General features: G+C 37.1%; 4 protein-coding genes across 10 annotated transcripts in view; 1 reads left to right on the top strand and 3 right to left on the bottom strand.

Annotated features, from left to right (window-relative positions):
- The window catches only part of LOC127453877 (G patch domain-containing protein 1-like), a 13,591-nt gene extending 11,832 nt beyond the window's left edge, over positions 1 to 1,759 (bottom strand). For 2 of the 3 annotated variants that reach the window (XM_051720627.1, XM_051720635.1), the window contains exons 1-7: positions 1,607 to 1,759; positions 1,380 to 1,514; positions 1,205 to 1,290; positions 939 to 1,102; positions 744 to 841; positions 531 to 580; positions 124 to 369 (exon numbers count right to left, since the gene is read on the bottom strand). In XM_051720627.1, coding sequence (XP_051576587.1) covers positions 124 to 369; positions 531 to 580; positions 744 to 841; positions 939 to 1,102; positions 1,205 to 1,290; positions 1,380 to 1,514; positions 1,607 to 1,676 — 849 coding nt within the window. In that variant the 5' untranslated portion in view covers positions 1,677 to 1,759. The remainder of the gene's footprint in view (positions 1 to 123; positions 370 to 530; positions 581 to 743; positions 842 to 938; positions 1,103 to 1,204; positions 1,291 to 1,379; positions 1,515 to 1,606) is intronic. The other variant, XM_051720646.1, reaches the window with a different exon arrangement.
- Positions 1,760 to 4,747: 2,988 nt separating this feature from the next.
- On the bottom strand, positions 4,748 to 7,731 carry cnep1r1 (CTD nuclear envelope phosphatase 1 regulatory subunit 1). Its single transcript, XM_051720709.1, has 6 exons — positions 7,538 to 7,731; positions 6,314 to 6,385; positions 6,013 to 6,086; positions 5,791 to 5,900; positions 5,571 to 5,625; positions 4,748 to 5,434 (listed from the first exon to the last, which is right to left on the bottom strand). The coding sequence occupies exons 1-6, from the start codon at positions 7,560 to 7,562 to the stop codon at positions 5,393 to 5,395; spliced, it is 378 nt and encodes a 125-aa protein (XP_051576669.1). The 5' UTR covers positions 7,563 to 7,731; the 3' UTR covers positions 4,748 to 5,392.
- Positions 7,732 to 15,938: 8,207 nt separating this feature from the next.
- Positions 15,939 to 22,330, bottom strand: LOC127453914 (arylamine N-acetyltransferase, pineal gland isozyme NAT-10-like). 2 transcript variants are annotated; one of them, XM_051720688.1, is made up of 2 exons: positions 22,035 to 22,330; positions 15,939 to 16,908 (listed from the first exon to the last, which is right to left on the bottom strand). In XM_051720688.1, the coding sequence occupies exon 2, from the start codon at positions 16,899 to 16,901 to the stop codon at positions 16,032 to 16,034; it is 870 nt and encodes a 289-aa protein (XP_051576648.1). In that variant the 5' UTR covers positions 16,902 to 16,908; positions 22,035 to 22,330; the 3' UTR covers positions 15,939 to 16,031. The 2 variants fall into 2 exon arrangements, with proteins under 2 accessions (XP_051576648.1, XP_051576657.1); XM_051720697.1 differs by lacking the exon at positions 22,035 to 22,330 and adding an exon at positions 21,748 to 21,768.
- Positions 22,331 to 28,175: 5,845 nt separating this feature from the next.
- On the top strand, positions 28,176 to 61,035 carry LOC127453612 (ATP-binding cassette sub-family C member 12-like). Of its 4 annotated transcripts, none has more exons than XM_051720127.1 (31): positions 28,176 to 28,234; positions 29,950 to 30,017; positions 30,376 to 30,542; positions 30,709 to 30,855; positions 32,969 to 33,116; positions 34,359 to 34,595; positions 34,857 to 35,030; positions 35,176 to 35,323; positions 35,501 to 35,649; positions 35,963 to 36,070; positions 36,527 to 36,700; positions 36,852 to 36,923; positions 37,062 to 37,186; positions 50,549 to 50,621; positions 50,775 to 50,978; positions 51,883 to 52,017; positions 52,131 to 52,227; positions 53,043 to 53,108; positions 53,207 to 53,296; positions 53,387 to 53,490; positions 53,654 to 53,836; positions 53,995 to 54,221; positions 54,431 to 54,568; positions 57,393 to 57,582; positions 57,668 to 57,757; positions 57,938 to 58,127; positions 58,453 to 58,612; positions 59,413 to 59,491; positions 59,763 to 59,876; positions 59,955 to 60,119; positions 60,469 to 61,035. In XM_051720127.1, exons 2-31 carry the CDS (start codon positions 29,964 to 29,966, stop codon positions 60,559 to 60,561), a joined length of 4,101 nt encoding a protein of 1,366 aa, XP_051576087.1. In that variant the 5' UTR covers positions 28,176 to 28,234; positions 29,950 to 29,963; the 3' UTR covers positions 60,562 to 61,035. The 4 variants fall into 4 exon arrangements, with proteins under 4 accessions (XP_051576087.1, XP_051576077.1, XP_051576098.1 ...); XM_051720117.1 differs by lacking the exon at positions 28,176 to 28,234 and adding an exon at positions 29,659 to 29,721; XM_051720138.1 differs by lacking the exon at positions 28,176 to 28,234 and having other exon boundaries at positions 29,956 to 30,021.
- Positions 61,036 to 72,089: the final 11,054 nt, after the last annotated feature.

Here is a 72,089-nt window from a genome sequence, read left to right as displayed (position 1 = left end):
AGAACTGTTTCATTAGAGTAATCCAATGCTGCAAGCACACTATTTTAATATTGTGATGTTTAAAAAAAAAAAAAAAAAGTCAAGCCATCACTGATTTTCCTTTGTATGGCACTATGGCTTTACCTGTCCTGCAATCCCACCCCTGCGTTGCTGTTTTGACTTCTTGTCCCCAAATAAGCTGGTTGTTCTGTCAGAGTGAAGCGTAAAGAGGTTTATATGCCCTGTCTCAGATCCCCCACTCAGGGCCTGGAAGGGGTCAAGCCCCCTGTAACCCAGCCCATGGGAGTCAACTTTAGGCGTAAAGTCCACTGGTATCACATCTTTGGGAGCAAATGTCACATTCTCTGGAGCAAATTCATCATCATCGTCCTGAACAAAAAAAAATATATATATTTATCAGATGTATACATTTGTCAGTTTGACTATGGTTAAACTCAAATACAGGAGATCAGCAGTAAATAGGTCAATTCTTATGATCATATAATGAGATTCAAATTAATCAAATGCAAACCCTAGTACATAACATTCACCTCTGATTCCTCTGATCCTTTGGGAGGCAGCACACATTCATAAACTCTTTCTAAAAGTTGAGAAAGAAACAAAGCATTTGAAATTCTAACGTGAATGTCAAAACCATGTGCTCATATGTTGGGCTTTCCAGACCCAAGTTCAGAAACTCAATGAAATAGATGTCCTGTAGTATGCTGCAGCTGAAACAGAATATCTGTGCTGTCTTCACTCACCAGTGTTTTGTTTAGATGGCTTTCTCTTTAGTCTGGGCCCAACTCCCTGGCCATCTTTCCAACCCATTTTTCTCAGTAAATGCACACCAATGGATGACCTGGCAATCACACAATGCCAAACAAGAACTTTAGAATGCAACTGAAATATGCATAAAAAAATATGACTTTAATTGTGATAGTTAAATTGGTGAGTACCGTGCAGGTGCAATGAGCTCCTCCAGCAGTGCAGTGTCTCCAGGTATCGGAGCTGCAAGAGAGCTGACGGCTCGTGCTTTGTCCTTTAACTTATCTCTTCGCTCAGATGCAAAATTATCTGTGGTGACAATCTCTTGTGGGGCAATACCATGCTCACCCAAGTCCTGAAAGTAATCATATTCTTTATTAGAAAATAATTACACGATAAGTTTTACTGACAATAATGATGTGGAAGAAATGAGATGGATGTAAATCCACACACTAACCTCCTCATCCATAAAGTCCTCTGGTCTAGCATTCTGTCTGTCTGCCTTTTGCTGTCGTGATGATACAAATGTTGATGGTGTCCAGCCTAAAAGACAGAGCACACTAGTTAAACTACGAAAAGACAGTCAAACTAAGAGCTAAAAGTATAGAGCACAGATAAAGGCTGCTAATGACCTTCTTTGGAGCCCACTGTGTTGAAGTATCCAGCGGAGAAGCCACCAGTGAAGGCTCCGTGAAACCTCTGGTATCGGCCCTTCTCATCTTTAACCGTCTGCTCGTGCAAAGGTATCGGCTTTCTGGTGGACTCATCTGAAATAAAGATCACAGAGGAACAATCCACAACCTAGAGCAGTGTCTAATCTCTACGGCCCCTGTTTTCATTATAACATTGTATATAATACCTTCGTCCAGTGGCTCTAACGGAGTTCCATATGTCACGAAATCCTCATCGCTGTCTTCGTCAGACGCCATGTTTACTAAATGTACGGTGGCCGGGTGACCTCCTTTCTTACGCTGCCTCTGCTGACATCCTGTACTAGTAATCTTCTTATTCAGTAAACATCAACATGATACAGTTTGAATAGTTATAACTAAGTTATAAGTTAACGCTAAGTTATAATTATAACATTAAAATAATACAAAAACAAAACAACTTAAAAGAAAAAAATGGTTGGTGGAATTAATAATCCTAAATACAAAATATATGTATAATTAAAAAAAAACTTTATACAGCTCACAATTACTTAATATATTTATAGCTTTTTATTTAAAGAGTCTCTGATAGCCTACTATTAATGTACATACTGGCTTCACTCAGTAAGTTTTTTTTTTTTTAGTTTTTTTTTTTATTGCTAGTAAATTTGCTTTTATGAATATAAAATTTGGCCAGAATTATAACAATATTAATTAAATAAAACCATCCTTTGGATAATCAGTGAAGCCAAACAGCAAAAAAGGATTTATTCATTATTGGAATAATCCAGGCTCAATACCCCGAGTTCAGCTCAATTGACAGCACTTGTAGCATAATGTTGAATACCACAAAAATATATTTCCTCTCGTCTCTCCTTATCTTAAAAAAAAAAAATAATAAAAAGGCATAAATCGAGGCTACAGTGAGGCACTTACAATGGAAGTGAATGGGGCCAATTTTTGGAGGGTTTAAATGCAGAAATGTGAAGCTTATAATTTTATTTAAAAAAACTTTAATAAATTCTTCTGTTAAAACTCATGCATTATTTAAGCTGTAAAGTTGTTAAAATCGTAATTTTTAATCATTTTAGGGTTTGTTGACATTACATCATCGTTGAGCCCAGAATATTCCTGTAATAAATTTCTCTGCACACCACAATGTAACTGAATGAGTGCGATACCAAAAAAAAAAAAGTAAAGTAGTTTTATGGTAATTATTACACCATAAAACTACTTAAATGACTGGCATCCTGTTGCTCTGACCCCCATCATCAGCAAATGCTTTGAGAGGCTAATCAGAGATTACATCTGCTCTGTGCTGCCTCCCTCACTAGACCCATTGCAGTTTGCTTACCGCAACAACCGCTCCACTGATGATGCCATTGCATCTACACTACACACTGCTCTCTCCCACCTGGAAAAAAGAACACTTATGTGAGAATGTTGTTTGTAGACTACAGCTCAGCATTCAACACCATAGTGCCCTCCAAGCTTGATAAGAAACTCCGGGCTCTGGGCTTAAACAGCTCGCTGTGCAGCTGGATTAGAATGGGCAGCAACATCTCCTCATCACTAACCCTCAACACTGGAGCCCCACAGGGCTGTGTTCTCAGCCCACTCCTGTATTCCCTGTACACACATGACTGTGTGGCAACACACAGCTCCAATGCCATCATGAAGTTTGCTGATGATACGACGGTAGTAGGTCTGATCACTGACAATGAAGAAACAGCCTACAGAGAGGAGGTGCACAATCTGACACACTGGTGTCAGGAGCACAACCTCTCCCTCAACGTCAGTAAGACAAAGGAGCTTGTGGTGGACTTCAGAAGAAAAGACAGAGAACACAGCCCCATCACCATCAATGGAGCACCAGTGGAGAGAGTCAGCAGCTTCAAGTTCCTGGGTGTCCACATCACTGAGGAACTCACATGGTCCATCCACACTGAAGCCATTGTGAAGAAGGCTCATCAGCGCCTTTTCTTCCTGAGACAGCTGAGGAAGTTTGGAATGAACCGCCACATCCTCACACGGTTCTACACCAGCACTGTAGAGAGCATCCTGACTGGCTGCATTTCTGCCTGGTACGGCAATAGCACCGCCCACAACCGCAAAGCTGGGGTCAAGGCATCAAGAGCCACCACACACAGACGTGTCAAGGAATTTGGCTACAGTTGTCGTATTCCTCTTGTTAAGCCACTCCTGAACCACAGACAACGTCAGAGGCGTCTTACCTGGGCTAAGGAGAAGAACTGGACTGTTGCCCAGTGGTCCAAAGTCCTTGTCAAGTTTTGTATTTCATTTAGAAACCAAGGTCCTAGAGTCTGGAGGAAGGGTGGAGAAGCTCATAGCCCAAGTTGCTTGAAGTCCAGTGTTAAGTTTCCACAGTCTGTGATGATTTGGGGTGCAATGTCATCTGCTGGTGTTGGTCCATTGTGTTTTTTGAAAACCAAAGTCACTGCACCTGTTTACCAAGAAATTTTGGAGCACTTCATGCTTCCTTCTGCTGACCAGCTTTTTAAAGATGCTGATTTCATTTTTCAGCAGGATTTGGCACGTGCCCACACTGCCAAAAGCACCAAAAGTTGGTTAAATGACCATGGTGTTGGTGTGCTTGACTGGCCAGCAAACTCACCAGACCTGAACCCCATAGAGAATCTATGGGGTATTGTCAAGAGGAAAATGAGAAACAAGAGACCAAAAAATGCAGATGAGCTGAAGGCCACTGTCAAAGAAACCTGGGCTTCCATACCACCTCAGCAGTGCCACAAACTGATCACCTCCATGCCACGCCGAATTGAGGCAGTAATTAAAGCAAAAAGGAGCCCCTACCAAGTATTGAGTACATATACAGTAAATGAACATACTTTCCAGAAGGCCAACAATTCACTAAAAATGTTTTTTTTTATTGGTCTTGTGATGTATTCTAATTTTTTGAGATAGTGAATTGGTGGGTTTTTGTTAAATGTGAGCCAAAATCATCACAATTAAAAGAACCAAAGACTTAAACTACTTCAGTCTGTGTGCACTGAATTTATTTAATACACGAGTTTCACAATTTGAGTTGAATTACTGAAATGAACTTTTCCACGACATTCTAATTTGAGATGCACCTGTATATATTTATATATATATATTATTTTTTTTCTGGATTAAATCTGTGTGACAACTTTTTAGCTTTATTTCTAAAATACCTCAAGAGCAGTAACCACTCTTTTTTCCAACATGCCACATTACCACTTAAAAAAAATAACAAAGGTATATTGACAACCTCCATTTGAATTTGGGTGTGAATGGTTCTATACATCCCAGGTTCAATTATGGTAATAATAATAATAAAAAACTCCATTCAACAAACAACATTTTATTTTTGCCAACATCATCCACTTAAATGTTTTCTTGTAAACTTTTACTCTGGAGAGAAAGTAAATAAAATTTCTGTCGACCACGACACTGACTTGAGATATATTTGCCTGTTTCCCTTATAAGTTACACAACTAGTGCAGCCTTTGGTTGCATAAAAGCACTTTAAAAACAACAAAAACAGCGCATCATGTCATAGGCATAACTCTGAAAAATATTGCGCACATATGTAAAAATCAGCTTATGGTGAACAAATATCTAAACTTAAATATTTATTTTATGTTCAGCAATTTGCTTAAAAATACAAACACCATATTCATCTAAAATAAGATCATGGCATTAGAAATGAGGATGTCAAAATCCGCAATAAAATAAAAACCAATTTTCCAACAGAAAAATAAATTGATTCTAAGGATGTTACCTAAAACTGCAGAAACAATGATTTTCTTCAAGAGAGGCATTTCCTATTGAGCTCCCATTGCTTCTACATAAATTGCAGAGGGAAGTTATAGTTCTGTTTGGGAGGTTGACTCCCTCACACTTTGGATAATCTCCTGGCATCGAGGCCCATGTGCAATCTTGGTGATTAATATGATTATATAAAATACTCTCCACCCTCTTTCTTCAAGGTGCTATTGGATATGAGGCCGTGGCTTCAGGATAAGTTTCCCTGTCTAGGACATGAGGAAGGAAAAAAACACATCAAAGTTTGACCAAAAAAGTGGTTTTAGACTCTTAAATCAAGTCGATATGTAATATATAAAGTCTGAGGTAACAAACAGAAATTAGTCAAAGTACACAAGTACTCACATCGTCACAGGACATGTTATATTCTGCTAGTACTGTCCGGCAGCGTGCTGCAATACTGCAACAACAGGTTAAGAAGTGATCAGCTAGTACTGCACAATGCCAGTCTATAGGGCACTGTTAATCTGCAGTTGTGGAAATGTTGATACTGCACAGACTGATTGATCACAGATTATGCAATATGATGAAAAACATAAGAAATTCCCTGTATTGAGAAGGATACATTGATGGCGCGACAACTCGTTTGTGTATTCCAGCAAAGAACAGGCCAATGAGAGTCACACAGCTGATAGTGAAAAACGGATGATTCCATAATGATGAGAAGAAAGAAACCTGTGGAAAGAGAAAGGCATGAGAGACAACAAACATCCGTTATGGCATACAAGCAGAGTGAGACTTCTGAGGCTAATTTGACATCTTTCGTAAATCTCATAATTCCTTTTACTTTCTGAGTGTCTGGATCTATCAGCCAATTCCAGGCTCCTGTTGCTGTGCACACAGACACCACAATCAGAATCACTGCAAAAAGAAAAAAGCGTTTTCTAATTAAACTTCAGGAAATATAAAGCTCAATAAGTATTATTTCAATCCTCGCTGATAGCCAACAATGGTGTTGTGGACACTCAAGCTTGGAACACAGACACATGTATAAAGATTTTAGTCCAGGTATTAAACTGAGACTGAAACTGACTAAACTGTTTTTGTGTGGATTCATTGAGTATAACACCAAAGTTAGATTTACTTACTACGCCAGCGGCCAGTAGCCGGCTGCAAACAAGACACATACTCTGTCAGTCTTCTCTCAAAAGCCTTCAAGTCTGCAGAGAAGGAAAAGAACTGCATTGAAGCAATGACCTTAAAGGGATAGTTCACGCAAAAATTTTATTCTCTCATCATTTTCTCACCGGCATGTCATTGCAGATGTATATGACTTTCTTCTGCTGAACACAAATGGAGATTTTTAGAAGAATATTTCAGCTCTGTATGGCAGACCTTTGAAGCTCCAAAAATCACATAAATGCAGCATAAAAGTCATCCCTACAAATCCAGAGGTTAAATCAATCTCTTCTTAAGCGATATGAAAGGTGTGGGTGAGAAACAGATAAATACTTAAGTCCTTTTTTTTTTTTTTTACTATAAATCTCCACTTTCACTTTCTTTCACATTTAGAAAGTGAACGTGGAGATTTATGGTTTAAAAAAAAGAACTTAAATATTGATCTGTTTCTCAGCCCTATCATATCGCTTCTGAAGATATAGATTTAACAAATGGAGTCCTACTTTACTTTTCGCTGCCTTTATGTGCTTTTTGGAGCTTCAATGTTCTGGTCACCATTCACTTGCATTGTATGGACTTACAGAGCTGAAATATTCTTAAAATCTTTGTGTTCAACAGAAGAAAGAAAATCAAACACATCTGGGATGGCATGAGGGTAAGTAAATGATGAGAGAACTTTCATTTTTTGGGTGAACTATTGGGTGAAGTTAAAAAACAAACATTATTGAATATTTTTCATTTTCAAAGAATTCATCCACCACTATGCTGCTATTTCACATCGCCCACGAAATGTATCATCAAGATAACACTGAAATGAGACTTAATTACGTTGAACCAGCGTTGCACACTATTCTTCATTTAATATACACTGTCAGATCTGCTGGCACTATGATTGTGCAACTCGATATTGAAAGCCAAGACATCGTTAGACTCTCAAATCAGGCTTTAATCTTTTAAGATTTCGGTGGCATGCTCCTTCACATACATGTGTTGCAGTGAGTGTGTAAACATAATCAACGTTTGCCTTTAACAACTTAACTGAGTCTAGAGTCTTAGCTTTGATGCTAGCAGCCCAGTGCCAACACAGCAAAACTGACTTGCCATAACCAACATGCGACTCTCCCCCCTTTCCGCTTGACGATGACACATGAAGATGTGTGCACTAAACTGATAATCGAACAACTGTATTGTACCTTCAGCTTGCTCTAATGAATTCATTGCTTTTCTCCTGCGTTATAGTCACTCAGTCCAGGCCCGCAGAAACACGCAGCTGCGGCTCAGCGTGCACCAGCCAATCGCGGAAGCTCTGTTCTCATTGGGTAATGTGGAGTGTGTCACATCTAAATGTGTCATGAAACCTTTTTTATTAGGGGTTCAAGCGCTTAGCGCTGAAACCCTACTGTAATTAAGATTTTTATTATTATTATTCCGCCATAAAACTGATCGGGCAGAGCAAACCGTAAGGCCTAGAGACTTGAAACTTGGTCAGATGGTAGTGGTATTGCTCGCTAATCAGAAACACGGATCAATAAATCGGTCAATAGGGGGCGCTACAGCGATCATAAACGCGAAACTGCTCATTACTACTAGACCGTTTGGCGTAGACTCAACTGCTTTATACCATTGGAATCCTTGGCTCAAACCTGTATATCTGAATTTCCGCCATCTTGGATTTTTAATAAAAGCTACTTTTGCGAACTAGTCCTAGGTTTTTCTTCCGATCGGGACCAAACCAGTGCCAAACGATTCTACGGAGTCTCAATATCAAAAGATATCAAAAAAGTTTGAACTTTCGACTCGAGCTAGCTACGGCATGCGAAAACATCGGTAGGAGTGGCCAATTTTACGTAAATGGTTATAACTCTTGAAGGCAATGAGATAACTTCACCAAACTTGGCATGCTTATGTAAGAGGTAAATCTTTGGTCGCCCAGAAATGTTGGCGCGATTTTGCCACATGATGGTGCTATAATATAAAAAAAAAACATGAAATTGGCTGTAACTATGAAACCGTTAATCCTATTGACTTTAAAATGTGCAAACACTGGCTTAGTCTCAGCTGCCATCATTGTCTATATGGACATTCACATATGTTGAAAAACATGGCCGCCATAGGCCAATCAAATTTCAGTAGCTATTACACAAGGTTAACAATGACCAATCGGAATGAAACTTGGTGGACCTATTTGACTCTTGGTCTGAGAGGGTTGTGCAAAGTTTAAAAAAAAAAAATCGGCCACTAGGTGGTGCTTTTGTAGGTGTTAATGGTTGTATATAATGCAGTGTTGTGAAAAAACACAAGTAATATATATAATCTGATAGCTCTTCTCATTCTAAACAACTTTGCCTCAAGAAGCATTGGTGTCTGTCAAACTGTTCGATAAATATTTCAGATAATGTTAAAAACCTACTTTTGCGAACTAGTCCTAGGTTTTTCGCCCGATCAGAACCAAACCAGTGCAGAAATATACTCTAGAGTCTGATTATCAATAATTATCAAAACAAAGTTGAAATTTCGACTCACGGTCGCTAAGGGGTGCCAAAACGTTCGAAAAGGGTGGGCCATATTTTTACTAAAATGGCTATAACACCCGAACGAATTGAGATATTTTCACCAAACTCGGTACACATGTGTATAAGGTCACAGTAAAAAAAAAAAAAAAACAGCAGAATTTGGCCACTTGGTGGCGCTATAACAGGAAATAAAAAAAACATAAAAACAGCTCCAACTACGCAAACGTTAGTCTGACTGAGTTGAAGATCGGCATGCAGTGTCTTTGTCCAAGGTGCCATGACAGTCTATGAGGACATTGGCGTATCTCAAAAAACATGGCCGCCATCGGCCAATGAAGTTTGAGCACCTATTAGACAAGGTTAACGGAGGCCGATCGGCACAAAACTCGGTGGGCCTGTTCGACTCCTGGCCCTAGAGGTATGTGAGAAATTTGAAAGAAATCGGCCAATGGATGGCACTAACGAGATTCACGCTTCTGTAATGTGGTCTTTCACACATACACACAATGGCTGTGTCCCAATTCAAAGGCTGCATCCTTCCAAGGACTCGGACTTCAAAGGCCACGCCTTCGAAGGCCGCGAAGGTCAGACTGAGCATTGTTAATTGGGACAGTCTAGCCTACGGAGGACTGTTCTTGTCGCCTAACAACTGTGACAGCTGCCGAGTGACTGTAACGTTTGTACTGGACTTTTTTGAAAGTTATATTAAACTGTCAGAAAACAAAACAGGGTTCACAAACTGTCTAAATATTTTTACCATGGTCCATTTCTGTATATAATAAAGAGTATAAACTATATATAATCGCATCTTAGTAAGATATAAGTCAACATTTCAACCACTTTAAAGTTTATTTTTATTTTATTATTATTATTATTTTACATTTGTATCATTAGATATTTGAGTAAGTTGAAACCCAATACTTCTGTTTAAAAATGTAATTCGGCAATTTCTCTCAAAAAAATCCTGTCATCACTGGCGCGCAATTAATTCTGGAGTAGGCAAGGCCGTGAAGGATCCATCTGTTGTATCCTTCATTTCACGGGAAACGAAGGATGCATTTGGAGGGCTCATTTGAAGGAGCCTTCGAATTGGGACAGCTTTTGTCACGCAGCAGTTACGCAATCGGCCTTCGAATGCGACCTTTGAAAGATCCAGCCTCTGGACAAATTCAATCTTACAGGTATTTGGAGAGCTAAATTTCCACATAATAAGTCATTTACCTGGAGTAATAAAACAGGGTCTAGTCAATCCAGAATTGACTTCTGGTTATTGTCTGAAAGATTTAACAAAGATGGTGTGGAAGTTTACATTATTTCTACTCCACTAACAGATCATAAAGCTATCAGCATTAATATTAAATTCTCTAATACAAGTTGTTTTATTAATGGATTGTATTGGAAACTTAACAATTCACTGCTACTATATGATGAAGTTAAAAAAGTAATCACTGGGTTGATATGTAGCTTTTGGGATAAAGCCATTAAGGAGAATGCGTTTTGTTCAAATTGGGAACTTCTGAAATTTGAGGTCACTAAATATTTAAGGAAATTTGGCAGTGGAATAGCCAAACATAAAAGAGCTGAAGAAACTGACATTATTGTTGAAATAACAAAATTAGCAAATAAATGCCCAGACAGTTTATTGGATGAAGAAAAATTACTATTATCAGATCTGCAAATCAAACTAGATGAACTATATAGAAAGAAAGTTGAAGGTGCATTTGTCCGATCAAGGAGACGTTGGCTCGAAGAAGGTGAACAAAATTCACAATACTTCTTTAATTTAGAGAGACACCTTAATAACTTAATATCTTATTAAGTATCTTAATAACAACATTAGTAAATTAAATGTGAATGGGGTTGTAATAAAGGACCATAAACTAATTTCCAATTACTGTTGTGAATTTTATAAGAAAATATATACATCCAATTATTCTCAAACGGTATCTGATGCTTTTCTGAGTTCTATAGAGGTGAAAACTATTGACAAAAATAAAAATGAATTTTGTGATATGCCAGTTTCTGTTGAGGAAGTGATAAAGGCAATTAATCATTTGAAAAATAATAAATCGCCAGGTACGGACAGTTTGACCACAGAAGTTTATAAGCAATTTACAAAAGATTTGGCCCCTTTTTTGCTCAAGATGTTTAATGAAAGTATCAGTAATCAATGCCTTCCACCCACCTTGACTCAAGCGTTAATCACATTAATACCCAAACCAAAAAAGGACTTACTCTTTCTTGATAATTGGCATCCAATTAGTTTACTGAACAATGATTATAAAGTATTTGCCCTGATATTCGCTAAAAGACACAAAGCTGTATTAGATTCAATTATCGAAGAAACACAATCTGGCTTCATGAGGAATAGGCATATTCCAAACAACATAAGATTAGTTTGAGATATTTTGGATTATCCTGAATTTAATGTAGATAATGGATTTATTCTTTTTCTTGATTTCTTTAAGGCCTTTGACTCTGTAGAGCATCAGTTTATTTTTGAGTCACTTATAAAATTTGGTATTGGAAATTTCTTCACTAGGGCAATTAAAACTCTTTATAAAAACACCAACAGTTCAATTAAATTGTTGTTTGGCACATCTAGTAGGTTTAATTTGTCTAGAGGGATTAGGCAGGGTTGCCCTGTCTCTCCATATCTATTTTTGATAATAAGTCAACTCCTTGCGAATCATATTAAAGCGAGTACGATTAAAGGTATGACTATTATTGATAGAGAACTAGTTATAACACAATTAGCAGATGACACCACCCTCTTTCTTCAAAATGATAACCAAATACCCATTGCAATTAAAGTAATAGAAGTGTTTTCTAAAGCATCTGGTGTTTATTTGAATGTAAAGAAGTGTGAACTTATGGCGGTCAAAGAATGTTCAGTGGCAACTTATTGTAACATTACAGTCAAAACAGAAGTCAAATACCTAGGAATTACAATAAATAATAATCAACAGAATAGAAGTTCATTACATTTTAATCCTATTATCCAAAAAACTCAGAGGAAGTTTAATCAATGGCTTTTAAGAGACTTGTCATTAAGAGGGAGAGTTTTGATTTCCAAAGCAGAAGGTATATCTCGATTAACTTATACAGCTATGGCTCTTCAGGTTGATTATAAAATATCAAAGGAGATTGATAAGATGCTCTTTGATTTTGTTTGGAAAAATAGGATACATTATATAAGAAAAATGATCTTAATGAACTCATATGAAAATGGTGGTCTCAATTTCCTGAACTTCGCTACATTAAACAATACATTTAAAATCAACTGGATTAGACAGCTTAAGTATCCAGTGTCTGTTTGGAATATTAGTCCCCTCCATATTTTATCAAGTCTTGGTGGCATAAATTTCTTTCTTGTTTGCAATCTTGACATTAACAAAATACCTGTGAAACTTTCTGCATTTCATCGACAAACCTTTCTAGCATGGAGTTTAATTTACAAACACAACTTTTCACCTCACCAATACTTTCTCTGGAATAATAAGGACATTCTATTTAAACAAAAGGCTATTTTCTTTGAAAATTGGTTTAGAAATAATATTGTTTTGGTGGACCAATTATTTAATTCAGATGGCCTTCTTTTTACTTATAAGGAATTCATGGCAAAATATATATTCCCATACCACCAAGGGAATTCGCAACTGTCTTTAGCGCAATTTCTTCTAAAATATGTATGTTGTTTAAACAACAAAAAAGATTAGATTACCAGCAACTCCCACCCCTCTCACCAAATCACTCCCGTAAAATATGTTTCTCCTGTCGTAATAATTATAATAGATCAATAAGAGCCCTTCTCCAGAAGGATGTTGTTTTGAGACCAAATGTAATTGCATATTGGAGTCAGTTTGTGAGTGATGTTGACTGGAAAAAAGTCTGGCTTCTGCGCAATCGCTATCTCTTAACAAACAAGGTTAAAGAAATATCTTTTAAACTCCTTCACAGAATATACCCCGCTAAACATTATTTAACCAAGTTTAAAAAAAGATATAGATGAAAGTTGTAGCTTTTGCAAGCAGAAGCCAGAGACAGCTGTTCATTTATTTTGGCACTGCCCTTATGTGTCTTTTTTTTTTGGGCAAAATGTACTATATTTTATTGTTGGAAATGTTGATGAAAATTTTACATTACAGTGGAAAGATGTTCTTTTAGGTATTATTGTAAACTCCAAAGATAAACAAACCTGCACTTATTTTATTAATTTTTTTATTTTAATGGCTAAATTTCACATTCATAAATGTAAATTTTCAGGGGAAAAAAACATGTTTTATAGTATTTAAAAATGAAGTGAAGCATTATATTGAGTCAATATTGCCCTCCAAGAAACAAAAAGCTCTTCGAATTTTACAAGCATGTACACTCTTTAAAGTATTCTTATAATATTGTTTATACCTCCCCCTAGCATTTGAAATGTTGTATTGATTTTTTGATTTTTTATTGAAAAAAATAAGGATACAGCCTCTGAATTGGGACACAGCTATAATTCATATCATTTGTTAGATTTCCTCATACTGAACAACTTTGCCTCAAGAACCACTGCTGTCAATCAAATCGTTCATTAAATATTCATGATTATGTAAAAAATCTACTTTTGTGAACTAGTCCTAGGTTTTTTGCTCAACCTCAATAAAACCAATGCAGTACAATTCTCTGGACTCTCTAGGTCAATAATTATCAAAACAAATGTTAAACTTTAACATTTGGGTAGCTATAACAGTGTCATTTAGAAAATGGGCGTGGTCAAGTGTACAAATAAGCCCATAATTCCTAAACAAAAACTCAGAACTTCACAAAATTGGTTGAGCACATGCGACATATGATTCTAAACAAGCATGCAGACTTTTATGGAGATCGGACCATAGGTGGCGCTATGAGCTTTAAAAACCATGTATTTCCTTAGTAAATTGCCTGTATTGGCTGTAAATGGTCTATTCCATCTATGATCTAGGTGGTTACATGCTTGCTAAATAACATCTGAGACAAAAGCATTCCAATAAACTCTAACATCTGGGACTGACACAATATCACTCTTAAATAATGAACATACAGACCCTTTAGAAGCCCACCATAGACACAGCAGGATCTAGAGGAGGTAAAACAGAGGGATAGGGGGTACCTGTTGGTATGGAGTCAGTACGGTAGCAAATTCTTTGGGAGTTATAGGAATATTAAAATGATTTAGAAATTCTTCAAAAGAAAATAACTGGCCCGCTACATTAATATACTACGTCACAAGCAAGATGCCCGCATCAAACCAGTGTTAGAGGAAGAAAGATTTGTTCTTATACAGAATATTTCTGTTGTTCTGGATAAAATATTTGACAGTAGAAAAGTTGTTTATAAATCAATGACCAGGCGAGAAGGACCTGCTTATGAAAATGAGACAATTTAGCTGGTATTTTTCAACATTATAATTACAAAAATAAATAAATAAAATAAAATAAAAATAAAAACAAAAAAAATAAAAAAGTCCACCAAACTAAGAGAAAATATGGTGTGGGTTAAAATTCCAAACAGAAGTGTTAAGAAGTGTCTAGCCAACTTAATTTTAAGAGTGTTATTAAAAAAAGTGCAGACGTCTAACATATTGAGACCACCATTCTCATTATTACAACAAACTTCTTAATATAATGTATGCCATTTTTCCAAATGAAATGAAATAACACATCTCAATGTGTCATGAATCCCCCCTTGTTCAGCAGCCAGTCATTACCTCTCTAGAGAAGGTTTTTAAAGGGATAGTTCACCCCAAACTGAAAATTCTCTCATTATTTAATCACCATCATGCCATCCCAGATCTGTATGACTTTCTCTCATTTGCAGAACACAAATGGAGATTTTTAGAATATTTCAGCTCTGTTGGTCCATACAATGCAAGTGAATGGTGACCAAAACTTTGACACTTCAAAAAGCACATAAAGGCAGCATAAAAGTAATCCATAAAACTCCAGTAGTTAAATTTTGTAATGAAACTGAAATGCGTAAATCTTAACAATAGACTAATATAGCCTACATTTTTTGAGTGTAGATAATAACGGTTTTGCTTTAAGGGCCTTACATTTATGAATATAAAATTTCCCCAAAATAAATATATAATAACTAGTTTATGATTATATGAAATATAATGTACTAATGTATTTAAGTCACTATACCGTGTGTGAACAGCAGACTCACAAAGTATCAGATTTTCAGTTTCACGAGCACACATTTATTAAGCTTGCACACAATACTCACATGATGTTTTCTTTCTCAAGGAACTGAAATTACAATCAAATATTTAATACTATTACTATTTTTTGACAACTATTTATATATATTTTTTTATTTATATAGCGCTTTTCACAGTATACATAATTTCAAAACAAAGTCTGCTGCGTGCTGACATGTCACATCATGCAAAAAACACCAGTCAAAACTCTTATGGTGAGTAGTGTGGGCTTGAAAAAGTCATAATTTATCGGCTTTAATATGTCAGCCTAATTTTCTTATTGGACCGATAACCAATAACTTTAAAAATGCACATTTATTGGCCGATACCGATATGGCCACCGATATATCACGCATCCCTACTTAAGGCCCCTAGTGAGCAAGCCAAAGGCAACAGTGGCAAGGAACCCAAAACTCGATGTTAGTTTATGAAGAAAAAATGCCTTGGGAGAAACTAGGCTCAGCTGTTGGGAGCAAGTTCCCCTCTTGCTAGACACCTGGAATACAATGCCAATTTCAGTTATCTATGTGTGATACAAGTAATGTATTAATTGAGTAAACTGAGTAGATTTTTTTGGTGGGAAATGTTTAAAACTTAAGGATAGTGATTCAAATGTAAGATTAATTTAATTATTTAATAAAGCAAAATATTTCCAAGTGCCCCTTGCAACCTGCTTAACATACTCCCCTGGTTGGGAAAAATATCTTAAATATCTAAAAATATCTAAAATATAAGTCTTGTACTATAAAACTTCCACATATTTTTGCTTTGTGAGATCAGCATGTGGGGGAGTGCATTTCATAATTTCATAAGGATGTCATAATTTTACCCATAAACATATTGTAGCAGCAATTCATAAGATGGTGAAATGGTCTTTATTGATGCATATGTTTGTTTAAAAAATTAACTTTTCATTTAATGCACATGGTACAGATGAGTATTTTCTGAGTGCTAGATGTTATACTTAGCTTTGTTGTTTTTAGGTGTGAATCTATTAACTAACACCAGATTAAACTTTTCACGCAGTAAATCTTCAATTTCACAGTCTGGGATTTCTTTCATGTCCACCAAGTCTGAGTCCTCCTGTGGATTGAATGTAACCTCACTGAAAGTCCAACCAATCAGAGCTCTGAATCCTGTGGGCGTCTGAAGGGAGCAAATGGATTTGAGCATGAACAGAGAGTCTTGACTAGTCTGCAGGTATTCGCATGCCTCCAGGAAATGATCTGAACTACGGGGTGTTAATGTGAAGCAATAAATTGTTTTCATCAGGCGCTTGTCTATGAGGTTGGAATGAGCAAAGGCCTCATCTTGGACCAACTGCTTCCTTCCAGTCTTCTCCAGAATCCACCTCATCCCATCATTTAGGAGCCGGAACACACCTGGAGGCTGTGGCTGGTCTTTACCTGAGATCATCTCTAAGGGATGCCAGATTTGGCATGAAACCCCAAAGCTCACATCAGCTAAATAAGGCTTCCCATCAATCTCCACCAGATTGATGAGATGAGTCTCCATTGGGTTAAAATCATTCACTCTGTTGAACACCTTGGAGGCTAGTGTGGTGTATTTGTAACCCATCTCTTTTAGGACCCATGAGAACAAGAGGTTGTTTTCACAACACCAGCCTCCACGATTGCTCTTGACAATTTTATCATAGATGATTTGCAGGTCCATGGTGTTCCTCTCCCCACAGTGCATGCTGAGGTTCTCAAATGGAATATTCATAACATGCAGCTTGTGGATGGTGCACAAAGTTTCAAAGTCAGCTTTGGCATCTTGGCCTGTAAACCCAATTCTTTTAAAGTACCCTTTCAGATCCATTATATTCCTACAAGAAAGAATGCAAAAACAGTTTTAAAAGAGTTTGTATTGCCACTGGGCAGTGTATTACATTCACTGACCATCTCGCCAAATGCGAGTAAATAAAACAAAATAATCACCAGTGACCGGTTACTTTATAAAAGACTACAAATAAACATAAGTCAAACTGTAAGAACGATAGTCAGACCCATGTTGATGTTAGTGTCATGAGCTATTCAAACCAAAGACACACATATAGTCTACTGAATGTTACGGTATGCTGGTAACTACTAACAGCTTACCTCAGTGTAATTTATAGATGTTTATCTAGTTTATCCTTTTTCCCTACAGAACTTCACGTGGCGATGGAATATTCCTCGCATTAAGCCACCAAAATGAAAATACGAGGAACAGAATCGAGAAGTATATAGCTGCAGGCTGAGCTCCAAAATGAGGCTGGAGCTCCAAACTGCCAGCAAAGATAGGGGCTGTTTCTCAATGTGTGTTCTTATGTGTTCTTACGTTCCTGTGGACTCGTTCGACATTATCATCCACTGCCGAAGTTCAGTTCCAATTCTCAAGAACGTAAGTACAGAGAATGCACAAAATTACCTGGATGTGTTCTTGATAAGGCCGAACATCGAGGATGAATCGAATAGTGACGAAGGACAATTATCATTTTTTTTTTTCCTCAAGAGTTTCCCCTCTGTAAGCTTGCAAACGTCTGATGGCTCTTGAGAGTCGCCATTCTCCATCAACATTTGGTGTTTTGTTCGGCATAATTTTAATAATGTAATGGTAGATGGAAGAAAAGAGTGTTAACAGACCTTATTCTTTCAATGCGTCACTAGTCCTGCAAAATCTTTCTGGTGTAATGATAATAATCCTGTTACTGGTGGGTGATAATGCCAGTAGTTCTCTCACTGGTTACAAATATGCTGGGATGGGCAATTGCACAACAGGAAGATCGCGGCACATCTCAAAGCTTGCAACAGATGCGTTCTACGTCCTCCTGTCCATCAGAGTTCATTCTTTTAAGGTAGCTTGGCAAGACTGGTCTTCATAAAAATGCAAATCTATTCCCTACATTCTAAGCATTGAGAAACACCCATAGACAGAGCCCCTAACCTAACCCAAAAGTATAATTCGATTTTGATGCAAAACCTTAGCGTCTGTGTAGTTGAACGTTCAGCATGTCAAAATATACTTCATTTGACTGCGCACGCATACACAGGCGACTGGCAAATACAGACTGCTATGAGATATTGGACTATTTAACTTCAGGAGTTTAGACCCATAAAGATGACTTTGTATTTCTTCAGACTCGAGTTATACAAATGTAGGTATCTCCAGACCCCTTCACACACATGCTCTTGACGTGCACATCCAATGTTGTTGTTTCCACATTAGTCTCATGTTGTTACCGGCAATTACATCTATCACTTCTTCGTAAAAAGAACAGCTCAAATGTGAGTGTTGCCAACTTGTAATAATATAATAAATCCAGGTGCATGCGCATACTGGTGTTCATAGCACGTGCGGTTAGAAAAATCATCCCACGTGTTCAGTGCTCGAGCACCCTGCTGATGATGAAATTTACATTATGTGTCCTGTACACAGGGTTGGGAATGTTACTTTTGAAATGTATTCCACTACAGATTACAGAATACGTGCTGTAAAATGTAATTTGTAATATATTCCGTTAGATTACTCAAGGTCAGTAACATATTCTAAATACTTTGGATTACTTCTTCAGCACTGGTAGATTTTTTCACTTGTTTTGACTATAAAAACTCTGCCAGTACAGTAAGACAAAATACACATGTTAAAAATGCATTCTCTGAAAAACCTAAATATCTTATGCAGTGTTGTTTCTAAAACAAGATTAATCAAATTGATCTTGTTTTAAGGATTTTTAGATATTTTTACAGGAAAACAATACAAAAATTATTATCAGGAATATGATTTTTGCCCTAATATCAAAGATCTTACTAGAAAAAAAGAAATTATGATCCAACATGAATTTTCTTGATTAAAAAAATATGACGTGCCTGGTAACGTGCATGTAAAATGACTAGAATTAGCATTTTAGCTTAGCGTAAAGCTGACAATTTACACAAGGTTTATTTCTATTTCTTCTGCTCTAAACTTACTTCAAACTTACTTCTCTGTCTGCTCGTATGAATGTAACACATCATAAGAAAGTGTTTCACCGCTGTTCAAATGCACTTTGAATCGCATCATTTATATGTATAAATATTTTCCATCTGAAAGGACTAAATATTAAATGAAACAAATGACGATAAAATGCAAAGTAATCTCTTCAGTAATCAAAATACTTTTTGAATGTAACTGTATTCTAATTATCAATTATTTAAATTGTAACTGTAGTGGAATACATTTAGTTATATTTTGTATTTTAAATACGTAATCCCGTTAAATGTATTTTGTTACTACCCAACCCTGCCTGTACATAGACCAGAGTTTCCACTAAGAAATTTTGAGATGAAACAACGTGTCCGGGAATTATAAAGATTACCAGACAAATTGGAAAGAATCTGGTTATCTCATTTCAGTGTTAGTTTTGTGCTGTAACGCGACAGACTATTTATTATATGTGATATAATAATAGCACAATCAAGTCAAATGAACAATAAAAGTTTTTTCATTATAGCTGCTTTTCCATTAAACAAATGGCAGTAATAGAATTAGTGTCTAATTAAAAAAAACATTCAAAACAAAAACAGAGGGAAAAGCAAAGGCTAAGCTGCAATTTGCCACAAATCTTTTCATTCACAAATAAATATTAAAATAACAAAAATTGTTATGTCATATAATTTCTCACCTTGGCTAATTTCTTTCTCTTTATTTGTATGACTATTTTTCTCATTGCACAGAAGCATTTTGCTGTCGATGTGAAGTCAAATGTGTGCAGTGTTTCTCTGTAGCTTGAGATGCACATAAGCCTGGTGTCCTTCTCCAGAAGACGGCAACAACATGGCTGTTTTAATGCAATTCTGAAGTGAGAAGCTTTTCACTGCGGGCATGCAAGATTGGAATAATACAGGCTGCTTTTGCCAGTGTATGGGATACAACCCGCTGTAGTCGCGGATTAGGACTTCGCAAGCTGTCGGTAAAGTTTAAACCTTTGTGGCAGCGAAGTGCTGTCATCATTAGGATGGCATCACGCTGTACACTTGTGGCATCAACTAAAGGGGTTGCTGATGCTTTGTGTTAATATTTTCACCAGACATTTGTTGGACATTGATATGTTTTAATGGTCAAAAACTTTACTTCCCGGCTAACAGAAACCTGGAAGCAGACCCCTGGCGTTCACGTCTGACCAAAGTATAATGTGGGCTTTACACTAACCATTAACCTGTGTGGGAGTGTCACTCCCTTTTGGAGTTGGCCCAACCCCCTTCCGGAGTTACCCCGACCTCTTTTGAAGTTTCAGCCCCGTTTAGAGAGGTGCTTCCGCCTTTCTATTGGTGTAATCTATTTTCATATTTCATACACTTAAAGAACTTAAAGTTCAACAACACTGCGGCCGTATACTTTAGGGAGCAAGGAACAGTTAAGCCCAAAGTATGCTTTGCTCAGACGTGAACGCTGAGTGTCTGCATACAGTACGAGTGATGCAAATCTCGTCATCAGCAGAGTGCTCGAGCATCGAACACGCGTAGCCCGATTTTTCTAATCGCGCATCTTTGAATGCACAGAATGTGCATGGAGTTATTTGTACTAATTTGTGGGTCCACGAGGTGGCAACACTTACATTTTTTTTGAGCCATTGCTGTCACAAAGATGTAATCACCGCTAAACATCAGGAGATGAAGGTAAAAACAACAAGAGCAGATGTGCAAGATAAGAGAGCATGTGTGAGGAGGTCTGGAGATACCTGCATTTGTATAACTCGGGTCTGAAGGAATTAAAGACATCTTTATAGGTCTAAACTCCTGAAGAGAAAGTCTGGTGTTTCATAGCAGTCGTAGCGCGCATGTGCCAACCGCCTGTGTATGCGCGCACAGTTATACGGAGTATATTTTGACAGGCTTGCGTTCTACTGTATGCAGACGCTGAGCATTTGCGTTAAATTGCAAGTATACCCAGAGCTTTAGGAAACTCAAAGAAAGAGTTAAAGTTGCACTCAGTAACTTTTGTCTTTGTTTCATCTTGGACTTACACCGACACCTGTCGGCTTGGATGCAGCATAATTTAAAATCAATAGTTTTCAGTTTCAGATGTCATTGTTGAAATGTAGTATTCACAGTCAGCCATTAATGAGTGAAAGTGTCTAATAACAGGACGATTACTGAGATTAAGCGAGTAGTATTCGGCTGGTCATGTGATTCTAATATGGCAGCCCCCATGAGGAGACCCTCTCCATGTATAATAATTAGCTTTTATAAGATTACTGATATGACTGGAGTCTTCATCTTAATGTGAGTGCTCATGATTTCCTACATATATTGCAAAATTACAATTCCTGTCTTTAGGAGTTAAACTTTTTTAATGAGGAAAAAATTACTGAGTGCACCTTTAAGAGCATGTCTAAGAATTGGAAACAAAAACAGTGGAAGAAAGGGGAAAGAAAAATTACGTTTCAGTTTCCGAATTTACAAATACAAAGAAAATCCGAGTTTTTAAAACGCACGTGAACGGAGTGTTTTTCGCATCCGATATGCACTTTCATTGTGACTTTAATTTTCAATATCTGAACATTTGACTTGTATCCGATCCGATTCTCCTCGTATTTTAGACATTACGATAGACAGAAAAAAAGACCTAAGCGTGAATGCTTTACATTTAAAATAATCGGTAAAGAGCTGTAAAACACTTTCTGATCATATTTAAAATCCCCTACCCTTCAGATGAAGCCAGTGGAAGTAGTGTCAGCAAAAGGGTTGGATAACAAAGTAGTTAACCCTTGGACTACATAAATGAGCTAAAGCCTAAATGACAGGGCAAAATCCACAGTTAATCTAAATATGTCTGTACGGCACAACACAATACATGGTATTATTACTGTTTCTTAAACTATACAATTATTTAGCCTACACGATAATGTGTGTTAATGTAAGACGAACAAAAAAGTAGTGTATCACAGAACAGAACAAATGGTCATGGATTGAGAAACTAAACAGTAGTTACCTAGCGGTTTCACTTGCAGACAATAACAGCACGTCTCCCTTCCTGTCCGCGACTGCGGCTGAAGTGCCCGCGCGAGTCCAATATTTTGAGGATGTTTACTGTTGGATATTTGCATTTCTCACGTGCTCCCTCTAGGCTACTTCCGTCCCAGATGTTGTGCAAAATTCATCACATCCCGGATATATGCTTATATTCGTCTTAATGTCGTCTTAATATAATCCTTTCTTAATTTTGTGAGACATACAATACCATACAAACCCAATGATACCAGAATCAACCATAGGCTGTACAAGACTCCGGTCAAGTCAGGCGCGATTAAGATCTGGGTGTGCGCCTATTGCGATAATTACGGCAATTTGCGGGAGGAACAGAAAGACGTGCTTTCTGACTCTTGTTCACTGGATAGGATAACGAACTTTACTATAACAATAATAAAAAATAAAAATATTTTTTTTTTAGGTGTTTGTGTTCATTAATATATTTTATTAAGCCTACGTTAAAGGTGTATGGTTTTGAAGACTTTTGAATAGGGCGGGTATATGATTTATAACCGCAGTTTACTGCATTAATTAGATAATATTATAAATTAAACATTTCTACCAAGGATCTCACATTGTAAATGTTACTAATATGTACCTTGTAATAAACTTTGAATTGTAGAGTCCAGTAGAAAATTCAAATGTTCTTTATATAATAGATAGATAAATAGATCAATAGATCAAAGTCAATACAAGGCTTAAAGACATAAGTATTTTTCTAAAATTTAGAGGCCTGTACAAAGGCGAATTGTAATAAGGAGAAAAAATGAAGGCCTATTTCTTTCAAGGGACCTCCCACACTGTCTGAACCACCTATATGAAGCATATTTATTGTCATTTTGGAGTAAAATACATCAAAATTCAGCAAAACGGGAAGACACTGTGATTTTTCCAGAGCTCAGAGACCTATAGAAAGGTGAATTCAAATAAGTAGACAAAATGAAGGCCCATTTCTGGCAAGGGACTTCCCACACTATCTAAACTCTCAATATAAAGCACATTTACTGTGGCAATTTGGAGGAAAATGCATCCAAAGTCACCAAAACGTGCAAAAACAATGCTATTTTGAATTTGAAGACCTGAAGAATTGGGATTTTACATACACTGGTGGCCAAAAGTTTGGAATAATGTACAGATTTTGATGTTTCGGAAGGAAATTGGTACTTTAATTAACCACATAAGTGGCATTCAACTGATCACAAGGTATAGTCAGGACATTACTGATGTAAAAACAGCACCATCACTATTTGAAAAAAAGTCATTTTTGATCAAATCTAGACAGGCCCCATTTCCAGCAGCCATCACTCCAACACCTTATCCTTGAGTAATCATGCTAAATTGCTAATTTGGTTTAAGAAAATCACTTGCCATTATATCAAACACTGCTGAAAGCTATTTGGTTCATTAAATGAAGTTTAACATTGTCTTTGTGTTTGTTTTAGAGTTGCCACAGTATGCAATAAACTGGCATGTCTTAAGGTCAATATTAGGTCAAAAATGGCAAAAAAGAAACAGCTTTCTCTAGAAACTTGTCAGTCAATCATTCTTTTGAGGAATGAAGGCTATACAATGCTTGAAATTGCCAAAAAAACTGAAGATATCATACAAAGGTGTACACTACAGTCTTCAAAGACAAAGGACAACTGGCTCTAACAAGGACAGAAAGAGATGTGGAAGGCCAGATGTACAACTAAACAAGAGGATAAGTACATCAGAGTCTCTAGTTTGAGAAATAGACACCTCACATGTCCTCAGCTGACAGGTTCATTGAATTCTACCCGCTCAACACCAGTTTCATGTACAACAGTAAAGAGAAGACTCAGGGGTGCAGGCCTTATGGGAAGAATTGCAAAGAAAAAGCCACTTTTGAAAAAGAAAATGTTAGAGTGGGCAAAGAAACACAGACATTGGACAACAGATAACTGGAAAAGAGTGTTATGGATCTTAACCCCATTGAGCTTTTGTGGGATCAGCTAGACTGTAAGGTGTGTGAGAAGTGCCTGACAAGACAGCCACATCTATGGCAAGTGCTACAGGAAGCGTGGGGTGAAATGTCACCTGAGTATCTGGACAAACTGACAGCTAGAATGCCAAGGATCTGCAAAGCTGTCATTGCTGCACATGGAGGATTTTTTTGATGAGAAGTTCTGAACATTGTTTTCAAATTGTAATAGTAATTTTTCATGTTATTAATGTCTTGACTATACATTATGATGAATGCCACTTTGGTGAATAACAGTACCAATTTCTTTCCATAAGAGCAAAATCTGTACATTATTCCAAACTTTTGGCTGCCAGTGTAAGTACACAAAGTGACAGTAATGTAGATAGTGTCATGTGTTCTCAACTCCGCCAACGTCATGTGGGACACACAGGGTCACAGCCCAATGCAACATAAATTAAAATCCTTTTTGCTATTGGCTAGTGATTTTACTGGATTCTTCATATGAGAGTGTACATGAATTTGAACAATTTACTGTGCACAAATTCTTTTTTTAACTGAGTTGACAACCATTTCCTGCAGGTTACATCCTTACATGTTTTTGTTTTTTCCCCTTAAAGCTTAACTATGCACATTTTTCATTATTCAATTAATTTCTCCTATTCTAGCTTAATATGCAGAGACAGCTAAAAGTAAGCCATTAGTAGTTTAATTTTCTCAAACACTAAAAACTTTGTCTCTGTAGCGCTATGGAATTTCCCATTTGTTTTGGGCGACCCTCTAGACCATACCCACCAACACTGACTCAAACAATGCCATGAGTTGGGGGCAGGACTATCTATTTGTTCAACCAAAAACAGATAGGGTCGTATTCAGAATGCTGTTTTGATTTTTATTTATTTATTTATTTACTTTTTGCAGTTCCGTCGGGTGGTACTATGTGGTGCAGAAAATGCATACTTCAGTTTTAAAGATGAAAACAGATTTTTTATTTTCAGTGAAATTATCAAGTAAATGCAAGGCAATGCTCTGGAGTTGATTAACATCTCTGAAGGTTCAAGGAACCTAATAAATCTAAATTATACATGTTTATCAAAGATGCAGTTTTACATTTGTATTGTGTAAATACACCCTAGCAAGACCATTTGAAGTGCTTTTTTTTTATTTATGTAATACATTTTCTTTTAACACATTTTCTATTGAAATTATTAACAATTGAAAATTAAAGTTTGACTTCCATGTTCAAATAATGATTTAAATAAGTAATATAATATCAAAGTCTAAAGTACAATAAGGGGAAAAAAATATATTCAGTATTGTGACGAGGAGGAGGGCGTGGCAGGGCCGTGATGATGCACAGCCGGCGCTGAATCAGCTGATCAGCGGGAGAGCGAGATAACGGGGAGCCAGAGGCACCAGTTCGAGAGAGAGAGAGATGCACGTGGCATGTTTATCTGTGTTTGTTTATGTTTGTTTTATGTTGAGTTTCTTATTAAACTTTGTTTACCGTTCAGCCGGTTCCCACATCCTCCTTGCACATCCTTAATCTGTTACAGTGGTGCTGATATCCAGGAGGGAGGAGGGATACGCTGTCACAGAGTCCTCACCGCTGCCATCCGTCTGCCTGGGGATGGAGGGGTCGCTGCCGGCCGCTGAAAGCCGGAGAAACTGCTGCTGTCTGCCGAAGAAGGATTATTATCTCATAAAAATGTAAATATTTTACATCAGTCTAACTTAATTTTTTCTTCAAATCAACTTAAATTTACTTTTTGTAAATTCATTATTTACTTGCATAAACCTGAAAATGTCAACCTTATTAATATGGCTAGATTGAATGCATTATTTTCCACTAAATGTACTTTTGAGTAAAATATAATTAAATTACTTTATTAATGCAAAACTTAGGTTAAAACAAGATTCAGATATGACATTTTAAAAACAATTATTTGTATTAACAATTTGGTTTGTTTCTTGCAGAGTTTAGGTCCACACATAACAACTGGTCTATATGTATCATTCACTTTGTACACAATATTTGCCTTTTCATCATAAAAAATTCTAACTTTGAATAACAATTGTTCATGTTCTGTAGCAACTTGAACAATGCTGTAAATACAAATCATTTTTTAATAAACTGTTAAGTTCTCTATTGCGTTACAAACACATTTCCTCTTTGCAATTTAAATAATAGAACAATAACAAACAGAGCATAGTGTGTCCTTGCTTTAGAACAGCTTGGTGGTGTTTAGTGTGGTTACCCTTGCACAATCAAGGTGAATATTAAGATAATTCTCACAACCATACAATAAGACACCTTCTTGCATACAACCAGACACAGTCATACAAACAGTCATACAAATGCACACATTCTGACATATAACCACACAACTAAACACATTCTTAAACAGTCATACAAAAAGAAACACATTCTGACATATAATCCCACAACAAGCACATTCTTAAAAACAGCCATACAAGTAGAAAAATTCTTACAGAAAACAATACAACTATGCTCTTACATCCAACTCGACCCATACTTGCATACATACAAACAAATGCACACATTTTCATATACAATCATTACAGCAAACTCAGACATCTTATGCATATCAAGCCGCAAGAGTAGTTTGTAGAACAATTAATTGGCAATCGATGAGGTTTTTGATAAGCCAGGTTGAGTACATATATCAAACCAACAGTCTTAAAAATAAAGGTGCCAGGAATAACCATAGGGTGTTTTGCTGAAGAACTTTTTCTGGTTCCTCTAAGAACCTTTCAGTGATGTTTTTTTTTTGGTTCTTCCTGGCACCTTTATTTTTAAGAGAAAAGAATTAGGGCACAAGAGAAGAAACAGAAATCCGTTTCTATAGGTCTCTGAGTTAAGGGAAATGACACTGTATTTGTGTGTTTTGGTGAACTGTATGCATTTTACTCCAGAATGACTCTGTAAATATGCTTCACATTGAGAGTTCAGACAGTGTGGGAGGTCCCATGCAAGAAATGGGCCTTCATTTTTTTCTATTTATTTAAATTCACTTTTCTACAGGTTTTGGAATTTGAGAAAAATCACAGTGTCTGCGCATTTTGGTGACACTGGACACCTTTTACCCCAAAATGACACTATGCTTCATATTGAGGTTTCAGACAGTGTGGGAGGTCCCTTGCAAGAAATGGGCCTTTACACAGATCTCTGACCTCTTTGACGTTTATGTTGACTACATCCATCTTAGTCCAAAGTGATTAAGTAAATAGGCTTTTTATTAAGGCTTTTGATAGTGTGGGAGGTCCTTTGCGAGAAGTGTTCATCTTATATATGAGTCTTAAGAGAACACAGACCGAGACCAGAATCAGCACCTTCACCTTGAGTGCACATTCACTGACTCCAATAGGAATGGAGCACAGCTATACGTAGTTAGCGGTTCCTACACATTTACATACTGTACATACAGAACTGATGATTACAGGAAACATCTGCTTTTAACACAACATACCCTATGGCACTCTTATATTTATAGGGGGTAAATGCAGATAATGAAACATGAAAGAACATTAGGTGACCCTAAATGCATTCCTTCAAGTTTCCAAAACCAGGAAATTGAAGATTTCCTTTTTTTTTTTTTTTTTTTTTTTATTGACAATAAAATAGTTAGCTACTTCCAAATTCTTCAAAATATTTTCCAAATATACCTCCACATTTGGATTGACCCATAATGTTCTAATAAAAATAAAGGATATGTTATATACAATCAAGGGGACCAACAAAGGCACAACACAGTAACTACCCTACTAACACTTTTCACAATTCATTTTCTCTGAATCAAAGATGCAAAATTACAGAGCAAACTCCAAGGCTTGTGTATCTGAAGCACTTGTGGCTTGAATCAAAAGACAAACTTACATCACACATAAAACACAAAGAGAAAGGAAGGAATTCCTGTTTCCTGTGTTTTTTTATCTGCCTGCATCAAAAGGAGAACTTTGAGTCACATATGTTCATGGAGGTATTTTTTCCATTTTCTGTCTCATTTTCTCTCTTTGCAATAAGATCTGCTTCTGGCCTGGGTGAAAGTCAGTAGTTAGTAAAACTCATCGTTTTGTTAAGCTTGAAATTAATTTTATAATATTACATTGCTAATGATTGATAATGAACATGTTAAATGTCTTTGATCATCCAATCAGTGAGACAGAGAGAGAGAGAGAGAAAAATAATTCAGACTCGGGTAAGTAACTGTAAATGTGATGTTCTCATTACGGATAAGAATGCACAATTCAAAGAAAACAGTTGCTCAAAATTTAATTATGGGCAAGAAGCTTTATGGGGAGTGTAAAAGGTTTATATTTTACAAACAATATTGTACTAAGAATGTTTTCTCCTTACTTTGTGAGTACATTTTATAACAATATTTGTTTCTAGCCAAAGTTTTTGGAATGTTCCCTGTTAGTGAGTGTCTCAAACACAACTCTAAATATCTTTCAAAGATTTAATGTCACTAACCTGGCAAACTTTGGCAAATCAAGTGATTATTTCACCCCCATAAGCACACGTATCAGCCTGGTACCTTGTAAATACGACTTTGTTTTCAGTCGGATAAAAAAATCCTTTGTGCTGTTACTTTTTTTAAACTCTGTTTAGTGAAAGATAACATTCCAATTTCTTATTTTCTTATGGATGAGTTAGGAATTTGGTTTTGGTTTTCTTTGTCTACTTAGTGTTCCAAATGTTTAGCAGTAACTACTGGACAGCTGTGCTCCCATTTTGTATGGTTTGCTGTTTGTTTGCCTTTCCACTGGTTCAACACGAACGTAATCAGCCACACAAAACCATGCAGTCTTTGCTAAAATCGAAGTGGCTTGACCTCATGATTATAAAATGTCATCATTACGTAGTGTAAATCTTAAATGTAACTTAATCAGTAAGACAAATGATTAAGTTAACAGGACAGAAAATTTTACTAACTTTCATGTCAAAAAACTGACTCATCAGAAATAAGTGTGCAGATCAGAGCTCTGAAGCAGCGTTGACCTTTAGTGAGGTCAGGTGCACCCTCATTTACTTCACTAAAAGTGGGAAGTTGTGATAGTTAATAATTATGAAGACACACCTAACACTTATAGGAAAATACCTAACAGAAGTGGCTCAGTGATCAAAGCTTTAAGTGTTTCTTAAGTTTGCCTGTCACTATTACTATAGAATAGGTTGGACAGCAACAATTAACTTATTTCTAATATTAATGGATTGCCTTGGGCGGACAATTGCCCTACACCTACAGTGGTAACTAATTTTGCTGTGGTATGAATTCAGAAACAAGGTGTATATGGCGACTTACACTTATCAGCAATATAGAATGAAATCAACCTTAAAACTAGTATAAAATGTGAAATAACCTACTTTAACCTCTGAAAGCCTTTGCCTTCTCACCCAGAGTCAGTTTCCTCAAGGCTGGTCTTAATTGGTTTATTTCACAGGCTGAAAAAACAAACAAACAAAAACATTTGTATGTGGAGGCAGCAGACAACAGGTCATGAAAGAGTGTGTGTGAGAGAGAAAGAGAGATAGATGAGACCTCTGCTCATGTTAACCTTTGAGCCTGGTAAATTTAGTGACGTAACTCAGTGTAAGGACATTGAAGCATATTGAGGCATTCAAGGTAAGTCTGACTACGACACTGCTGAGTGCACTTTCCTGATTAAGACAACCAGCGGCAAGGTACTTACCATTAAGGTCTCATACACACACTGTTTCTAAAAAAAAACTCTTTCACATAGCTTGACTGCTTTTGTAGTTTTTTGGGTACTTTTTACACTTGCATTGATTCATTCAGTCATTCTTTATTCTCTTATATATTATATATATATGTATTTGAAAGATGTTACCAATATCCCTTATTTCATGTTTCCTCATGTTCATGTGATGATCATGTTTAATACCTCACAGGAACTGCTGACAAAATGAGAAACCTTTCATCCTCCCCAGAGAAAAATAATATGGAAGCAGATTCTTTTGTAAGTGAGTCATCTCCTGCTTATTTTACTTTCCTTCCTTCAAAAAATGTGTCCTATGTACCTCCTATGAGATACATACATAAAAAGATTGATGATTTATATATATATATATATATATATATATATATATATATATATATATATATATATGAAAGGATTAATAGGAAGATGAGATAAAATAAATAATAAAAAAACAAATATATATATTTGTTTTTTTATTTATTTTATCTCATCTTCCTATTAATCCTTTCAGTCTTTCTTCCTTCACCTCATATGGCAGTTTTTCTTTTGTAACCAATTTTTGTGTTTCTTCTATAATATGAAATCCCTTTCTCCTTCTCTCTCTGTACACACACAGAGACAAAGAAAAAAGAGGGATATGTTGACATCAGCATCATCTGAAACCATGAATGCATTTCCTGAAGGTCCTCCGGTTCTAGATTACAGGGAGCCAGAACCCCCTCCTAAGAATCAAAAGTACAAGGCCAGCTTAAGAACCCTCATCCCATTCCGTTTTGGTTCAGAGTAAGGAATTCACCAGCTTCTTTCTCACCATATTATAAGCAGATTACTTTAAGTCAAGTCATTTTTTATTTGAGTAGTGCTTTCATAATACAGTTTCAAAGCAGACAAAATCGAATAAAACATTATCATAATTGCTCTCATAATTTTTTTTTTTTACTTGGTACAGCTCACACCCATTTGATGATGCTGGTTTCTTCTCCTTCACATCATTTGCTTGGATGACACCCATGATGTGGAAGCTCTTTAAGAATCAGTTAGATGAGAACTCTCTTTCTATCTCCCCTCATGATGGGGCCCACGTCAATGGAGAGAGGTACAAATCTTAACAATTAGGGATATTCTTAATCATTTCTCTATTTAAATCTTAGCTTAGTTTGGGAAGTCTTGGCAGAAAGAGCAGCTGCAGTGTAGCACTTAGAGAACATAAAACCACTAAACATGGTCACATGTGTTAAAGGGATAGTTCACCCAAAAATTCTCCCATCATTTACTCACCCTCATGCCATTCCAGATGTGTATGACTTTCTTTCTTCTGCTGAACACAAACAAAGATTTTTAGAAGAATATCTCAGCTCTGTAGACTCCAGTGGTTAAATCCGTATCTTAACTTGAGAAGCAATATGATAGGTCTGGGTGAGAAACAGATAAATATTTAAGTCCTTTTTTAAAAAGGACTTAAATATCGATCTGCTTCTAACAACTTGAGTCAAATGGATTACTTTTATGCTGCCTTTATGTGCTTTTTGGACCTCCACCATTCACTTGCATTGTATGGACCTACAGTGCTGAGATATTCTTCTAAAAATCTTCGTTTGTGTTCTGCAGAAGAAAGTCATACACATCTGTGATGGCATGAGGGTGAGTAAATGTTGAGAATTTTTATTTTTGGGTGAACTATCCCTTTAAGTTATTGTCAAATGACCAATGTAATGTTTTCATTTATCCAGGTCAAGTCTGATAGAATTTATTTGTAGGCACTTGACTACACTGTAAAAAGTGATAACCTAAAATTGGTACCTTAAGGTGCTATTTCTACCTGTCAGGGTTGTATGTGGCTGTGTCTCGTTTGGAAGGATGCGTCCTCCGGATGTCGCATTTGTCGACCGCATACGTCATCAAGGCTGTCTCGTTATATAAAAGCGAGTAGGACACTTCAAATGCGATCTTCTTTCACGGGAATTCGGAGGATGCATGAGGTGTATCCTTCGTGGGCACTCACAACCCACAATTCTTTGCTTCAACGGAAATGTATAAAAAAAAAAAAATAACGCCAATTTGCCCGTAAATATGATGTTCAAACGCAAGTAATGTTAATTCCCAAGTTGAAGTACCTCAGTAGATGTATAATTATATTAATATATAATTAAAATAAAGTATTAGACTAAAAGTACACCTGTAAAATCTATTTTCTTTTCTCTTTACATCATTATAACTCTCCTAAAATGTACCTCATACACTCCCTTCTTACTCAAAGCGCTCGCGCTTGTTAAAGAGTGGCGTGCTGTCATAGCAACCATGTTACGTTCCGTTTCAAAACAGTGTTTTGCAAACTTTAATACAGTGAAAAAAACACTCTATTAGCATAACATAAATATATATAAATAAATAAAAATGTCCAACTTTCTTTTGAATGTCCATGTACTAAAATAAAATATTTGATGCCATGAGTGTACCTTCATTTACTATTACTATTATTTTGAATGGCCATGGAAAATGAAGCAATGTGAAAACAATTTTACCTGGCCAAAAAGTAGTCCGTTAATTTACCTGATGAACTTTCACCTTTTGCTGACCCTTTATGCTTCGCAGAGCTAATGTGTGCTTCTAAATCACTTGCACCTTTATTAGCAACTGACACATAAGTGCCAGCTTTACATGTCATACATTCTGCTTCCCACGGATCTCGACCTGGATGAAAGCATGGGAATGTTTTGTGCAGATCTTCTGTAAATTTGCACTTTCGTTTGGGCATTGTTTCCACTCAGCTGTCATTTGCTGTTACTGTCAAGCAACTGTTTGATGCCGAACACAACAGCGCTGCAACAGTTCGCGGAGAGATTGACAGGCAGGAATTTGGCCAATAGTTGCTGCAAGCCTCTTATAATCGACCAATTGGTGTGCGAGAATGCAGGACTTATAAAGAGGGGTTAAAGCAATGCAAATATGCGCGCACACACAATGAAGTATTAGACCAGATGCACATCATAATGCAATTAAAGCCAAATTAGTGTTGTTGGTGTAGCCTAATGTCAGATTGATTCAGAGATGTTAAATAATATTTCTGACTTGAATAAAAACCAGGTAATTTAGATGGTACCACATTAAGCATATTTCAAGCTATTTATTTTTTTCCTTTAGTGTACTTTGCATTTGTTGAGGTCTCTTGAATATCGTTCATATGAAAAAAAGTGATTTGTTTTGTTCAGGTTTCAGAGACTGTGGGAAGAGGAGGTTGCCCGCGTGGGCATAGAAAAGGCATCTCTCGCTGCCGTGGTGATGCGTTTTCAGAGGACAAGATTAATAGTGTCATTTTTGGCCTCCCTCATATTTGCTTTTGCTGTATTTGTTGGTCCGGTATGTTACATGTCTTAACACTACACAGTCATCAAATTATTTCATCATTTACTCACCCTCATGTTGTTCCAAACTAGGGTTGGATAATAATATTGATTTTCCAATGCATCAAGTTCTTCATTTGAATGATCTTGATATCGATTCCTAAATCCAAAGATAGATCTTTCACTCTATGTGGCAACCCTCTGTAATGCAAGTAAATCACTTACATATGCAAATAATGCGACTAAATCTTGCACTATATGACTAAAAATGTCTATGATTAGCCACTGGCTGGTAAATGTTCAGATTTTAAAAGAAGTTATGAGCACCGAGATCTTTTCACTGCATGTTGAGAGTAAAAGTTTGGTTTAACTCTGTTTGTCCAAAGACGAGATCCACGGATCCATATGTCATTGAATAATCTCTTTTAATACCATTTCTGTTCTTTACAGTCAGTTGATGATTAAAACAACAGCAACATAAACATTTAATTCTAAACACACATGGATGCGCTACAGAAACCATGCATGTAATCTCATTATATGTGCTCACTGGCTGATGCCGGTACTTTTAAAGAGACTGTGCCGATTTAGCACGTGTTCTACATATCAGTGTAAATACTTGTAAATAGTACAGATTATGCAAGTAAACAATAAACATGTAACAAAAATATATATATGCAGAATAATATATGCAATTTCATTAATTATTATTAGACATTAATTGATGGTAAAGACTGAATTTAAACTTAAGAGAATTAACTGAGAGAGAATTTCTTTCATATGTAAGCAAAATGGACATTGTAACAGAAATGTACCCATATGTATCGATATAGAATCTAAACAAATCAAGAATGGAATCGAATGGAAACGAGAGCTTGTGAATCCGAATCAATTTGAATCTGGAAATCTGTTTAAAGAAAAAAGATATTAGGCAGAATGACAGTTTCAGTTGCCATTCACTTATTGAAAAAAGATGCAGAGAAAGTAAATGATGACTGGTACCTTACATTCTGCCAAATCTCGTTTTGTGCTCCACACACAGAAGAAAGTCATACGGGTTTGGAACAAGTAAATTATGACACGGTTTTCAAATATTCCTGTAGTGTTCATTATAATAATGTTTAATGTTTTGTTATCTGTGTTGCCCATTGCATCAATTCTAACAATAATGTATTTGGTTCAACTATTTTGTTGGTTATCTGTACATCATAAATCTGTTGTTTGAATGTTATGTTTATATTTAGCTTGTGCCTTCCAGTCTATTCTAGTGTATGAAATCCTGAACTACGCAGAGGAACCAGGTTCATCCACACAGCTGCATGGTGTGGGTCTGTGTGTGGCCCTGTTCATCTCAGAGTTCAGCAAGGCATTTTTTGCATCACTCCTGTGGGCCGTGAACTTACGTACTGCTATCAGAGTGAAGGGAGCATTCTCCATGCTTGCTTTCAAGAAAATCATCTCTCTCAGGACACTCACCAGCATCAGTGTAGGAGAGGTAGGCTATTGATTGTTGTTTGATTCATAAATCTTTATTGATACTTTTTTGTCTGTAGAGTCTATTAAACTGGTTTATTAATAGGGGATTATTATTTATTTACATTAGTTAAGCAATCATTTAACTCATACTTAAGTATATTTATACAGGTATTACTACCTACAAATGTTTAATCTATTTAAATATGTAATTGACTTCTAATACTGGTTTTCATGAACTGTTGTGTTCATTATTTGTATGCTCTGTTTCTCACTGTTATAGACGATAAACGTGTTGACGAGTGATGGGTATCGATTGTTTGAGGCGGTCATGTATGGAACATTTCTGCTCTGCGTTCCTATGCTGCTGCTCATATGTATCATATATGCCTGCGTTATTCTGGGATACACAGCACTTGTTGGAATTGTGGTCTACCTGGTCTTCATACCTATACAGGTGTGCTGATCTTTTCTCTATTGTGTAATGTGTTTTGAGATCTGCATTTGATTTTTAGTTCTCCCAATAATGTTTTGTTAGATGTTGGCCTGCTACAGTAATATGATACACATTTCCCCTGCTTGTCTGAATGTGTGTGTTGTAGTTCTCAGTTGCTAGACTGATTAGTCTGTTTAGAAGGCAGGCCGTATCTGTGACAGACAAACGTGTTCGCACAATGAATGAGGTTCTGACCTGCATCAAGCTCATTAAGATGTACGCGTGGGAGGAATCCTTTGAGAAAACAATCACAGGTTGCCTGTTCTAACTATCTATCTATCTGTCTGTCTGTCTGTCTGTCTGTCTATCTATGTACCTGCCTGTCTGTCTGTCTGTCTGTCTGCCTGCCTGCTTGCCTGTCTGTTTGTCTGTCTGTCTGTGAGATGTTGGATAACTCTCTCTTGTTCTTTCCTTATTTTCTTTGACTCTAGATATCAGGAAAAATGAAAAGTCACTGTTACAGAAGGCAGGTTATGTTCAAAGTTTAAACTCTTCCTTAACAACGATAGTTCCCACACTAGCAACCATCCTCACCTTCATTGTGCACACAGCACTGAAACTGCCTCTTGAACCTTCTACTGTGAGTGCAATAAACTAAAGAAACACAATTACACTTATTCTGTTAAATGTATATATGTAAATGTAAATATGAATATTTCAAATGTGATTACTCACATTATTTATACATTGATCACTTGATTGTTTTTTTAATGAATCTAAACACTATGTTAAAAACTCTTTGTTCTGTTGTCTACTTGTCTCCAGTTGCAATTCCTGATAACATGTAAACCAGAAAAAAGGTCTGTGATTCACTTGAAACTATCATTGTAGATACGAGAGTATCTACAATGTCCAACTTATCTTTCTCTGACCAACTTATTGTCTCCCCACAGGCCTACACTATCATAGCTGTATTTAACTGCATGAGGATGTCTATGGGTTTGTTGCCATTCTCTGTTAAAGCTGTGGCTGAGGCTAAAGTGGCTCTTGCTAGACTGAAGGTTGGACATGCTCTTTCACTTGTTTCTCTTTGTCTGTCGAAAACAATGACTATTATCTCTCATAAATACCTAAACCAAGGACAAAAAGCTTTCATCTATTTCCTCATTTTTCCCATAAATTTATACCTATTTCCCCTTTTACCTGCTGTAATCAGGAGGTACTTTAGGGTACTTAAGATGATGTAAACATTGTTTATATGAATGACCTATAAAGATATGTTTGTGGTGTTATTGCCAGCTTGTACAAGACCACAACATACTGTAAAGGGGCGTCACACACAAGAGAAAATTATTTTCCGAGAAATTCAAAGGATTTTACACATTACAAAGTTGATACTCTGACACTGTCTGTCAAACACTTGTCTTTTTCTTTAAATGAAATATTTCCCAATTTCCTCAATAACAGTACAATTCAACAGAACCTTTAGTGCTATATTAATGCTTGTGTCCCTACAGAAACTTCTCTTGGTACAGAGCCCAGACAGTTATCTTACCCAGAATAAGAATATGGATTCAGCGCTGGTCATGGAAAAGGCCTCATTTGCCTGGAGCAAAGATGACTCTCATAGTGCCACACACACGTCAGACAACAAACCAGCACTAAGAAACATCAACTTTACTCTTCCAAAGGTGTGTGTATATTTGACTGGAAATCCGTACTTTTTGTGTTATGAGTATGTTAACATTTGGGCTGATAGAACAGTTATGTAGTTTATAAATATTCAGCGCATCAGTGTTTACTGGGACTTTAACATTGACTGACTTTTTTTTGCATTTATAGGGAAATCTGCTTGGGGTGTGTGGTAATGTTGGAAGTGGAAAAACCTCACTGATATCAAGTATTCTAGAGCAGGTGCAGTGCCAGTCTTGTGTTTGTGTGTGCTCAAGTGTGTAAAAAGATCATTGATCACATAATACTTATCTCCGAACATACAGCTCCATACATGATGTAATAAGGTGGGACTGACATTTCAATGGTTTATTCCTGCAGATGCATCTTCTGAGTGGGTCTGTGTCAGCTAATGGAACATTGGCTTATGTTTCCCAGCAAGCCTGGATATTCCACGGGACTGTAAGGGACAATATCTTAATGGGAGAACCATTTGATCAAACCAGGTACAACACACATACAAATGTATAGAAAGAGAAGACAGAAGATTGTGGCTAATATACGCTCACTAAGCACTTTATTAGGAACGTCTATACAACTACTTCATGCAATTATCTAATCAGCCAGTTGTGTTGCAGCAGTGCAATGCATAAAATCATGTAGATATGGGTCAGGAGCTTCAGAATGGGAAAAAATATAATCTCATTGATTTTGACCTTGGCATGATTGTTGGTGCCAGATGGGCAGGTTTGAGTATTTCTGTAACTGCTGATCTCCTGGGATTTTCACACACAACAGTCTCTAGAGTTTACTCAGTGTGGTGCCAAAAATAAACAACATACAGTGGGCAGCACTTCTGTAGACAGAAACACCTTGTTGATAAGAGAGATCAACAGAGAATGGCCAGACTGGTTTTGAGCTGACAGAAAGGCTACAGTAACTCAGATAACCACTCTGTACAATTGTAGTGAGCAGAATAACATCTCAGAATGCACAACATGTCGAACCTTGAGGCAGATGGGCTACAACAGCAGAAGACCATGTCGGGAACTTTATTAGAACCATAGTGTTCCTAGTTAATGCTCAGTGAGTATATATACTGTATATAAATAGCAAAATGGCAAAGAAAGCAGTTGCTATCTGCACAGTAAGACAATCTGTTAAATTTACAATCAAAAACTGGAAGCGCGGTTGTCAGAGCATTACATGTCTTTTTTTCTTTTTAATTTTTTTTAAGTACATATGCCAGGGAATTAGCACAGGGTAACCAGTAGTGTTGTTGTAATTCTGAGAGCATAGAAATTCTTCCCAAGTGACCTAAAAATACTCCCATATCCAGGGTTGGGAGGGTTACTTTTGAAATGTATTCCACTACAGATTACAGAATACATGCTGTAAAATGTAATTTGTAACGTATTCCATTAGATTACTCAAGGTCAGTAACGTATTCTAAATACTTTGGATTACTTCTTCAACACTGGTAGTTTTTTTCACTTGTTTTGACTATAATAAATCTGCAAGTACAGTAAGAAAAAATACACATAAAATAAATGGTTAAAATATATTCCCTGAAAAAACTAAATATCTTATGCAGTGTTGCTTCTAAAACAAGATAAAGTAAATTGCTCTTGTTTTAAGGATTTTTAGATATTTTTACAGAAAAACAATACTGAAAATTCTCATCAAGAATAAGATTTTTGCCCTAATATCAAAGGTCTTACTAGAGAAAAACAAATTATGATCTAATGTGGATTTTCTTGATAAAAAATATGATAGTGTCGAAAAGCATTTTAGCTTTGAGGTTATTTCTATTTCTTCTGCTCCAAACTTACTTCAAATTTATTTCTCTGTCTGCACATATGAATGTAACACATCATAAGGAATGACAAATGACAATAAAATGCAAAGTAATCTCTTCAGTAATCAGAATACTTTTAGAATGTAACTGTATTCTAATTACCAATGATTTAAATTGTAACTGTAGTGGAATACAGTTACTAATATTTTGTATTTTAAATACGTAATCCCGTTAAATGTATTCCGTTACTCCCCAACCCTGCTCATATCCAGGCTCACATTAAAACACATTTACAAGTACAAATGTCATTTGGGACAAAAATGGTATAATCTCCAAATTACAACATATGTAAAACAAGATGATACAGTATAGCATGTAACTGGAGGCCAAATGAAAACACCAGTCTATCAATTCAGCATCTTTATTTGACAGCAGAGGAGAACTTAATGTAGAACAGTGGATGATTAAGTTTACACAAAAACACAGATGATCAGGGTGATAAACAGCACTGAACTGCACAAAAAAAGAAGAGAAAAACAATGCACAGTGATGTCTTAAAGCATTTAAAGTACCAATGTCTGCAGTAGTGCATCAGGTTTTCAGTTTCAGTAAAACATTTGAAAGCTTTTACAGCCTGATCTACACAAAAGGTAACATTTATTTTCGATGATGTTGTAATGATTTCAGTATCATCAAATCTGCTTGGATAATCATGATATTGACTGTGTCATACAAATACAGTATATAGCTTTAATGATAACAAAGGTGTTCTATAATCTTTCTAAAAGTTTTAAATGTTAAGCAGTGGGTCTGCAAGGCAGGCCTTACGTGTGCAATAGACTGTAAGTAGTTTACATTAAGTAGTTTTTTTTTTTGTATTTAAATTTTTTTTATGAAATCATACAATAACAATGGAATGCAAAACATATATATATATATATAAAATCAACATTTAAACCCCACAAAAAATTCTGAACCTTCGACCAGAATTTCTAGATCTCGACACACCACCAAAAATATGGGCCATGTCTCCATCCTCTGATTGGTATCTCCAGCAGGTGGGTGTGTCCTTAAGACCAAGCCTATACAGTCTAGAGGGGGTCCAATAAAATCTATGCAAAATTTTGAATTGTATAAGACGCACCCTTGCATCTCTAGATGCAGACTTAACGTTTTTAAGAATCTTAGCCCACACTCCTTCCTCCAATGCCAAGTTGAAATCTTTCTCCCATACTCTTTTGAGAGAAGTTAAGGCTCTGTCCCCCAGACTCTGAATTAACAGGGAGTAGTTCACTGATGCCTCATGACCTTTTCCAAAAGCCGCAATCACCACTCCCAAAGCATCTGCCTCCTTAGGGGGGTGTATGCTACTCCCAAAAATAGTACAAAGCAGGTGGTGCAGTTGTAAATACCTATAAAACTGAGGTCTGGGGATCCCAAAATGTTGGACCAAGTTTTCAAACGATCTCAACACTCCACTTTCATATAGGTCACCGATTGTAGCAACCCCCTCACAATCCACTCTGGCCAGCAGAAAGGGGACTTGCCAATACACAATCTTGGGTTCCATAAGCTCGAGGCAACATTTAAATAAGTGTCCAATTTAAACAATCTGGACACTTTAGTCCATACCATGTGTAAATGCGAAATAACGGGGTGTAACTTCTCCGATTAGTTTGATAGAGATGCTTTGTAATGGTGAAATAGGGGCAAGAACTGCCTGTTCAATAACAAACCAGGGAAGGGCTCTCTCAGGTGGAAGTGACCAGTGAGCCAAATGTCTGAGACTGAACGCATAGTAATAAAACAAAATCTTGGGTAGGCCTAGCCCACCTTTGTCTATGGCCTATGTAACTTATTAAAATGCAATCTGGGACATTCACCATTCCAAATGAAGGACTTCGCTATGCTATCAAATTGCTTGAAATAAGAGAGGGGGACATCTACAGGGAGAGATTGTAGCAGGTAGTTAAATTTTGGAATACAATTCATTTTAATAACATTAACCTTCCCAAACATCGATAAATGTAATGAAGCCCACCTGCCCACATCGCTCGAAAACCTTTTTATTAAAGGGTCAAAATTAACACTAACTAATTCAGACAAATTTGCTGGGAATAAAATCCCCAAATACTTAATGCCCTGTTTGGGCCACTGGAAGGCACCCAGATGGAAAGCCGATACCGGGCAGAACGCTGTCAGAGCCAAAGCTTCGGATTTAGACCAATTGACTTTGTATCCTGAGAACTTGGAAAAATAATTAATAATTCTGTGGAGGCAAGGCATAGATCTAGTAGGTTCAGAGACAAATAATAAAATATCATCTGCGTAAAGCAGAAGCTTATGCGCCACACCTCCCGCAACCACCCCTGGAAAATCATCCTCCTTTCTTATCGCGGCTGCTAATGGTTCCAGGGCAAGACAGAACAATAATGGGGAAAGAGGGCAACCCTGCCGGGTGCCCCTATCCAGAGTAAAATAATCTGAAATTAATACATTTGTTTGTACCGCTGCTACAGGGTGTCTATAAAGTAACTTAATCCAACCAATAAATGTACTCCCAAACCCATACATTTCCAAAATCTTAAAAAGATAATCCCATTCTACCATATCAAATGCCTTTTCGGCATCAAGTGAGATGGCAGCGACCGGAGACTGATCATTCGCTACTGACCACATGATATTGATGAAACGCCTAATGTTATCAGAAGAGCTACGGCCCCGAATAAACCCCACCTGATCTGTATGTATAAGAGATGTCATAATCGGTTAGCCAAAATTTTTGACAACATTTTTACATCTAGTTGGATCAGGGAGATTAGACGGTAACTTTTACACTCGCTTGGATCTTTGTCCTTTTAAAGAATCAGACTGATCCGGGCTTGTGTCATGGTTGGAGGAAGCTTTCCATTCTTTAATGATTCAGTATAAACTTCTAACAAAAGTGGAGCCAGTTCTGTAGCATAGGATCTAAAAAATTCTGCGGCAAACCATCTGGCCAATAGGTAGGGACTTAATTACCTCGTCAAGCTCCTCCAAGGTTGTCTTAGAAGATCTAATGGTTCCACAAAGTTTCTAATATCTTCATCAGTAGATGATGACGTGGAACTATAAAGATCAAGATAGAACTCTTTAAAGGCATTATTAATATCAATGGCCGAGGTAAAAATTTCACCACCAGCAGATTTCACTGAGGGAATAATAGAAAGAGACTCTCTCTGCTTTATATATCTAGCCAAAAGATTCCCTGCTTTGTCCCCCGACTCAAAGCATGACTGTCTTACCCTGAATAACCAAAACTCCACTTTCTGCGACAAAATAGTATTATATCTATATTTCAATCGGGTCAATTCTCTGAGGCCGTCAGATGACATACGGCGCTTCAGCTCTGCCTCTGCACTTTTAATATTTCCTTCCAACTCCACGAGTTCTCGTGCTTTGGATTTTTTGATGAATGAGGCATACTGTATGATCCGACCCCTAAGAACCGCCTTAAGTGCCTCCCAAGCCACACCCACAGAGGATACCGAGGACCAGTTGGTCCCCATATAAACACTGATTTCAGTCTTTAACATTTGCTGGAAATCAGGATTTTGCAAAAGGGATACATTAGGTGCCAACTATATGATTTCTTTTCTCTATATGTGGCAACACCTCTGAACTCACCAGGGTGTGATCCGAGGCTAAAATGTTTCCAATTGAGCAATCAACAACAGATGAAATGAGGGATTTGGATATATATATATATATATATATATATATATATATAAAAATCTATTCTAGAATAAATCTTATGGACTGATGAAAAAAAGTGGGGTCTCTGCAAGACCAAGATTTTTACACATCCTGTGAAGCGTCAATGTTGCTCTAGGGGGCTTACACACTTCTGCTTCACTATGATCAAGGACTGAGTCCATCAAAAGATTAAAGTCTCCTCCCAAAATTATATCATGAGGGGTGCCAGCGGCTTGCAACATCCCTTCAAGATCTACAAAAAAGCCCTGATCATCAGTGTTAGGTGCGTAAATATTAGCCAAAATCAGACTTTGACCCTGAATTTCTGCTAAAACAATAATGACTCTTCCTAATTTATCATTAAACTGTTTGAGACATTTGAATTGTAAATGTTTATTTACCAATATAATGACTCGCTTGCTCTTACTTGAGCCAACACTAAAGAAAACATGTCCACCCCATATCTTCCCAAATTTTTCAGCTTCCTGTGGAGAAAGATGCGTTTCTTGAAGAAACACTATATCAAATGTAGCCCTCTCACCAATGCACTGGCTCAAAATACAAGTATGTCTAGGGGAAATTCAAACAAAAAAAAACTACGGGTGAGAGGCACATCTAAATGTACTTTAGTCATAAAGAGTATTTACTAACCAAGTAATGTCTAATAATTAAATACAACCCAGGACCTTCTGGTTATTAGTGTTTAGTATCTAATGTTAAATTTGGGAATAACTTCGTAGATGAACCACTGTGCCCACATTACATCATGTAAACCCCAATCTCAACGAAATTACTCAGATGTCCCCTTTAGCCTCCCCCTTTCTCTGCAGAAAGATCACAGGAGATTAAAATACTAAAACACTGTATTTATTCTTTTGACTCTTTTGATCCTCTTTGAAACTGAAGCAACTAATAACAATGTCAATTGAAATCAACACATATGAAACCACAAAAGAACTTCAAAAATAAATTAATTCAAATGAATGATCACATGGAATACAAATTTCACACTAAATATGAAACATTCAGATTCACATTATACTCAAAAAGAAAATAAATTCCCAAACAAATAAAAAAGAAAATTACCCAGCTGGGATATACGTCTCTTGTAGGCGCGCAATGTAAGAGCTCAAATTAATGTGTTAGTGATCAGTTAGGAGTACTCACAAGATCCCACAAGATAGCGATTCCAAAAACAACACAGTACCAGATTTGAAGATGCACCAATGAAATGATCAGCAGATCCAGTCGTCCATGCATCCATCACAAACCATCTCTTCCAAAGATGAATCGGATGACATGTCCAGGCAAATCCTCCAACTTGTAGATAGGCCTGATCAGCACAGGCCACGAAAGCACGTCGGTCTCTCCTAGTAAATCGCTTCGCATTCACTCAGTCATCCCTTGAGCTCCGAACACTTCAACCATTTCTTAACACTTTAATGTAAAATAAAACACAGGTATTGTCTCTCTTCCGAATACTTTCCAAAGATGAAACAAAAGAAAACAAGATAAACTGCGACACTCTCTCGGAGCGTTGCGCACGCGCACACACGCACTTTAGGTTCACGCAACTGTTGAATATAAACTATAATTTTCGAGCTCAGTGTCTCGTTGATACTCAGTTCCTCTTATCAACAGTCTTTAAGCTGTTCAATGTTTCTACTTTCAAATCAAAATCCTTTGTTTTTCTCAGTCTTTAGACACTACATGTGTGTACTCTCTTCTCTCTCTTCTTGCACTCCCGAACTCTCTAGAAAAACTCCTCTTTTCTCTCGTGACCCCACCCCTTACTCTAGGGGTCAGATTATAAACACTTCATTGCTAAACAATTTAAATGTATCTCCTAAAATACACCTAAAATACAATTTCCTATTATTTCTACCACTTCCACATCAATTTTAAACTTTTAAACATGAAATGACAAATATAAAATTACAAACCAAAAATAAACGACAACAAACACCTTTTTACCCTTTTAGACAGTGTTACAAAACGCATTGTTGAAATATAATTTTGTATACCCAATTTACATATAATTGTAAAGATTAAAGAAAGCCTTTAAAGTTATGAAAGAACAATGAATAGACTACTAATAGATTTAGTAGGGCTCTACAATATTTCTTACGTTTAAGAAAAGAAATAACCTTCCTTCTTTTTATGGGGTGCCCCAACCCATTCACATTCCATGTGGAAAGAGATAGTACACTAATATTAACATTTGACATTTTAATATAATAGAAAAAATAAATTGTGTGCCAAAAACAAAATTATGAAGACCAAATTTCAACATTAATGCAACAATATAACCCCGAACTTCCCCCGAACAAAACAAACAGAAAAAAGAAAAACGTGCACATTAACCCCACACACGAAAGTGCCAACCGGTGTCAATCCCTTTAAACTCAAAGAGTCCATGTACGCCTACGAGAGCCCCCGCGACAACTTTGCCATCGGATTGCTCAATTTTGCCTCACAAATTTGTAAGGCAAAATTACATAACATCAAATATTTTGTAAAACAAACCCCAGCCAATAGGCAGAATAAACACAAAGAACATGTAGACTCATTCACAGAACTGTCTCGAAGGTGTGTTCCTTCACAAAACAAATTCCAGCTGACATAAAGCCATTCAGTTTCCTCGGTCAGACAAACAAATCTTCAGTGAGCCAGCTGATGAGTGCAGCAGATGACGTAATCATTCCAATGTCCCACGAAAATACTCCGCAAATCATACTCCAGCCAACAGGAGGCATAAGCACAAGGAACTGACAGATTCATCCATAACTGTCCTGAAGTAGTGTTATTTAACAAAACAAGCTCCAACCGCTAGGCGGAACCAGCACAAAAGGAAACGAAACACGCATCCCGGTTCCTCGGATGGTCAAGAGTCAATTCACTCGGAGGCCGCATAGTATATCCCATGATTTACACAGTCCGCCAACTTTATAAAAGACATCTTTTGTGTGGGCATGTAGATATTTTGCGGTTATCCGTAGTGTCTATTCTCAATCTGCCTGGGAACTTCATTGTAAAAGTGATCTTCCATCAATGCAAAAGTTTCTTTAAGGAAAAGTGTTAATCCACAAAACAAAACAAACTCCAGCCAACGCAAAAAGAAAAATGGCACACAGCTTCCTCCGAAAGCCAGAGTATGTACAGTGAGTCAGTCCACTCACAAGAAAAACACCCAATGGTTACTCACCCATTGTTTCAATAAAAGACATTGCCTGATTGGGACATGTAAATACTTTGCTGCCGTCCTTGGTGTTTATTCTCAGTCTGGCCGGAAACATCAGAGCAAAAGTGATCTTCCGCTGATGTAAGAGTTTCTTGCATTCCTCAAACCGATTGCACTTCTCTCTTGTTGAGTTCGCAAAGTCCGGGAACAAGAAAATACTGTAATTCTTCCAAGAAAGCTTTCCTTTGCTCCTCGCCTGGCGCAACACGAGATCTTTATCGGATGATCTAAAACATTTGGCCAGAATCGATCGGAGCCTTTCTCCCTCAGAAGATCTGTGAGCTGGGACTCTGTGAGCTTGTTCGATTTCCAGCTTGTGGCCAGCTTATGTCGAGCAGACTCGGAAAAGCTCGTCTAGGAATTTCACCATATCTCTTCCTTCCTCATGCTCAGGAATTCCAACAATTCGAATGTTATTCCTGCGGCTTCTATTCTCAAGATCTTCAAGCTTTTAAAGAACACGTTCCAAATCAACTTTGGTCGCGGGCGGACCATCTGTCACTCTTGTGTCTTACTCAAATAATTTTTTCTCCATCAAACAGCTAATGTGTAACTGGGTGTATTGAATTTCACAGGATTATATCATGAAAATAATTAAAGAAATTGCCAAAATGTGCAGAGCTGTCTCTCACACGTCTACCCTTCGCATGGCGTCATGTGGCTTCCCTCGTAGAATGAGTAGTTTAGATTATTTTACATTACCAGTGCTGCCCTCAGCATTGTTCATCAGGCCATTGGGGGAGAGAACAGCTGAATTCAGTCAGCAGGCCTTAGAAAAAGACAGTTTGGACACAATGAACCCGTTCATCTTGAAATGACAAACATAGCAGTTTTTAATTTAGGTATTAATTAATGACAGTCCAATCATCCTCCTTAAGTTTTTAGTTTGAGTTGCCATTGGCTCCTAAAGTGAATTCTTTGCTCTGTGCACTATGGTAAAAAGGCATGTAGAGGTCTGTGTGTGGCAGATTTTAACAATCAGCAATTTTGTTCATAGGCTACTTTCAGACTGCCCAACTCAACTCTTAGGAATACTGACAGTTTCCACCTACAATTTCGAAATTTTGATCCGTGCCGCACAAATCTAATCAAGTCCCACAGGATTCAGACTTGTACAGCTATACACACACTATACTTGTCTTCTGCACTTAAGAAGGTTGTATCTTTAAAAAAAAATTATTATACACCTTTGTAACACATGTAGTGTGGCAGAAAGAATTGTTGCGCTCAAATAGGACTCGTATATTAATTGTAAAAAACAACATTAGAGAAAACAGGCAAGGTCCATCTCCTCATTTATGCCATTGGGGACTAAAGAGTTTAACTAAAAAATCCAAAAAGCCTCTCTTTGTAATAATTTCTTGTCTCGATCCCCCCATCTCCTATCAGGAAGGACCCTCTCAATGCCCAGGAACTTCAGATCTGAAGGGTAATGTTTGGTACATTCAAAGTCATGACAAACAGAGTACTGAGTTTATTATAGATGATGAACTTGTATTGACAAAGAAGTATTTTCTATTTGACAACAAGTTCTATTTACAAATTGAGGGTACAGCCATGGACGCCACTGTTGCTCCTCGTTATGCCAATTTATATCTTGGCTACCTTGAAGACAAATATATCTGGAAAAACAATCATTTCACAGAGAATATATTTTGTTTAAAAGATATATTGATGATTGTTTTGTAATTTACAAAGGCTCAGCAACAGATTTTGAAACTTTCATTTTATATATGAACTATCTAAGACCATCCAACAAGTTTTCACATCATGTGGGTACCATAGATGTCAGTTTTTTGGATGCCAGAATTTCAGTTATTGATGGTCGAATTGTGTCCTCCCTTTACAGAAAAGAAAGAGCGAAAAACAGTCTCCTAGATGCAAGGGTGCTCATCCTACCTCTCTGAAACGTGGCCTACCTTATAGTTGTACCTCATGTTTATTCTGTTGGTTCATGTATTTCATGTCTTTTATTTTGAAAAGTTTAGTTCCTGTTTCATGTCATGTGGTTCCCTTGTCATGTGATTTCATGTTTCCCTCCAGGTTCATGTGTCTTGTTTTCATTGGTTTATTGTTTGATTATCTTGTTATCAGTTCTGTCTGTTCATTGGTTCCCTCGTCATTGTTTTGCCCCTTGTCCATGTATTTAAGCCCTCATGTTTTCCATTGTCCTTTGTCAGGTATTGTGTTTGTGTAGCATAGTCAAGTCAAGTCAAGTCGGTTATGTTTGTTATGGTTAGGATTCACGTTTTGGATATCACTTATGTAAATAAACTGCACTTGGGTTCATCTTCATCGTCATCATCATCGTCATTGCCAGCACCAACTTTACAGAACATTATAGAATACCTGACCTACACAATATGAACCCAGCGGTCCGACTCCTACGTCAGGGAAGTCGTCCTCTAGAGAATTATGTGGAGGACTTCTGCGCTCTGGCCTGCTGGGTGGACTTTAATGAAATAGCCCTCAAGGACATTTTCCGGGCAGGTTTGAGTGAGCCAGTTTCCTCCCTGATGCCTGGCGGTCAGAGTTTTTATGGCCTGGCTCAGTATATCGACCTTGCCCTGCAGATTATTGGTTCTACGTTCAGTGTAGGGAAGGTGGATGCCGAGCCGGAGTTCCACGTCATGGCCGCCGAGCCAGAGTTCCACGTCATGGCCGTCTAGTCAGAGTTCCTCATGGTCGCTGAGCTAGCACCATCTTTTGCCCTGGATCCTCAGCCTGCTTCATGCCATGTCACAGCCACTCCTGAGCCTGCTCCATGCCATTTCACAGCCACTCCTGAGCCTGCTCCAAGGCATGTCACAGCCACGCCTGAGCCTCCTTCAAGGCATGTCACAGCCACGCCTGAGCCTGCTCCATGCCACGTCACAGCCACGCCTGAGCCTGCTCCATGCCACATCACAGCCACGCCTAAGTCTGCTCCATGCCATGTCATAACCACATCTGAGCTATTAGACCTGGAGATGGTTCCCGCCCTTGTACCCACCCTTAGTTCTCCTGATCAGGCAAGGGGAACTTTCGACCCTCCGACCCCGCCTTGATCCTCCAAGCCCTGGACTCCGCCTTGGCCTGTCAATCCCTCGACATCAACTCGGCTCTACGTTCCCTCGGCTCCACTGCGGTCCTTCAGCCTGTCAGCTCTACGGAGTCCCTCGAGCTTCCAGCTCCACCTTGGTCAGTCAGTCACCTGGCTCTGCCTTGGCTCTCCGTTCCTCTGGCTACGCCTCGTCCCTCCGATCCGTCAGCTCCACCGGGAACCTCCTTCCCTACGGCTCCACCTTGGTCCTCAGTCCCACCGGCTCCGCCTCAGTCTTCCGATCCCCCAGCTCCGCCTTGGTCCTCCCTGCCTTCGGCTCCATCCTGGCCCTTCGAGTCTTCGGCTACTCTCCGGGTATCCAGTTCTCCATGGCTCTGCCCCTCGAGCCTCTCACGGCTCCGCTTTCCATGGCTCCACCCCCCTGATCCCATGCTCCACGCCTTGCCAAGCCATGCCTCAAGACCCCCCCCCCCCCAACTTCCTATTGAACTTTGAAAATTATGCCATGTTTTATGTGTTTTGTTCATGTATTGAGGCATTGGGAGCCGCCCCTTAGTGGGGGGGATATGTCATGTTTATTCTGTTGGTTCATGTATTTCATGTCTTTTATATTGAAAAGTTTAGTTCCTGTTTCATGTCATGTGGTTCCCTTGTCATGTGATTTCATGTTTCCCTCCAGGTTCATGTGTCTTGTTTTCATTGGTTTATTGTTTGATTATCTTGTTATCAGTTCTGTCTATTCATTGGTTCCCTCGTCATTATTTTGCCCCTTGTCCATGTATTTAAGCCCTCATGTTTTCCATTGTCCTTTGTCAGGTATTGTGTTTGTGTAGCATAGTCAAGTCTATGTCAAGTCGGTTATGTTTGTTATGGTTAGGATTCACGTTTTGGATATCACTTATGTAAATAAACTGCACTTGGGTTCATCTTTACTTCATCGTCATCGTCTTCATCATCGTCATTTCCAGCACCAACGTTACAGAATGTTACAGTAGTCAGATTACAAGACTTTATCGTATCTGTTCTGATATAGATGACTTTGAAGCCAAAACTTAGACACAGGTCACATGATTATCCTATCAGTTGGATGGATATCTGTGTCTATTATAGAAACTCCAATTTAAGGGACAAACTGGTGCATGCAGACACCTCCTTCTCCTCCTCTGCAATCCTCACCGATGCCAGGGAAACTTTCCACGCAATAACTGTATTTCCTGCTCTCGTTACTTTAAATGTAAATCCTTCACACATCCGCACACTTCCAAAACATTAAAATTAAGCCATTGATTACCTGTAAAACCACACATGTTATATATATATATATATATATATATATATATATATATATATATATATGTCCATGTTCTCTGTTATATATTGGCCAAACAAAATGCGCATTACGTACTAGAATCATTGAGCACATGAGTGCCATCAGGAGACTAGATCACACATCTTCTGTTTTTCGTCACTTTTGAATCTGCCTAATATTCCCCTTCAAATCTGAAGTTCCTGGGCATTGAGAGGGTCCTTCCTCATAGGAGAGGAGGGGATCGAGACAAGAAATTATTACAAAGAGAGGCTTTTTGGATTTTTGAGTTAAACTCTTTAGTCCCCAAGGGCATGAGTGAGGAGATGGATCTTGCCTGTTTTCTCTAATGTTGTTGTTGTTGTTGTTGTTTTTTTCTTTTTGTTTTTTTTTTTACTTTTGTGTTGAAGTCTCTGTAATTGAGCTCTATAACTTTAAGAGTTCCTCTGGATCAAGCTCAGCTGGTCTCAATCTGTAATCATGTTTTTATAAAAGGGATGAGTTGTTGTATGGACAGCATCTGTTGTGGATTTTGGATAACACATGTAGTGTACCAGACCTGTTCTTTTTCTAAGAAGAACTGCTGTATGGTCATTTGTTTTATTTTTATTGGATGTGATTGCTTTTATGGGTAAATTTCTGTCTCTGGTCACAGTCTCAGCAGCTTTATAGTGAGTGTAAAATTCTTGTTGAACATTGATCCTTTCTGAAATAAACTGCAGTGTCTGTGCTTGTTGTGTTTTAGATATGACAGAGTTATTCACACCTGCTCCCTGAAACCTGACCTGGCAATACTTCCTTATGGAGATCAGACAGAGGTCTGTTTCCACATTTTGACCCACATACAGTTCTCTGATTCTATTTTAATAATAGTGGGCTTAATTTTAACCATTAAATACAATTAAGGAATACAGCTATACAGTATAATATGAGGACAATATTTCTTATGTGTTTTTTTTCTGTGTTTTTAGATCGGAGAGCGAGGTATAAACCTTTCAGGTGGTCAGAAGCAGAGGGTTAGTTTAGCCAGGGCAGTGTATTCCAATAGAGACATCCTCCTTTTGGATGATCCCCTGTCTGCTGTCGATGCCCACGTTGGGAAGCACATATTTGAAGAATGCATCAAGAAAGAGCTGAAGGGCAAATCAGTCATTCTGGTTACTCATCAGCTGCAGGTAATTCACTTTAACATTACTTCATTCTGTCCTGTTTGTTGTATCTATACAATTTATTTTGTATAGAATCAAATACTGTTGGTATTTGAGCAGTCTCTCAAATTTGTGCCAAATGTCCTCAAGGTACCAGGAGCTGAAAGCTCCAGAGAGATTCCAGAAAGTGGTTTCTTTTTTGTAAAGGGAATTTTCTATACAAGACTATGGTACTGGAGTTGTATATTGTATAGTTAATATTTAGCCAGTTTGCTGGAAGAAGGCATAACAAAAGTTTAATGAGAGTGAGCAGTAATGATCCAGCAGTATAACCAATATGCATTTAAAATGATAGTCATAATCTACTCACCTTCATTTTGTTCCAAACCCGTATTATGTGGAACACAACAGACAGAAAGTTTGGGAGTGACAACCTCAGTTACCATTAACACTCACTGCATATTCTTTCATACAATAAGGGTGAAAGGTGACTGAGGCTATCAGTCCTTAATATTTTGCCTTACATTTCTTGATCCAAGAAAGAAAGTCATATGGGCTTATAACAACACGAGGATGAGTAAATGATAACAGAATTTAAATTTTTAGGTGAGCTATCCCTTTAATGTATAACCTCCTCAAGTAGGAGAAAGGGTTGCCTAAGCCTGCCTCACTGTGGTTGGTTGTGTAATGGGAAAGCAAATGATCTTTCACATGTTTTTACAAACTTTATATTCACCTTTAACTGACTCACACTCAAGTAGCATTTCTTCGTAATTGTTTCAGTCAGTGTGACTCAGCACAGCTGCCTTTTATAGCATCTTCTAATGTGTAACTCTCAATACAGATCTTAAAGATATAGCTTTTCACCATTGATTTCCTTTTTTTTTGTGTGTGTGTGCTCATCTCCTTTGCTCTTCCACTCTGTTTACAGTATTTAGAGTTTTGTGATGAGGTGTTGCTGTTGGAGGATGGGGAGATACAGGAGGCAGGGACTCACAGTGATTTGATGACAACTAAAGGCCGCTATGCTCAGCTCATTAGCAACATTCAACTGGAACAGAACAATGTAACCAATATTACATAATTCTCAAGATGAATTTGTGTTAGATAAAAATGAAATCAATGAAGTCAGCTGAGTGTCTCTGAATTTCCTCTTAATTTCCACTTTTTTATAAAAAGGAAAAGACAGAGGACAATTCCACAGAGCATAGTGAACTCAATGACACTAAACAGACCGATCCAGATGATCCCAAAGTCAACGGAATCGATAACCCAGGTTAGAGGTTAAATTTTATTAACAAGAGGACTATAAACAACCCTAGTTTTTTATTGTTGTCGGTATCATTCTAATTTTCAACCTCAAAGTCCGTGGAGAATATTTCATTCCTTTTGTAGCTGTAAGAGAGCAAAAAAAAAAAAAAAAACATGATTAACACAGTTCAAAATAAAATAATAACTAGTTATTGGAATTGACGGGAATACTGCAATACAATGTTAACAGTATTTTGATATGATATATATTGTGAATCTTTTTCTTATATTTTCTTGACGCAATGCATTTTTTTTTTTTTATAAATAACAAAATATATCATAGTTTTGCAATGCAAAATTTATTGTTTCATATAATTACATAGCAATAAGAATAACTAATAATGGTTATTATTAAATTATCGATACTTTGTGTCAGTGTTTTGATTCAATAGCAAGAAGAAACTACACAAAAGAATATTCATAACAAACTTCCATAACATTTAATTAATTAGTAATTATTAATCTTAAAAAAATAAATTAAAAAAGCGAAATATTTGACATTTTTATTAATTTAATTTAGTAAAAAATAAATGACAATTTGATGAAATTTTGTTATGAAATTGAAATGCCTAAATCTTAAAAATAAATAAATAAAAATTTAGTGTATACTACTACTATATTATATGTTCTCCCCAACCTCTAATAAATACCACATATTAAATGTTATGATCATGTATTTATAAGCATTTACAAACTCTGATTTGTGCACTTTCTTGCATGACATCTGCTAAGACACTAAAGAAATGTACTGTATCAGTGTCTTTCTGTTCCTCTTTCTAGCTTTTGATATGTCTGATGAAAAACAGAAAACAAAGGATTTATCCAAAGACTCTACAGAAACAAAAGGTAATGTAGATGAATGATAGATTAATCTTTTGACAATATAATTTATTAGGAAATTATATTACATAATGTTTCAATTTGACTGTGTTTGTGTGTTTCAGGGAGGGAGGATCAATTAGTAACCCGAGAAGTGTCCCTTGAAGGTTCAGTTACATGGAGAACTTACCATCAATATTGCAAATCTGCTGGAGGTTTTTCCCCCTTTTTCCCTCTCTCTTCATTTCTCTCTCTGTATAATATAAATGCTATAACACTATTTCTCTTTCTCTCCATCTCTGTAGGGTATTTACTATTGTTAGTTGTTGTGCTGCTCTTCACTCTTCTCGTGGGGTCCACTGCTTTCAGCAATTGGTGGCTCAGTTACTGGTTAGACCAGGGATCAGGGGTATATATATATATATATATATATATTCACAAACACCCATCTAATCATCTGACTCAACAAGACCTTACCATCTTTTAAAATGTACATATTGATAAAAGCTAGCGTTTACCTCGTTATACTAATTTGAAATTTATTTATTTTTTTTTATTTATTTTTTTTGTAGCTGAACAGTTCTAATTCATCAAACAATGGTAATATCTCAGAGAATCCAGACCTGCCATTCTATCAAATGATTTATGGCATTATTATTGTTGCCATGGTAGTAATGAGTGTTGCCAAGGGCTACTCCTTCACTAAAGTCACTCTTCATGCCTCTTCCAAACTCCATGACACTATGTTCAAACGGGTAAGAAATATTACACTTTTGATTTGGGGAACCTGAGTGATAAACAGATAATATTACAGAGTATGTTTAGTAAGGGAATGTAAGCATTGTGCTAAAGTTTGTTCAGTAAAATGAGAACAGAGAGCATTTTGGTACCATATGACTGTACTTTTCGTCAGATCCTTGGTAGCCCAATGAGTTTTTTTGACACAACTCCAACCGGCCGCATGGTGAACCGCTTCAGTAAAGACCAAGACGAGGTTGATGCAGTTTTGCCGTTTAACATGGAGAACTTCTTGCAGTTCTGTTTGATCGTCACTTTCACCCTCCTCACCGTCTGCATAGTATTCCCATACCTCCTGATCGCCGTGGCAGTTCTCGCAGTCATCTTTGGCACAATCCTATAGTGAGACACAAACATTGCACCTTAATATCACAAGATATTTGAATTAGAATGGAAACATCACAATCACAACACAAACAAATATCTCTCATTATTTATGGTCCCTACTGTTTATTTCAATCAATGCCTTGCAACTAGACAGATTGCCAAACAAGATGAATGTTTGAATGCTCAGTACAAACTGATTTTTGAGTGTTTTGTCTTTGCTGTAGTATTTTCCAGAGGAGCATTCGACAGATGAAGAGGATGGAGAATGTGAGTCGCTCTCCCTGGATCTCTCTCACCACCTCCACCATACAGGGAATCAGCACCATCCATGCCTATGACAAAAGACAACAGTACATAGAACAGTAAGATGTTACTGACTAAATTTGGAACTCAGAAAGATATACAAGGCAAAACAAAATGCTATGGTACTTGTAAACCAAACATGAAACAATTATGATACTCAAATCATGAATCATGTGCCAGAATGACAGTAATAAGTTTTTACAGTTGGTTACATGCTTTTCTCAATACTGAGTACTCTTTTTGCATCACTTCACACAGTTGTCTTTTGCAACATGCATCTTGACACATCAGTTAAAGGAATAGTTCACCCAAAAATTAAAAAACATTTTTTATTTGAGATAAAAAGATAGATTTGAGATTTGCTCACTTTTCCTTCTTCAGCAGAACCGAAATGAAGATTTTTATTAGCACATTTCAGCTCTGTATGTTCATACAATGCAAGTGAATTGGTGCCATCAGGCTGCTGGCTGTTTGACAGTCCAAAAGGCATATTTAGGCAGCATAAAAGTAATCCACATGACTCCAGTTGATCAATGAATGTCTTCTAAAGCAAATCGATAATTTTGTGTAAAACAAGTAGATAATTAAAACGTTATTAACTTTAAATCGTTACTTCCGGCCAGCGCTGGAATGATGTTTAAAATGACCTAACTCTCACATGACATTCGTTCCTCTGTTGTAAACAAAGCACATGCTTCCGACTTCTCATTACTTCTCATACATCACGCGACAGCTCCGTGATGCGTTGCCTGCTAGCAGAAATCTTTTTTAAAAGTTAATAAAGTTTTAATAATTTATTTTTTTACACAAACCTATCTGTTTGATTCAGAAGACATTCATTGATCGACTGGAGTCATGTGGATTACTTTTATGCTGCCTAAATATGCCTTTTGGACCATCAAACAGCCAGCAGCCTGATGGCATCCATTAATTTGCATTGTATGGACATACAGAGCTGAAATGTGTTTATAAAAATTTTAATTTTGGTTCTGATGAAGAGGGAAAGACATACACATCTGGGATGGCTTAAAGGTGAGTATTTTCATTTTTGGGTGAAATACTCCTTTCATTTCTCTTCCAAAATTCACTAACACCACTAAAACACTTCATACATCTCTCAAAATCAAAGTATACTAAAGGTCTCTGCAGAACAATTATGGGCGTTTTACAATCTGTGGGAGTTTTCAAACAGGGATGGCCATTTTTCAACTATCCAATGAAAGTAGGGAATCTCAATGTAGTAGGCAAATTGTGTAAAGCAATTGAAAAATGCCCATAGGCTTGGGATTGGGTTTCCCAATCAAGTTTTGTTCTGCAGAGACTCAAGTCTCTGTCAGCTCATTCTACCATAACATTGCAAACATCCTTACCCAGCAAACACAGTTTGTCATTCATAACACAATGACCATAAAAAGACTAAATACTGGTAACATATGATGCATAATATTATTAATTTTTTGCCAAGCATCTTGGATTTTTACCAACATTTACAAACATGCACAGGATGTGCAGGATGGACTGCAGTGCAAGTTATATGAACAAAACACAAATGTAATGCTTCAATATGGCTTTATTTGGTCTTTTCTGAATAGAGTCAGACAATAATGTCAACACACATACACACACACACAAAGCTAAATAATCAATTTAAAATGGTTATTACTAGTAGTGCTAGTCAATGCGGTCCTCTGCCTTTGGCCACAAGTTCTCATTTACATCACATCAGATGTGTTTTCTGGCAATACACCTTAGGAAGACCTCTAACCTTGGGTCTTCCCCTCAGTTGTTTTGTGCCTCACACACACTTCTCTTTCTCTGCCTCATTCTACTAGTCTATCCGTTCTGTCATGTTTGAATAACACAATCATTACAAAGTTGGCCCCTTTTACACCATATATATATATATATATATATATATATATATATATATATATATATATATATATATATATATATATATATTGTGCAAATGTTTAAGGCACTTTAAAATGTTTCACAAAAACATTTCTTTAGATAGTTCAGCTTTAGTGTGTCAATAGGAAATATACATTTTAGATTCTCAAACATTCCTTTTGCATATAGAGTAGAATAAAAGAACAGGGAGCCCTGCAACAGATGGCATGGCCCCAGCAGAGTCCCCGACTGAACATTGTGTCAGTCTGAGATTACATGAAGAGACAGATGCAATTAAGACAGCTTAAATAGAAACTTGGAATATCCTATCTGCCAACAATCAAGAAAAACTGTGTCCAGGTGTACCTAGGAGAATTGGTGCTGTTTTGAAGACAAAGGTTGTCACACCAAATATTGATTTAGCTTTTTTTAAGTTTACTGGACTTTGTATGACATTAATTGATAAATGAAAACTATTTATGAAATTATTTTTGAAGATATCCTCACTATGCAACTTTTTTGTGACATTTCAAGTGCCTAAAACTTTTGTACAGCACTGTATATCTTGAGTATTCTTCAGAATGAAATAATGGTAGAAATAAAGCATATTGCTGTCTAATTTATTTTATTTTACTGTTTTGAACATAAATTTAACGGTTTGGAAAATGATATCGAAAAGTGTGTAAAATTGGCACAGAGTTTTGCAAATAGTTGAGTTTGAGCAAGAATAGATTACATGAATTTTGAAAGATGTGGTCATGCATTTTGAATCAAAGCATTGACAAGATGAAACCCGTAATTATCCAGACTTCTCAGACACTCAGTATAGAGTAGAAAATAGTAATTTGAAACTAAAAATTGCCTGAAAGTTATAAAAGTTTTAAAAGCTTGAATGTTTACATTTTAAGATAGACCGAGTCAAATAATGAATTGAACACATTTAAAACTGACACAATAACATCATAATCTTTGGTGTGTTTCAAATAACAGGTTTAAGATTCTGAGTGACACCAACTCAAACCATTTCCTGTTGTTTAATTGCGGGACTCGCTGGCTCTCATTTTGGTTAGACTTCCTGTCGGCTACTGTTACACTAATGGTGGCACTGTTCGTAGTGCTCAGCCCCAATGACACCATAAAACCTTCTCTGAAGGGCCTGGCCTTGTCTTACACAATTCAGGTAACTCCAAACTAAACTCAAACTATAGTGGTGCAACTGATTCAGCTGGATAGCTGAGTACTTTTCCTGTTTTATGCAATTGCAGTTGACTGGAATACTTCAGTTTGTGGTGAGATTATCCACTGAGGTGGAGGCAAAGTTTACCAGTGTAGAGAGACTGGTGGAGTACATTACGGTAAGAGACCGACAAATACTCACAAACATACATTTGGTTTACCTCAGGGGTATCATTTGTTCATTTACAGTTTAGCCAGTTCAGATAATACCCTGAAATTCAATGCTGTGTTAATCTTGGTTTTTGGATTTTCTTTAATGAATATAGTAACTGTTACCGCTACATGCTTGTGTGCTTTAGAGTTGTGTATCAGAGGGTCCTCGGAGTGTCAAAGATGTTCACCTTCCCGCTGGCTGGCCACAGGAGGGCACTATAACCTTTAAAAAATACAGCATGAGATACAGAGAGAACACACACATAGTCCTCAATAAACTCAACATAAGTATTCAACCACGGGAAAAACTTGGCATCGTGGGACGCACAGGCTCTGGTGAGAGAGAACATCTAATATTATATTCAAAGATTAACCTCAAGGTCTTAAGCTTAAGCTCTAATATTACATTTTAAAAATAAATTCCTCTTTCTTGTGTCAACGTAGGTTCGGCTAAAATTAACTAAGGATTCAATTCAGAAGTATAGAATCAATATTTGTGCTGTGAACTGTAGTGAACATGCTCTCTTTTCTCTGAAATGGTTGTTGACCTCATAAAAAAATGCATTAAGGAGCTGATGTACAATAAGATATGCAGATGTATTATGCATTCTGATGTTATTCCAGACATTTCTCTCACTCTTTCTCTCGCTCTCTGATTTAGGAAAGTCCTCTCTGGGTGTTGCATTGTTCCGCTTGGCAGAGCCAGCTGAGGGCGCTATTTTGATAGATGATGTGGACATCAGCAAATTGGGGCTGAAAGATCTTCGCTGCCAACTCTCTGTCATACCACAGGATCCGGTACTTTTCATCGGCACTGTCAGGTGACTGTCACACTTCCACCCATTATGCCATGATGACTGATTCAGAAAATTTTCTGAATTAAGTTCACTTTTCCAGTTTTATTCTCACTAAATTAAAGGGTTAGTTCACCCAAAAATGAAAATTCTCATCATTTACTCACCCTCATGCCATCACAGATGTGTATGACTTTCTATTTTCTGCAGAACACAAATTAATATTTTTAGAAGAATATTTCAGCTCTGTAGGTCCTCACAATGCAAGTGAATGGCTACCAACATTTTTAAGATCAAAAAAGCAGATAAAGGCAGCATAAAAGTAATCCATAAGACTCCAGTGGTTTAATCCATGGCTTCTGAAGGGATCTAATCATTTTTGTGATGAAAACAGATCAAAATTGAACTCATTTTTTACTATAAATCTTGACATCAGCAGCCTCCTTGGCATTATGATTTCAAGCTTGATTACACTTTTATATATATATATAATATGGGATTATTATGAAGCCAGGATGGATTGAGGCCAATGAGCAAATTTTGCCAGGATACAGGGTTAAACCCCTACTCTTTTTGAGAAATGCCTTGGGATAATGACCACAGAGAGTCAAGACCTTAGTTTAACTTCTCATCTGAAAGACAGTACCTTTCTGGGCAATTAGGATGCACACAGACCGCAGAGTGAGCACCCTTCCTGGCCTCACAAATACCTCTTCCAGCAGCAACCATAGTTTTCCAAAGGAGGTCTCCCATCCAGGTACTAGCCAGGCTCATTCTTGCTTGGCTTCAGTGGGTAACCATTTTGTTTGTGTGTTTACTGGATATAGGTATAACCTGGACCCTTTTAACAACTACAAAGATGAGGAGCTCTGGCTTGCTTTGGAAAAAACCTACATGAAGGACACGGTAAAGACTTATTTTAGCCCTGTATGCAACACAGGGTGTGGTTTTGCATGGCCTGGATTTGTGATGCTTCAAGTAAAAGCTTTCATAGAACTTGGGTCAGAGGAGTTATGTTGTTACTCTGGCCCATGGTAACATAAAAAGTTTATTTTGAAATAATAACAGAATAATATGAAGGAGGTTCTCGATCTAGGGTCAAACCTTTTCGACCTGTGAAGTAAATGACCCGGTAAATAAATCTGGTCCTTGCCACACCTCTCTTTCTCTCTGTTAGATTGCTAAACTGCCAGAGAAGTTGGACTCCCCAGTAGTGGAGAATGGAGAGAATTTCTCTGTTGGAGAAAGGCAGCTCATGTGCATGGCCAGAGCTCTGCTGCGCAATTCAAAAGTAAGAACACAATCACGCACTCAGATTCACTCAAAAATATTCCCTGCTCAATAACTGTCTGTGTCTGTGTATGAGTAGATCATTTTGTTGGATGAGGCGACAGCATCTATAGACTCAGAGACTGACAGCATGATCCAGCACACCATCAGAGATGCTTTCCAGCACTGCACCATGCTGACAATTGCCCACAGAATCAACACTGTATTAGAGAGTGACAGGATACTTGTCATGGACCAGGGCAAGGTAAGTGCATATGCAGTCTGCTCATACTAAAGAAATGGAGACTTAAAAATGCACAGATAATACTGTACTTTATACTTTTATTTAGTATACGATGACTAGCCAACTAAATAGAACTGTTTAATAAAGTAACCATAGAGCCATTAATAGCTTCTTAAAAAAAGAATCATTGATCATTGTTAGTTCATGATACCTAATAAATTAATATTAATACAAGCTTATAGTAAAGTAAGCATTCATATACAATAACAATTCAGCAAAATGACTTTTTGCTGTGTTTTATAAAGTAAGAATCTTCATAAAGATTCAGAGCCTCTCTCAATCTCACTCTCTCTCTTACGCTTCCTCTCAGGCAGTTGAATTTGATCGGCCACAGGACCTGATGCAGAGGCCGAACTCTTTATTTGCATCACTTCTAGAAGCGGCCAATCACGTAAACACGTAAAACACACAAAGAGATGCTCACACACCCATATAGGCTGACATGTTGTTGCAGAATTTGATAGATTTATTCTGGAAGTGGTTTACCAAACCTATATGTACATCACATGACTATAGACTCTAGAGGATGTGTGTAGGAATAGCCCATTGCAACTCTGCTTTTCAACAATACATTTCCACACTGTTCATGGTTTTGCACATTTTAAATGTTATCTGTGCTTTACATTATTACGGTAATTTTTGTAAGATTCAGAGGTTTCTGCACATTTTTGTTAATTTGACATTATCTTCATATGCGGTTTCTCTATCTATGAAGCTCTACTTCTAGACACAAGCTTTAAATGTTCATTTATTTCTCATATTTTCATCAAATGTATATATTTAAAATATTTATTTGATTTTATGTGTATTTGAATACAAAGTATATGTTAAATGAAATGATGATTTTTACTAAAAGAAAAATAAATACACGAATTAAGCCTGGTGTCTGTCTTCTGTGCATTTATTGAACTTTTTAGTGTAGCATTGTTGTATTGTTGTGGCGACATGCCTCCGTGTGTTGGTTCTGCAACTGAATTTGAATCATTTTGCTTCTATGAATGTTCTAGTCTTTCGACATTTACGTGATTCTCACCATGCACACTGGGTGTCTCTCTCACCTCATAGCAGAGCTTATTGGGCCGCGGTTGCATCAGTGGAGACACTAACTGATGAAATGTGTTGAAATTTCAGCATCAGCATGCATCTAAGACTGATGAGGGAATGAGGGAATTATTTGAGCTCGGTAAGAGACAGTGTGAAAGCCATTAATCTGATGAATTATTTTATGCTCTGTGTCCAATATTCCTCAGCACAACATTCGCAGTGTTTTCATGTGCCCATACGTAACGCTAATTTTTAACAATCTGAGGCTTGTTTTCAGGACACATTTACATATTTAGCAGCATATTATATATTTGTATTTTGAGCACTGGTTGTTCACTTTTAACAACTTTGATATGTCTTGTTAATAAGAACTTATTTAGACCCATACCACATAACACACACAGTACACAGATATAAACTGAAGTCTTGTTTGTGATTGTAATGTCATCCTGTTCTACTAGGCTGTCATCAGGTAAAAGAATGAAGCAACCTCTTCACTTCCTGATACAGACATTTCCCATCAAGAGGCTATTATGTTTCATTACAGCATTAGTCATTATTTACTCTATAGCTGGAGATTTACTCACCTGAGAACAAACTGAACTCTAAGAACATGGGAACGTACACAGAGACTACCATTCATTGCCAGTACCTGCGCCAGTATTCTATGAGTCATCAAATCAAATATACTTTGTTATATGGCCAAAGTCTTACTTCTCTTGGACCTAGAATCGAACCAAAATAATTTCAGAACCTTTAACATTCAATTAAGACATTACTGATTGATTACTACCTCATGGAATAAAAATACAAGTTAGGTAACCCTTTATTTATGATTGTGCACAGAATTTACTCCGTGGGGTAAACTTTGAGTTGTCTTGTACCCACTAGGGGACAGTATTGCCTGAGAAAGTGGAAAACTTCAGAGAAAACACTGAGTAAAAGTAACTTGGCATAGAAACACATACATGCTGTATGTACAAGCATACTGTAAGATTCATATGTAATATACCTATATTTGCACCAGAGAAGTGGTCATTTGGTGTTAAGAGAGTCAACATGGGGCAATATGATCATTAGGCTGAATGCCAATTCATGCAAAAGATCTACAGTAAAACCAATTTAGATTTCATTTAGGTCTCTTTCTCTCCCATCCAGTTGGTAGTTTGAAAGAACAATAAATCATTGACAAACGTGAACTCTATTCTTAGCCTTGTATAACAGTTGGCCATAACTAGTTCTTTCCTAACACTGTTGGAAAAATGTGCTTGTAATAGTCCCCAAAGCTTTGCACCCAGACTAGAGAGTGATCGCAATATAATTGTTTTCCCTTTTGGGGAGTTTGGCCATGCTGTGTTAGCGGAGGAAGTCTTCAATCACTCTGCAGTGCAAAGAAGAATCATTACACTACCTCTCAGTGTGTTTGTGGAGTCATAATGTGGCCTGTCAGATTTTACATAATGGAGGTTTAAATATCTGTACTGCTTATATAATAATATTAACAAATACAGTATTACTGTTCATCATATTTTGTATTTTATTTTTTTCACAATGGAATACTGTAGGACATCATGGGCTCTTCTGAACTCTGGCATCAAGTGTAGTTTAAGCAAGAGAACTAAGAGTGATGGTTCAAAAGGACAGTGATATTAAGTTGTGCTTTAACTTACAGCAATGAGTCGTTTCAGTCAAGTACATAAATCTTTTTACTGCATACAAAGAAACAGCTGATAATGTTTCTAAGTTAGTCTACTGTTGCACAATCAAACTATGTTTGTAATATAAACAGGCTTTTGACCCCAGTCAAGAAAAAAATACTGTTTTTCAACATTACAACAAATAAAATACTTAACACATGGAAGGTTTTGGTCTTAAGGCTCCGATATACTTCATACGAAATCAAAGAACGAACAGATATGACGAGATTTAGAATAGAGTCTGGCCAAAAAGAAGGTCTTTTTGCATTTATTTCGGTGGTATGTAACAGCTCGCCTTCGCGAACTTTTAGAAAAACTTCTAACCGGCTGCTAAACACCTTCTGACATTGGTCCACGTTGTCTGTAGGTGTGATTTGAAGCTCCACCTACTACTTTGTTTACAGTGTTCAGTCAGTATTCAACATGAACATACCGGCAGCATGTAGAGTTATTAGCGAGCTGGTTCACATTTACCTAAATCTGTACGATCTATTGCTTAGAGAAATTTTCCAAGACCATGTCATGCAATTTTTTTTCCTTCTTTTTTTTATTTTATTATTGAGTCTACAAAAGTAATCTATTCAAATACTCTCAAGTGCCCATTTACTCAAGTTCCATCTTTAGCAAAAGCCATTCACACATCTGTCTACAGTAAAATATGCCTCTATCACAATTCTTTTGTCTTTATTCTGAACATTAACACTTTTATAGTCTGTAGTTTGCAAATTAACACTCTTTTATACATCCATCTTTGCAGTATTATCAGTGTCATCATAAATGACAATAACAGAGTGTAATTGGCTCATATTATGGCTGCGTATAGCATGTTAGCGTGTTAGCGCATTAGCGTCATGAATCAGAATGCAAACGAAAAATTCTACATTTTCTACTGCATATACACTACCGGTCAAAAGTTTTGAAACACTCATTCTTTATTATAATTTTTAATTTTTTTTTATATATATATATATATATATATATATATATATATATATATATATATATATATATATATATATATATATATATTTATTTATTTTTTTCCTCACATTTTAGAATAATAGTAAAGTCATCAAAACTATGGAATAACATAAATGGAACTATGGGAATTATGTTGTGACTAAACAAAATCCAAAATAAATCAAAACTGTGTTATATTTTAGCATCTTCAAAGTAGTCACCCTTTGCCTAGAATTTGCAGACATGTACTCTTGACATTTTCTCAACCAACTTCTCGAGGTATCACCCTGGGATGCTTTTTAAACAGTATTGAAGGAGTTCCCATCTATGTTGGGCACTTATTGGCTGCTTTTCTTTATTATTTGGTCCAAGTCATCAATTTCAAAAACTTTTTTTTTTTTTTATAATTAAATTTTAGTTTTATAATGAAATAAATTAATATGGTGGCACAACTATAGTTTTGTCTACAAAACTAATTTCAAACATTTAATCATACGCCTTCAAATCAAAAGATTTTTAAGATCATAAAAAACATTTTAGTCAAGTGTTTCAAAACGTTTGACCGTTAGTGTATATTACTTTAAATCATCATCGAATTTCTTTTACTGACCTTGACTTCTACTCATAGAATGAGGCATGAAGTCATATTTAAGGTTTTACATGTAGCGTCCTCATATATAAATGTACTTCTAAACACCTCCCACAGCGGTGTGGCAAGTGTCTGAATGTTCACAAACAGTATACTGTTGCTCGGCTCTTTAGAACTTCTTTTTATCCCTGAAAGAAGAATGAAGAAGAACTTCTCCGGAAGTATATCTGGCCCTTTACTGGTCAAAATTATGTTTACTTGTTGCAAAAGAAAGGGTTGCTTTTTTTGGAATTACTCTGATTACAGGTTTTCAGAATCAATTAAATCACTTTTTTAATTAAATCAGAGTTTATTCCAGACTAATTTTCTGAATTCTTAAGAAAAAACGGGAGGCAAAGAGAGATCTTACAATAAACAGTACAATTTAAGCATACTTCTCACTGTATATGATTGATATGATCAATAACAATAGATCATGTCATGCCCCTAAGCCAAATAGATTCGCCTGAGCTGAGTTTATTTTTTTATTACCAACACCTCAGAATTGAAAAATCAATTCTTTTTGGAATCAAATCCCAGCCCTCGGTTACACCAACAAAACTAATTCTAAGGTTTAGATCAAGTAAAAATAGCTCAATAACAATTGCAGGTTACCACTTTTTACAGTGTTGTTTTTTGGGAATTCACTTATGTAAGTGATTCACAGAACTACACAAATTTTAGATATGTTTGTTTGAGAGGAGTATGCCCCAAAATTCCTGAATGTTCATGTTTTCCAGAAAAAAAGAACACATTACTGGACCTTTCTTATTGTTTGTCAGAGCTCTCTTAGAGAGAAAACGGATAAGTTTAGAGTGATTTCACAGAAACAATAACCAAACCTAAAGTGTCTCTGTTAATCAATGAATGATTATGATCCACCACATACTAGTTAAGAATTCATAGTAAGTACTGTTTTCTTTCTTGCAAAGTATGGATGTCTAGGAACACTGGCAACCCAACTTACAGTGTCTGAGAATATTTCTAAGAAACACAGCATTTAGAAAACCTGCCCAAGCGTTTACTTATAGTTAATTTAGAAATCATGCTCCTAAATCCAGGAACTGAACATATTCTGCTCAGTTCAATTCTACAGAATTTAAAGCAACTAAAATCACACTAGACTAATCTACTGTATTTGATTAAGTCAGTTCGCTTATTGTTGCATTAAATCCAACTAGTGGTCGACCGATATATCGCAGAGGCCGATATATTTTCCCCTTTGGCCGATTTGTTTCTTGAGGGTGATGAGAATCGCCTGCTTGCATGTGAAGTGACTGAGACATGTAAATGACCAGTCAAGGTTCGTTTTGTTGTTATGTGCCATCGTATTACTACAATAATAGACCGGTGTGCAATACAGTGTCATTGAAATGGTCCGCATATCAGAGCCGTAGCGTTTGAGCTCATAATGTTAAAGTGCTCACCTGTTTCATTCTCCCTCTCTCTCCTCAACAGTTCCCTGTAACTTGTTTAACTGTTTTGTCTAATGATTAAAAGGCAAATATCAATAAAACGAATATCATATACCATCTGCAAATATGCGCATAAATGTAATAAACCTCACACAAATTCAACTTCGTCCTGTGGAGCGCTCATAAATCTTCCTCTGAAGCACGTATTCTAACAGTCTATCCTCAACAGTTCCCTGTCACTTTTCTAATGATAAAAGGCAAATATCAATAAAACTTCTATTATATACCATCTGCAAATATGCAGATATCTTGTTTAAACAGATGTAAATTACGAACCTCATGAAAATCCAGTGTTTTCTTCCTGTCAAGCGCTCATCTGATATCTTCCCCTGAAGCGTATATTCCATCAGCCAGAATCAAAAACTTCAGGATCAGGATCAAAAGTTCCTCTCATTTACAAATCATGACAGTCACTCCGTGACAATCCAAGCAGGCGATCCAGGCTGTTTAAACTGTCAGGAGAATGCTGCTCGCGTTGGATCCGCACAAGCGCGTGAGAGCAACTTCAAAGTAAAAGCGCTTCACGTGTTCTATAAGACAATGTCTTATTCACTATGCACTGTACGTATGTACAATTGGTTTGATTCTGTATTTTTTTGAGAAAATGTGATGCTAACGTGGACATCCCATCCATGGTTGATGGTCTACTGTGTGTACTGTTATTTCCTTCTTCCTAATATACTAACAATTTCTTCATGTGCAAATAAATGACCAAATTTGAAGAAACTCCTATCTACCATTTAAAATACAATATTATTTTTTTAGATGCTTAAAAAGTTTTAAAAAGTTTAGTGTGAAATTGAGTAAATATAGTGCTAAATAAGGGTTTATTCATTTTTTTAGCTATTTTTTGTTTGTTATTTGCTATATTAAATTGTGTGATATATCAGCATTGTATCGGCCTATCGGCCACCCTGCTCTCTGGGCATCAGCCATGAAAAAAAATACATATCGGTTGATCACTACATCCAACAACCAAGAATGAGATGTTAGGTGTTCACTATCTCTATTTATAAATATGCCACAGAGTAAAACTAACTTTCACACTCCTGCACAACCAAGAACATGCTTGAAACATGAATAATTGTGGACAGTTTGTTCAAGTTGAATAGGCCACAAATAACTACCAACAACAAGTACTGTAATCTCCCACCTGAATTCACCCCAGGCCTCAGCAATGTCTCTGCTCAAAACATAGTGTGATATCACAGATATCCACATGTACACACATACACTAACCCACAAAGCAAAAGTTTGCGCACAACATATGCATGGAGACCTAGAAACACACAGACCTTCACAAGCCCAGGCTTCTTCAGAAGACAAGAAGGAAGCTGTATAAATTGGAGTAGAGATTTTGCTAAGCTCAGTTTGAGTTGTGGTATTGTGCTGGTATGGATAGTGTGTGCACGCTTTCTATTTTTTGTCTTGTATGTTTTTCCTTCGCTTCACATAAAACCCCCTTAGACTGTCCCTTGTTCTCTCTTTCATGCCCACACACATGCAAATATGCACATAGGCATGTGTGTATTAACATGCAAAAAACAGCCCATCAATTAGTTGTGGTGGTGATGATGACACATGGTTTCACAGTAAAGAAGATGCTCATAAATCACCAGCCCTGGTTTACATTACCTTTCTAAGTCTGGGCTCAGCCAGATACTGGGTGTGGTCTGTGTGGGACATACTGAGGTGGATTATAAATCTGAAATCAAATCCAGTCTACAGTGTCATGACTCTGCAGCAGTAGAATGTACTTGCGGTAACATGGCATTTCCTGTCTCACTTTATTCCACTGAAAGAACCCCTATCTGAGTCAGCTATAAATCCGGTATATTGAGAACCAGGTGATTTATCTGCTATATTCATTGTGTAGTCCCTTTCAAGGCAAGTCAGTCCACCCGGCTGTCATCTTTGGAACACCCTTACAGAAAAACTAGATAATTTAGATTTGTCTCATTTGTAATACTGTAATTGTTATTGCTAATATTTTAAAATTGTATGTTTTTTGTTTTTGTTTATTTGTTTATATGCACAATTGATTTTTATGAACCTGTCATCTAATAGGCCTAAGGAAATCAACTATAGAATTTAAAATATTTTTGTTATGTGCTAAAAGAAGCTTAATAATTGTGCTTGTCTTGACACCAAAATGTAGGCCTACTGTATGTGAACGTAACGAAATTAAGCAGTTTAACCCTTAAACGCATACCTCGGGTCTTTAGTGACCCGGGACCTCATTCCACCCCCTGTACCTCATCCAGTTTTTGGAGTTGTGCCCACACCTCTTTAGTATTCTTCAATCTTTCTCTTATAAATAGTTTAGCACTATTACATTCCAAAAAAAAAAAAAAAAAAAAAAAAAAAATATATATATATATATATATATATATATATATATATATATATATATATATATATATATAGTTTAAATACAAAAACTATATTTGGTCATTAGAGACCCTAGGTATGTAATAGTGTCAATTTTTTTTGCACTTCCTATAATTATATATTTATGATTATTTCATATTTATATAAGTTCATTATCACAGAATTTCTATGTATTTGTTTATTACAAGTAGTACTATATTCATCAAAATAAATACTATATGTTGATTTTCTGTGTGAATTAATTAACAACAGTGGTGAATCATCAGTATCCCATATATCTTACTCAAGGTGGCATTGTTTTTTCAGTGATTAACTTGATTTACATTTGACATTTCTATTTGATGAAGAAACAACATGGAATCAAACTATTGCAAGTATAACACATGAACAGTATGATATGACTATTGTCATTTGGGTGTGCTACTGAAATTATGTAAAAATGTTGAAAAGTTGTGCATCTATGTAGACTCAAAAAGTGCCTGAGAAAATTCACTTGTAGATTATGTGTATCTTATGTGTAGATCATGTGTTATGTGTAGCTCAATATGTGTTTGACAGCCAGTTGTGTCTCAAGAAATTTCAGTGTGAAAATATTTACTCCTGTTCTAGATTTATCCTGATTTGTTGCATTATCTCTTTGAGATATGAAAAAACAAAACATCAAAATACATTTTATTTTATTATTTTCAAATTGTCTTGAAAATATTTTGAACATTTTACACTATATTGGCATTTTGTCGATCCATTTGTGCCGGGTCTCTAAAGTTTGGCAGAATTCCCATGCATTTAAGGGTTAAAGAAGTCATGCCACCACAGTCAGCTCTAGTGTGTATGCACCCTGAGAGACGACACCTGTTCTTGCTAAGGAATGTTTCCAAGAACACCTATGCAATCAAACCCAACCTCCCTCTCTCATTTTTGCTCTCTCTGGATAAGATATGGTAGTCAGTGAGCTGTAAAACTAGACCATTGAACCGAACAGGGACTCAGATTGTTCTGTGGACTTTAAACACAACGGACATTCTTTTTCCCTCTGTCTTTTATCTCTTCTTTCCTGCATCTCATTCTTCAGACTCAAATCAAAGTTTGATAGTGATAATATATCACCAGCTTTTATGCTGAGTATGTGTCTGATAAAGCTAACCCACAGATATTCTATTCTTAAACCTGTGTTAGGCAGACAGTCCTTCCCAGGGTTCAGCTGGATCTTTAGATATTTAAATGGAAAAGGTACAAAACATGAGCATGTTTTTGCACCATTGCCATATGAAAACACAACACAGCTGGCAACGACTATGAGGTGCACCTGAAGCTAATGTTATCACTGCTGCTATGAATTCAGTAATGCGTGTTTCCTTCTGTGAGACCAGTCTTCCCTGTGCTTAATCTACTCTCTCAATCCAGGGTCCCATTGTCAAAATCAGTGCACTAAATGTTTCCAGAATTATTCAGTAAATGTAGCTAGCTCATTCGACTGCTCATTATGTTTAGTTATTTTTTTATTGACTATATTTACCAGAAGTGTCTTCAGTCTTTCAAGTTGTCAAAAATAGAGGATTAATTTCATTGTGTACCCTTTATCATGTTTTTTGTACTTCAATAAGCTGTAATTGTATGTTTTTTGTAGCCTGGGTAGGGCTGCACCAGCTGCGTGTAAGTTCTCACATAAGTTAGGACGTAAAGTTCACACTAAGGGCTTAGTAACTACTAGTTAGTTTTTTAACTAAGTCAGTGCTTAATTTGGTTGCACCACTTGTTCTTAAGGAAAGACATATCTAGTAGGTCGTAAGCTCTCCGTAAAGTAATATGTAGTCGCATAATATGACGTGGTAACACTTTATTTTGATGGTCCCAAGTAGATATTTAACTGACTGTAAGTGACTTATCAACTGGCTTGCTATAAAATAATAAATATAAAAATATAAAATAATGTTTATAGTAAACAGTGTTTCAACAAACATTCAGTAGACTATCAATAGCCTGTATAACAGCAACAAAATAACAGCTTAAAGACTGACTTGCTATAGCTAGTAAACAGTGTTTCAACAAACATTAAGTAGATTTTCAGTAGCCTGTATATAGATCTCTATTAATGACCTACTTACATTATTGTTGAGAACATCAGTTCATTAAAAGGTCATTAATAAAAATCTATATACAGGCTACTGAAAGTCTACTGAAGTCACTTATAGTCAGTTAAATATCTACTTGGGACCATCAAAATAAAGTGTTACCTATGACGTTTACCTGTATTGATCTAATAAACAGCCTTCAAATTTGTACACAGAAGTGTTAAACAGCCGTGAACTTCAATTTTATCTTATATGGTTGATGTTCAAACCTTTTTTGCTCACATAACTGTCAGCTGTAATAAATTATATCCCCATTAAAATAAATAGTATATTTGCCTGTGTAAACAATATATAGGAACTGTCTCTAAAATAAATAAGGTTGATAAATAAATACTAATACAACAGGCTGGAAAAATAGACATTTATTCATTTTAATATCCTATATATATTTTGAATGTGTATATATCCTATATATATATTTTGAAACATGACAACCGGCTCCACCCCACCACGAGGCCCCACCCACCGGTACGTCTGACGCGATTGTCCCCTTGGTCCCCCTCGCCCGGAGCTTGGAGGCGTGGCTTGCGCTCCCCAACCCGTCGCGATGGCTGACCAGGACAGTCCAACTCGGCTATGCGATTCAGTTCGCCAGGCGCCTGCCCGGGTTCAGCGGCGTCCATTTTACCTCAGTGAAGGGCGAGAACGCTGCTGCCCTGCATGCGGAGATTGCGACCCTTCTACGGAAGGACGCGATAGAGCCTGTCCCTCCAGCTGAGATGAAGAAGGGGTTCTACAGCCCCTACTTCATCATGCCCACGAAGGCGGTGGGTTGCGGCCAATCTTGGACCTGCGAGTACTGAACCGGGCCTTGCACAGACTCCCGTTCAAGACGCTGACGCAAAAACGCATTTTAGCGAGCGTCCGGCATCAAGATTGATTCGTGGCGGTAGACCTGAAGGACGCGTACTTCCACGTCTCGGTTTTACTTCGGCACAGGCCCTTTCTGCAGTTTGCCGTTGTGGGCCAGGTGTACCAGTACAAGGTCCTCCCCTTCGGTCTGTCCCTGTCACCTCGAGTCTTCACAAAAGTCGCAGAGGCAGCCCTTGCCCCACTAAGGGAAGTGGGCATCCACATCCTTAACTATCTCGACAACTGGCTGATTCTTGCTCACTCTCGAGACTTGTTGTGTGCGCACAGGGACCTGGTGCTCAGGCACCTCAGCCAGTTGGGGCTTCGGGTCAACTGGGAAAAGAGCAAGCTCTCCCCGGTACAGAGCATTTCTTTCCTCGGGTTGGAGTTAGACTCAGTCTCTATGATGGCACGCCTCACAAACGAGCAAGCGCAGTCGGTGCTGAACTGCCTGAAGTCATCCCGACGAATGGTGGTCCCACTGAAGCAATTTCAGAGGCTTCTGGGGTATATGGCATCCTCGGCGGCAGTTATGCCGCTTGGGTTGATGCATATGAGACCGCTTCAGCACTGGCTTCAGACTCGAGTCCCGAGATGGGCATGGTGCCGCGGCATACATCGCGTGGTCATCACGCCAATCTGCTGCCGCTTGTTCAGCCCTTGGATGGATCATGCATTTCTGTGGGCAGGGGTCCCCTTAGTGCAAGTGTCAAGGCGCATCGTGGTTACGACAGATGCCTCCGAGTGTGGCT

This window comes from Myxocyprinus asiaticus, chromosome 2 (assembly GCF_019703515.2).
Source record: "Myxocyprinus asiaticus isolate MX2 ecotype Aquarium Trade chromosome 2, UBuf_Myxa_2, whole genome shotgun sequence".
Lineage (NCBI taxonomy): Eukaryota > Metazoa > Chordata > Actinopteri > Cypriniformes > Catostomidae > Myxocyprinus > Myxocyprinus asiaticus.
The sequence above is the reverse complement of the archived record's forward strand: the minus strand, read 5'-3'. Positions and strand labels throughout refer to the sequence as shown.

What these genes read in the sequence shown, in the direction of transcription:
- cnep1r1 (XM_051720709.1), bottom strand. Translation starts at nt 7,562, where the DNA reads ATGAATTCATTAGAGCAAGCTGAAG. An exon ending in CGAGTTGTCGCGCCATCAAT is followed by an intron (nt 5,626 to 5,790) that starts GTATCCTTCTCA and finishes CTGTTGTTGCAG; the next exon opens with TATTGCAGCACGCTGCCGGA. An exon ending in ATAACATGTCCTGTGACGAT is followed by an intron (nt 5,435 to 5,570) that starts GTGAGTACTTGT and finishes CTCATGTCCTAG; the next exon opens with ACAGGGAAACTTATCCTGAA.
- LOC127453914 (XM_051720688.1), bottom strand. Translation starts at nt 16,901, where the DNA reads ATGGATCTGAAAGGGTACTTTAAAAGAATTGGGTTTACAGGCCAAGAT.
- LOC127453612 (XM_051720127.1), top strand. Translation starts at nt 29,964, where the DNA reads ATGAGAAACCTTTCATCCTCCCCAGAGAAAAATAATATGGAAGCAGAT. An exon ending in TTGCTGTATTTGTTGGTCCG is followed by an intron (nt 33,117 to 34,358) that starts GTATGTTACATG and finishes TGTGCCTTCCAG; the next exon opens with TCTATTCTAGTGTATGAAAT. An exon ending in CCTTGTCTTACACAATTCAG is followed by an intron (nt 57,583 to 57,667) that starts GTAACTCCAAAC and finishes ATGCAATTGCAG; the next exon opens with TTGACTGGAATACTTCAGTT.